A 71,026-nucleotide genomic window follows, 5' to 3' on the forward strand; every position below is an offset into this window, starting at 1 on the left:
CTGGTGGAGTAGGTCTGGGGGAGCCCCTCCCCAGCCCTGTCATTCTTGCCATGTTCATGCCTGAACTCCCCCACACCTACAAGCACTGGGGCTCTGGCCAAGGCAAACAAGCAGGGGCAGCCACACCAGAGTGGGACTCCTGGCGTCTGAGTCAGGAGCCAATGCCAGGGCTCCTTCCACCTCTGCCCCTCCCTGCATCCACAGATCAGTCTTTCAGCCACATGGACCTGTCTTTTCTAGAATGTCAAGTGAACGGAATCACAATGCTGCTTCTTGTGCCTTGCTACTTCTAGCTAGCCCCAGGTGTTTGAGATTCAGTCACGTTGCTGTGAATACTACTGCTAAGTAGTTTTCCCGGTAGGGGTGGAACATTCTGATGCCATCTTGGGAGCAAAGAAAGAAAACAACTGACTTTGCCCCAACTGACCCTGAGCTGCTTATGTTTACTGGAATGAACTTCATTGAATTTTCTCCCACTGGGCTAAATTAGGTCTGGAATGAGAGTTAGTTGTTACAGAGGAACAGATACAGTGTCATTTCCGGCATCCCCAAATCTGTGGACTGTGACATTTATGTTCACTTTTTGTTTTTGTTTCAATTTGGACAATATGACCCAAGCTGGCCTGACAGTGAGTGAGGACCCTGCTCAAAGTCCTTCTTTCCAGCCTTTGTGACACCATGGTGAGTCACAGAGGTCCTGCCTGTCCCTAAGAGAAACCTTCTCCCCTTTCCTGGTGATGCCCTTACCCCCAGGCAGAGTTTTGCTCCATTGGGGCTGATGGGGGAGGATGGAGTTTCTTGGAACCACTCAGACTGCCAGTTACTGTGGCCCCAGGAAAGGCTGTGACTCAATCCAGAGGCCGTCTACTGTGCAGGCTCCTGTGATCCAGGAGTGCTACCAACCGTATCACCTGCCCGGGTACCGCTACCTCAACTCATGGAGACCCAGCCTCTTCTACAAGATTTCCACCGCCCAGACCTGTCCCGATGAGTGTCGCAGTGCCCTGCGTCCACCCACCGTCCTGCCTGCACTCCGCTCTGCACTCTTCTGTCGCTACAGCCCCCACGACTGGGACCAGTCCAACCAGCTGCAGCTCCGCGGGGCCGAGGCCTCACGGCTGTGGGCCAGCCGCCTGACAGGTGACTCCATGCGGCTCATGCAGGACAAGGAGCAGCTGACACGCCAGATGCAGGAGGGAACCTCCTGGAACCTGGGCCAGAGGCTGTCGGACATCGGATTCTGGAAGTCCGAGTTATGCCACGAGCTGGACCGGCTGCTGACTGAGAACCGCAGCATGGAGACCGTCAAGAGGCGGCTGGAGTGTGCTGCTGAGGAGGTGAACTGTCCCCTGCAGGTGAGTGCCGTGGCCGAGGCTGTGTCCCTGCTCTGTCTGAACTGATTGAAGAACAAGGTGACCAGCACCCTGCAGGTCTCTGGGTGACATCGTCCTGTGTCATCAGATGCTTAAAGTAAAAATGTAATCTGAGTCAACTCAGGATCTCAGACGAGAGCTTCTCAGGCTGGATCCAGTTTTTCTGTCCTTTGGTTAGGGGTTCATCAAAACACGGCACATGCTGTGCATCCCTGCACATGTATGTACACATGTGTGCATGCCTGTCCACGAGTGTTATAGTCCTCAGAGGACATATTTAAGATAACAGCTTTATTTTTCTCTGTAACACCTGCCATGTTTTAATGTACTCTGATTTATTGATTATTTTTCTATGTCTGCTAGAATATAGGCTTTATCAGGGCAGAGACTTCTGTCTATTTTATCGCTGACATATTCAGGACTGATATTCCACTAACTGCACCTGTTTATGGGTCCTCAATGACCATGTTTGTATGGATTGACTGTTTATACTAAGGTTTTGAATGTGCTTCCAAGTCCAGGGGGTAGTGCGACACATAACAGGCATACAATGAACGTCTGTTGAACAAATGTATACATATCTTAATGTAGACATTCTTTTTATGTTGGCCCCTCAGTACTGGGGGTTGAGCCCAGAACCTTCCCACTGAGCTACTTCTGGAGCCTTTCTAAGGCTTTTATTTTGAGGCAGGATTTCACTAAGTCCTCTCAGTTGCCCAGGATGCACTTAAACTTGCCATCTTCTGTCCTCAATTTCCCAGAGCACTGGGATTATGGGTGTGCGCCATCACTCCCAGCTCATGTGGATATTCCTGACACTTCCTTGGTGCTCTAGGTTCTTTTCATGCCCCAGATGAGCTAGGATAACTGTTGCTGCATGTAACAGATACTGGATGACTGTGGCTTAGTCAAACAGGAGTTTTTCCAACAGACAACAAGAATTCCAGACAGAGGCAAATCAGGCTGCTGCAGCCTCAACTTGATGCCCAGCAGGATCAGGCTCCTATCTTTCTGTTCTGCCATCCATAGCCTGTGGCTTTTGTCCTACTGCTTGCAAGGAGGTTTCATATTTCATATTGCAAGTGCCTGCACGCAAGGAGCCTTTCCCTATTCTCATTCGAGGCAGGAAGTGGGGTGGGGCAAAGGGCAAGCAATGTCAACTGTGTCTGTCTCTGGATATCAGGGAATATGTTTTTCCAGAAGGATGTGTTTCCCTTTTTAGCTCATTTGCAAGAACTCACAGGGGCTCCCTGGCTGCAGAGGGGTTTGGGTAAGCAATTGTTTTTCTCTGCATTCTGGAGAAGGCCCTGGAAGGAGTTGAATGGACATTGGGTAGAAACCTAGTGATGTCTGCCTCGTCCTGTGGGAACTAATCTTGGCCACATGGGAGAAGGCTGTCCCTGGAGTGTGTGGGGGATTCAAGACCTCCTGCCTGGAATCCCACTCAAACTGATTCTGCTCCACCTCGTGTGGAGACTTTGGTAGGGAGAGTCCTGCTTCCAGATCTCCAGGGAGCCATGGCCTCAGTTCCCATCACTGTGGGATTCCCAAACCCACGGGGAAGGGAATCCATGGTTTTCCTCCCTCCCTCAGTGTCTCTTGGCAGGGGAAGGGGAGGGCTGCTTCTCAGATCCTAGCAGCAGCAGCAGCAGCAGCACCTAAAACAGATTGCTCTCCCCTCCCACTCTCTTCTCACTCCCCCAGCCTGTCTGGAAAGCCCAGCTCTGCCTGGTCACATGTGGCCTCCTTTCATCAGCCACATGGTGGCATGGAGACCAGAGACATCTCAGTTCTACCCACTTCCCTCCTCTCCTAGGCTTTCTCCTCGTCCAAGTGCCTCTTGCTGGACACTGATGACCACCTCTTCCCCAGGCTGCCAACTTCTGCTCTTTCCAACCCACCCTCAACAGCAAGGGTGATTTTGAACATCAAATCTGCCCTCGACATTCCCACACTGGCTCAATGGCTTCCCTGAATTTAGCAACTTAATTTGTGAATTCCTCTATCCCTTCCCTGTAATCCTCTCTGTGCTACATTGCTCTAGCCCCACTTTCCCCACTCCAATCCCAGCACTTTCTGCTACTCCTCCACTGACTCCAGAGCCTTTGCACCTGTACTTCCCCTTCCAGTTCCTTATCACCACACATCTCTTGCAACTGTGCTGCTTATGATTCAAGTCTCAGTCTGTCTCCTACCCAGAGAAATCCTCCCTGACCACCCTGCTGGTTACTCCCTGCCTACATACAGAATCGTGATTATTTTCATTGCACCCCTTTTCACAGAAATGACCATGTTTCTTTAAATGTGTTCTTTCCTCTCTGTTGGAATGCAGGCTGCAGGAGAGCAGGCTTCATTGCGTACCCCCAGCACTGCCCTCAAGCGCACCTCAGGGGAAGAGCTCCAAGGCTCTTGGAGACAGTCAGAGAATCCCTCTTGAGGTCCCAGATGCATCTGCCTCCTGACATCCCTAGCTTCCCTCCTTGCCCCATTCCTCTTTGTGATGTCACAGGCTGGTGGCCAATCACCATTCTTCCTGAGCCTCCTGTTGCAAGCAGAGCAGGCCTTTCTCCTGCTGCCTCTCCGGTCCTGCTCAGGTCCCTACCAGTGTTGGAAGCCCAGTTTGCCTGGCTCTCACTGTGCCCTGACCACTTTCCAAAGCTCTCTTGCTGTCCAGAGATCTCCAAAGCGGAACTTCCACATATATCCACTGGGAAGATTTTTGAACGGGGGCAGGGGGCAGCTTTGCACTTAGCAAGCTGATGCAAACTGCACAGTAAATCTGAGATGTGCACACCCATCTTGCCTCCATCTGCAGATGAGGAAATGGAGGGTCAGAGAGGTTAAGTGAGCTGCCTACAGGCACACAATAGGAGGTTTGAATCCAGGAGACAGGCAACATGGGGGATAGTAGCTGACCCTGTCTCATCTGAAATTACAGGGGAGTTTTGCTGTATTTATCACAATTTAGGAAGGCTTGGACAGTTTGTGGAGATTATAGGAAGGAGTGTTGGTTTCCAGTGCCAGTCATAACTGGTCCCCAGAACAGTGCCTTATCGCACTTCTCCACATGGCCTGCATCTCCCAGTGCACTGGCCAGGGCATTTTACAGCCCCCGCCAGGGGTGTGGGGGAGGCAGAAGCACAACTAAGTGCAGGGATGAGGCCACAGCTAGCAGCTAGAGAAAAGGGCAGGTATGGCAAAGGTAGACCTGAGCCCCTTGTGTTCAGGACCCACATGCAGCTACAGAGAGAACAGACACCTTTGCACTGCTTCCTACAGGTGGCCCTGGAGTGTCTGTACCATCGGGAGAAAAGGATCGGGATTGACTTGGTCCATGACAATGTGGAAAAGAATCTTATCCAGGTAAAGTGTCTCCTGGGCCTGTCCCATCCCCCGAGAGAAGGGGAGGAAGGGCCAGCTTCTGAGAGTGGTCCCAACATACCCAGTGGGGCACAGAACTACACATGTCACTCTATGGAAAGTTAGGGCTCAGAAAACATGGTAGATGGGAGCCTGGGGGGCAGTTAGGAACAGGGAGAAATGGAGTTATTTGACCTTTAGTTCTGTCATTTCCGAAATGGGCATAATAATGATACTACCATCAACAATAATAAAAGCCATCGACCATACCACTTTGTATGCACTGTTTAATTTTACATGTATACCTACTACGTGCCAGATATATCTATGTATATAATGTCTATTTGGCACATAGTAGGTGCTGAATTTGTGTTTTAATCTGGAAGTGTATAAAGAGAAATGAAAGTAGAGCAAAGGGTGTGGAGACTCCACGACTGGCACTTAGCTGTGTTGCCCTGAGATTCATGGACTGAGAAGAGATGCAGACCCCAGCCTTTCACCTGGTGGGGTCAAGGTTGGGCAGGGGAGGAGAGGGTTGAAGGCTCTGACCTGCGGGTTTCTGACCTATGTCTTTTCTTTCTGATGTTTTTCATTTCAGGAAGTAGATTTGCTAAAATGTTGCCAAGAACGGATGAGACAGTTAGCTCAAAGAGTTGATATCCAGATGCGGTAATGGATTCTTTCTGTCGCGGCCCCTTGGGGTTTGTTTTGTGACTTCTGGGTTTTCAGGAGTAAGCCAGATGGGCCCACTTGTCTCGGGGTGGTTCCTTTGCCAGTGGTGTGCTGCTAAATATTTTACAGCCAGCTCGCAGGAAAAACAAACAACAGTCCTAACATGGAGGATTTGTGGATTTCTGTGATGCAAATGCTACCACAGAGGCTGAGCTCAGGGTACCAAAAAGATGTTCTTGAGATGGGCCCAAGTGACTCCCGTGAGCAGCATGTCACTGGTTTCTCTTGGTTGTCACAAGGGCCCGGCCAAAGGCACTGGTCCTTCCCGGGGTCCCTCTTAGTCTATGGCTTCCTCTGGCAAGTTCTGGAGAAATGGTCAAGGGTGGGTGGCATCCGGCAACAGAGTGAGGGACCAGGGACCAGAGAGGAGCTGGCGGACGCCTTGAGCTAGGAGTCTTCAAAAGGAATCAGCTTTTTGTTCTTGGAAGATGATGTAAGCAGTATCACGGCAAGCCAGGGGGCCCCTCTTGTAATTAAAGGGAGGACTGAGTTTTATGGGGCTTGGGGCCCTTAGCTCCCCAGAGGTGGCCTCCCCACCTGGCCCTGCAGCTGCGCACACCTTTAACTCTCTCAGGGCACGCTGCTCTGCTGGTTTTCCCTCTTCACTGCCTCTATATGGGCAGTGAGGGATGGGGGTGGGGGCTGCTGGAGACTGCCAGGGCTCCCTTTCCCGCTGGGTGGTGGGCAGGGGCAGCCTGGTGTGCTGCAGAGGGCCTGGGCAGCATGCAGACAGGTGCTGGGAGCTGGAGTCCTTGCTGGCTTGGTCCAGAAACAGCAGTCACCTCCTCCTCCAGGGCCCTTCCACTCTCCTGGGGGCTCAGAACTGGAGGTCAGGGATAAAATGAGTCGCCATGATAAGACAAGGAAAGACACTGCAGAAAAGCCACTGAATACCACATAGCCTGGTCAAGGGTAGGCAAGTTGAGGTGACCAAAAGGACATCAGAGGTGGAGGGGTGCAGGGAAGATTCACATACAAAGTGCCTGTGGAAAGGCAAAGAGCAGTAGTGGTGGTATGGCTCAGTGCCAGACACTTGCCTGGCATCAGGAGACCCTGGGTTCTATCACCATGCCGGGGGAGAAAAAGACAAAAGCAGGACTGAGTTCAGTTATTCATGGGTCATGAGTTTTGGCCATTCCACCCTCTACAATTGGTTTATTTGAAAAGTAGCGGGGGTATGGCTCAATGGTGGAGCACTTGCCTAGCATGCACAAGGCCCTGAATTCAAACCCCAGCACTACAAAACAAACAAGCAACCCCCAAACCAAAAAGCTAAACAAAAACAAGTATCTTCAATACTTATATTTAAACAGGGAAGTTTAGCAAAGGGAAAGCTTTGAGGAGGCCCAGTGTTTTTATGTTACTGTTTTTTTTTCTTGCACTTAATTTTTAAGTCTTTACTTTTCAGTTGGTAAAAAGTATATTTATCATGCATACCAGAATGTTTTTGAGATATCTATACACTGTAGAAAGGTTAAATTAAGATAATTAGCATATATATTACCTCACATACTTTTTTTCTCTTAAAATCTACAGCAGATGGTTTTTAAGAATACAGTACATTATTATTAACTATGTCACTACATTGTTGCAATAGTTGTCTTTTGAATTTGCTTCTTCTAACTGAATTTTGTGTCCTTTGACCAACATCAACCCTGCTCCCAGCCGCTGGTAGCCACCATTCTACTCTCTGCTTCTATGGATTAAATTTTTTAAGATTCCACGTATAATTGAGCCCCTGTGGTATCTACCTGCACCTGGATTATTTCACTTAGCACCATGTGTCCTCTGGTTCCACTGATGCTGTCTCAAAGGACAGGATCTCATTTGAGGGCTCTTAGGTTGACTCCACATCTTAGCTATTGTGAGCAATGTTCCAAGCAGCATGGGATGCCGACATCCCTTGAACATTCCGATTCCACTTCCTTTGGATATGTACCCAGCAGTGGGACTGCTGGATCATGTAGTAGGTCTATTTTTAAGTTCTTGAGGAACTTCCACACTCTTTTGCATAAAGGTTGCACTAATTTACATCCCCACCAACAGGGTACAAAGGTTCCCCGTTCTCCACACCCTCACTAACACTTGTCATCTTTCATCTGTTTGATAATAGCCATTCTAACAGTTATGAGGACTTAATTTACATTTCTCTGGTAAGATGCTGAGTATTGTTTCACAAGTCTTTGGCCATTTGTATGTCTTCCTTCGATAAATGTCTATGAAGACCCTTTGCCATTTATAGAATCAGGCTATTTTCTTGCTATTGAGTTGAGTTCCTTATATGTTTCTGGATATTAACCCTTTATAAGGTGTGTAGTTCACAAGTATTCTCTCCTATTCCTTGGGTTTTCTCTTTGCTCTGTTGGTTTATTTCTTTGGTATCCAGAAAATTTTTGTTTGATGCAATCCCATTTGTCTAGTTTTGCTTTTATTGCTTGTGCTGTCACACACACACACACACACACACACATACACACACACACACAGAGGCACACAGGCAGCCATACACAATTCAGACCAGTGCTGTGATTTCCCCCACATTTTTGTCTAGTAGCTTTACGAGAAGCACAGATCTTATGTCTAAGTCTTTAGTCCATTTTGTGGTGATTTTTCGTATATGATGTGAGGTAGGGACCCAATTTCATTCTTGTGCACGTGGATAACTGGTTGTGAAACTGTTTATTGAAGAGACTGTCCTTTTCCCATTGTGTGTTCTTGGTCCCTTTGTTTAAAATCAACTGACCATAAATTAATCAGTTTATTTCTGGACTGTCTATTCTGTTCTTTCTTGCCCTTAATTCTGTGATCTCCTACTTATGGCAAGATGCACTGAATTCCCATTTGTGGCTGACACAGGGACACTAACCCAGGTAGTGCTAGGAGGACATCGAGGCTGAGGCTTGGGAAAGAGGACAGTTTGAGCTGGTGTGGGCAAAGTGAGCAAAAGGCCGGACTTGAACCTGGGGAGCTGAACCCTGGGAAAGTGCTGGAAAAGACTGTGGTGAGGAGCCCCATGTGTGACCCCAGACAATGGAACAGGAGCTGGAAAGATGGAGACTGATGGAGACTGGGACACAGAGAATGAGCACTGGTATTCCGAGGGACACAGAGACGCAGAAAGACAGACAGAGATAGGAGCAGAGAGGGGGACAGAGACGGACATGCCAGACAGGAAGAAATCAAGGGTGAGACAGAAAACAAGGAGCTAGAGAGGAGCAATGTGGAGAAAGAGGAAAGGGAAGGTGATGCCGGGGTAGGGACAGCGGGAAGAGCAATGGAGATAGAGGGTAAAGCGGGGGCAAGGAAGGCAGAGAAGGGACAGAAGCTGAGCCCTCCAGGACAGAGGCAGTTTGTTTTGGGACACTGGCCTGTTACTGAGAGAGCACACCTGTCACCTCCAGGGAGGCAGTTCAAGCTGCTGGAAAGACTGAGATTATTCTAATTAACCTGGAACTTCAGCAGCTCATTAGCTGTCAGGCTCAGTGTGTCCTCCCTCCTGGGGCAGCTCCGCTGCTGTCCTGTGCAGGTGGCCGGCCTTAAACCAGCGGGTGCTGGGCTGCTGGGCTGCTGGCTGGGGGCACTGCCTAAGGCCCACATCTGGGGAGGGCTGTGTCCTCACCGTGCTAGGCGCCCCAGCGGAGCAGAAAGGCTCTTCCTGACTCTGGAGGAGCCCAGCTGCGGCCTTCCTGGTGGGCCGACCCAGGGTGAGCTTGGCACTGGCTGGACCCTCCATCTTTTGCCAAGTAGGGGAGATGGGGGCGGGCTGCTCTTCCTCCCCAGACCTCATTAGCAAGGACCGGCCAGCTGGAGCAGCTGGCCTGGAGGCCCCAGGTTATCAGCTTAATGCGCTGACATGTTTGCTGTTCACATGCTGGTCTTCTTCACTTTCCAGTTCATTAGCCAGGACGGGGCCTATTTTCTCCACAGCTCTGCCAATTTGGAAAGCCTGAAGGCCAGGGCCAGACGGTTCCTCCTGCCCTGACATGACCTCCTGCAGATCCTGATAGGTGGAACCCACGGTCAGGGGCTTATTTTCTTGCTCCTGATTGCCCGATACCCCTCAACAGCAGCCAGATATCCACAGCAAGGAAAACAAGAAACCAGGGGAGAAGCAACTAGAGAAGAAAGGAGAGACACAGACATAGAAGCCCTGAGATGGAGAAAAAGCAAGAGCAAAGAGGCTGAGACAAAGGTTTGAGAGCCAGACACGGAGGGAGAGGCAGAGACTGAGGAAAGGCAGAGAGGCCTTCTATAAATATAGTTAGTATTTTCTGTTAAAGACAAGAATATAAAGTTTCCCTGTGAAACACATTTATCTGTATTTGAAAAAACAAAAATAGGCCGGGGATTGTGGCACACACCTGTAATCCCGGCACTTGGGAGGCCGAGGTAGGAGGATCCCGGCGAATTCGAAGCCAGCCGGGGCTACAACGTGAGTTCAAGACCAGCCTGCACTACAAAGTGCAAAGTGAGATCCTGTTTCAAAAAAAAAAGAAAAAAGAAGAAAAAGAAAAAGAAAAAGAGTAAATAATGGTACAGATACTTTCCTATTTGTCAAGAATCGTGAATGTGACTGTCAAAAGTCTAGAGTTTGGCGAATAGTGGCCTTGTTAAATATTGTAGCTAAGATTTCTGCGAGCTACGCCCGAGCCCCGCCCTGCCCCGCCCCCTGCCCTCCTCGCCCCACCCCTCCTTTCTGTCTTCAACTCTGCCTCTCCGTAGTCCCAGACCCCGCCCAGCTCTGACCCCTCCCAACCCCCTCCTCCTCTCAGCCCCAGCTGTACCCAGTCCCTGACTCCACCTGCCTTCAGGAGTGCTTTACTCAAACCAAAAACCTATTTCTAGCCTCTCAGCTTTTGCACTATGATGTCTTCAGCACGGAATTCTCATTCCCCCACGCAACTTTGTTCGTAATATGTGTTATGAAAAACCCACTTCAGATGCCTCCTCAGGAAGCCCTCCTGGATTACTCTCTCACTCTGTGCCACTTTCCATTCTTTAAACAGTTCTACTATTTCCATTCTGTACTATATTTACTTTTGCTGCATTTTTTATACAAATCTGAGTAACTTGAAGGTAGTGACTGGGTCTTATTTCTCTCTCATCCCTTTGCTCAGTCCAGACGCATTCATGATAGATTTGTGAAATGATTTGACTCGATGCAAGGTTCACTCAGAGTGCGAATTCCTGTTCTCTATATTGGGTCAGCACACAGTTGAGGGACAAATGCGGCCCACCATCCGTGTTTGTAAATAAAGTTTTATAGGAACAAAGCTGTGCCCTTGCAGGATCATCTATGGCTATCTGTGTGCACCCTGAGCCATTGCAGCAGAGACCATATGACACACAAGGCCTGCTGTATTGACTACGTGGCCGTCTGCAGTAGATGCTTACACACACACACACACACACACACACACACACACACACACATCCGTGCTAAAAGACAGCAGGTCTGTCTGCACTGCAGAAGGCGTGTGAGTGCAGGTGCCTCTGGGTGCATGGTAGGGAGGTTGAAGTGGGAAGCAGTTGAGAAGCCCTGGGGTGGGCAGAGCACCTTCCCAGGAACCCAGGGACCAGGCTTGCAGCCCTGCCTCTGCACCCACCTGCTGTGTGAGCTCAGGCCAGGGGTGGGTTAGCTACATAAATCCTTCCTCCCTGCAGGGATAACCGAGATGCTCAGCACGCTCTGGAGAGGGACCTGGAGGACAAAAACTCAGCCCAGTTCATCGATGAGAAGTGCTTTAACCTGAGAAACACGTCGGACTGCATCAGCTACTTCCATGGCGTGGAGAAAGTTGATGGCACGTAAGCACCAGGCGCTCTGCCCAAAGGGAGTAAGGGCTCCCGCTTCTGCCAAGGAGTGGCAAAGGGTGTCACAGGCCAGCCAAGTGAGAGGCAGTGTGGCTGAACGGGTGCCCTCAGTTGCAGGCAACAAAATCCACATCTGGCCAACTTAGGACCACACGGAATGAATTCACCTGAAAAGCGGGGGTACCACAGACTTAAGGGAAGGCTAGAAGGGAGGGTTCCATCTGGCAGTTTGGACAGTCTAGGGAGTGGGAGCTGGTCAACCATGTTGTCATGGCCACTGTCTTTCCCTCCTTGGTCTACTTTGCTCAGGACCCAAATTCCAGAAAAGAAAGAATATGTGACTGGCTTAGTGAGGGTCACGTGGCCACAGCATCTAGCCGGCGCCTGCTGGCACACTTCCATTGACAGTTCCACCAAACAGATTCCAAAGCAAGATGGCTACAACAGAAGGAGCAGGAATTCCAGCTGGGCGGGGACAGGCTGTGGTGCTGGGCGGGGTAAGAGAGCGGATGTTGTAGCCAGGGTGCCTAGCTTCAAATCCCAGCCCCACACCAACACTGTGACACGTTATTTAGTGTCTTTGGACTGTCTGCATGTGTACCACTGGAAGGAGAATGGCACCCATTTCCAGTGCTTCGAGTGTGAAAAGGGGGCACGTGCAGTAGGAAGCGCAGAGCCTGCTGTAGAATAGTAACAGTGAACGCTTACGGAGTGCTTGCTGTGTGGCCTCATTTGCTTGTACTGGCAGCCGTGAGCTGGGCCTCGTGTGTGTCTGGCGCTCTCAGGGGCATGTCACCTAATCATACGGGGCATGCAGAGCTAAGATGTGGCGTAATGGGGGACAAAGAAAGGGAGAGAGAAACAGACACAGATAGACCCTGGGGTGGGCCGAGGGGTGAGTCTATCGCACTCCACCTCCACTCACTCGTTTTCATCTGTCACACGCACATAGCATCATGTTTGGTTCGTGTGTGTATACAATAAATATTTGTCGAATAAAAGAATGACTGAAAGGTGGGGGCTGGGGATTTAGTTCAGCGGCACAGCACCTGCCTGGCAAGCGCAAGGTCGTGAGTTCGATTCCTAGTACTGGAAAAAAAAAAAAAAAGACTGAAAGGAATAAGGGAGGGAAGGAGTAGGGCCAGAGGCAGGGAGGGAGGAGAGAAAGGAAGGAAAGAATGAGGTTCTCAAAGGGCAGTTTCTTTGGCCCAAACCTGGAGTCACTCAGTTTCCGGATGTGAGCAAATGTGGAATGTCAAGATGGCCCTTGGGGGTTTCCGGGAGTGAGGACTCCTCTTCCGACAGGGCTGAATCCCCCCAGGGCACTAGCAAGGGGAGCAAGACTTTGGGGGCTCCACTCTCTGTAGCTGCCCATCCGCACAGGGAGCCCAGGGGTCTCTCTTCCCAAACAGATGCCTTCCCAAAAACCTGGTGGCAGGTTTTTGGCTGCCACCTTTTTACTGGCAGAGCCCCATTTCCACGGCCGTGAGGGGCTGCTACTTCCTGTCCCTCATCCAGCTGCAAAGTGAGAGCTGTTGCTCCTGTGACTAATTGCTCCCCAGATACGCTAGCTCGGGACTCTGTATGTAAGGTTTTCTTTTGTATTTATTTATTTATTTTTTATTGTTGTGATGCTTCGGATGGAACCCGGGATTTCTCACACTGCTGGGCGAGTGCTCTACCACTGAGCTATATCCTCAGACCATGCTTGGGGTTTTCTTGGAGCAAGACCATGTCTGGGTGGATTAGAGGGTATTTGGCGACTGTCTGGATTGCAGGGTCTGTGTTCGCTGTAGTTCTCACTGCCATGAATTAACCGGTGATTATGTTGGTGACAGTAGAGGCCTTTAGCCGATGTTTTCTGTGTGCCAGACACTGTGTTTAGAGCTTTACATGCTGTACCTCATGGATAATAATCATCCATCGAGTGCTTGTGTGTCTGCTGCCTTGACAGGGACTTCACATTTAGTCAGCAGCCTTGGGGTAGGTACCATAGTCATCCCTATTTTCAGTGAGGAACCTAAGGCTCAGAAAGGTAAAGTGACTGGCTTAAGCTCACACAGCAAGGGGCAGAGCCATAATCTGAGCCCATACTGGACTATGGGCCTGTGTTTTCTTTGTTTGTTTTGTTTTATTTTTTGTCTTTTTGAGACACAGTTGGCTGGCCCTGCATTCACTTTGTAGCCCGGGCTGGCCTTGAACTCACAGCAATCCTTTTGCCTCAGCCTCCCAAGTGCTGGGATTATAAGTGTGCGCCACCATACCCAGCTTGGCCTATGTGTTTTATCAGTGGGGTCTTCGGACCTCTCTAGCAAACTCTGCTGTCCCTTAGGTCTTTAGAGGACATGGGCTCCAGGAAGGCGCATCCCCCCCCCGCTGAGGCACACTGTCTTGGAGGAGACAAGCACCCTGTGGCAAATTCCCCCAAGGAGAATGTGATGAAGTGGGCTCTTTTCCCTAGGGAGCTCAGCTGTCTGCTCCTGGGGAGGCAAAGGCTTAGAGCCTGGGTTCGTTCTGCGAACGTCCCACTCAGCAGTGGTACAGAGTCCTGGAGTGCATGCTCCCCTCTGCCCATCCTCCTGGTTTGGTGTTCCGGGGATGATGAGTAGCTGCGTGACCTTGACCGAGACCCTTCTCTGTGAGCCTCCGCTCATAGCTGGGGAAAGTTCGGCCCCAGGTGCAGTGCCCCCTCCTGCCTTGGAAGCCCCAGACACACGCCTGTTGTTTGAGTTTGACTCCTGCAAAAAACGAGGCAAAGCAGTCACACACCCGAGTGACTTAAAATTCTCACCATACAGCTGAAGTGAGCCTTAAAATGTCTGAAGATATACATAGTTCAGACTTCAGAGAATTGGGTTTCTTTTTCCCTGCTGCCTGAGAATAAAAATCTGCTTTATTTAAGAACTGCAGTTTTCTCTATGCAAGAAAAGACCTTGAGAAGTTATGCAGTCTGGTTTACCCAGGAGAGGAGCTCAATCAGGGCAATGGTGTCCCTCCTGGAAGGCTTCCTGGAGGAGGAGCCCCAAAAAGGATCCCTTGCTTGCTCTCTGTGAGGATTTCTACACTCTGCCAGGAAGGACTTGGTGTTGTTTAAACTGAGTGAGTCCTTATGGGTCATCACCTCTGAGAACCCTGCCTGCCTGCCCTTGTGATGCAGCCTGTGTTGTTTCCACTCATCCCAGCTCCATTCTCCAGCAGCCAGAAGATGGGGACCTCCTAGGGGCTGTGCTCCACACTGGCTGCTTCTCTCCTCATGCTCGTGTGTCACCTGCTGCTCCCTCTCCTCTTGCCCTTCTCAGCTGGACCAATGACAGCATCACACGTGTTTGAATCCATGAGCATCTTAGCTCCCATCTAAGGGTGCTGGGTCCCATGCACCAGGGCAGCTCTAAGACCCCTGTGGAAGCCTGACACCAGAAATAGTCCCCAACCCTATACAATATATACATCATTTCCCCAATGCATACATGATTTGTATGACAACATTTAGTTTATAAATGGCACAGGAAGAGATTAACTACAATAACTACTAAAACAGTAGGATAATTATAACATGATACTGTAATACATTTTATTTAAAATTTACGAATTGTTTATGTTTGGAATTTTCCATATAATAGTTTTGGACCTCAGTTGAATTCAGGTTATTGAAACAGCAGAAAACAAAACCATGGGGAAGGGACACTGCTGTACTTCAGCCACTCCCTTTTACCATGCCGGGGACACAGAGCGCCCCCAAACATCTGTAGTGCGCTCTTCCAGGTCCCTGCGGTGCATGAGCTCAGCGTGGAAACACCTGTGTATTATCCTCTTACTCTGGATGTTAACCACCCTGGGGTGACTAACAGGGGTGTTTCTGGTCTTGCTCACGGCTCTATCCCAAGTGCCTAGGACCATGCTTGGCCTGAGGTGGGTGTGTAAACCATACTATCAGGGCAGGCTGGGGGTGTAGCTCAGTGTGAGTGTTTGCCTATACTGCATGAGGACCTGGGTTCCATCCCCAGCACCACAAAACAACGATGACAACATGCCACTACTACTCCCAAGAACAAAACCCACATGGGTTGGGTGAATAAGGCGGTGAGAGTAGCATGGCCACATGCGTATCGGTGGTTGGGGCGACTGAGCCACTTCTTGGCCTGGCAGTGTCTTGGTGGCAGAGTAGGGGAGGAAGAGCACCCTGAGGAGTCCCTCCTCTCCTGCCAACTCAATGAGTGCTCTTCTGAAAGTCACCCAGCCCTTCTAGGCGCATTTGCTGCCCCATGAAGGGATTGGATCAGGGCAGTTGTCCTTAACAGGGGGTGTGTCCCCCCACCTTCCCCAGGGGATATTCAACAATGTCTGGAGATACTGAGGTTGTCACAGGTGGGTAGGGGAGCTACTGGCACCTAGTGGGCAGAGCAGGGGTGCTGCTGAGGATCCTACAGTGCATAGGACGGTCCCCCACAATAGAGGATTTCCTGACCCAAAGGCTAAGGTCAAGAAGCTCCAGATCTGGAGATCTCTAAGGCCTGTCACAGCTTTCTTGGCTCCTCACCTGTGGTACACTTGCCCTTGGACCTTTTGCAGGGTCTCTGTGCCTGAGACCTGGGCCAAGTTCAGCAACGACAACATCAAGCACTCGCAGAACATGCGCGCCAACTCCATCCGGCTGCGGGAGGAGGCCGAGCACCTCTTTGAGAACCTGTCGGATCAGATGTGGAAGCAGTTCACAGACACCAATCTGGCTTTCAACACACGTATCTCTGAGGAGACAGATGTGAAGAATAAACTCCAGACACAACTGGCTAAGGTGAGCAAGTGCCATGGGGTACTGGTGTCCCCTTACTAAGTCCTCACCTTGCTCCCATGGGCCTTAGCAGCACTTCATTGCTCTGCTTTCCTGAGCTGAAATCGTCCTGTTCATCCCAAGGTCTGTGATCATGTCTACCCCAAAAGGGGTCAGGGACTGTGACCCTTCTTGGGGGATTCATGCTTCCCTTGCTCAGGGATGATGGAGCTTGAAGGTTGGCTTGCTGTTGCCATGACACCCAGGAAGCTGCCGACACCCTTTATTCTCCATCTGAGGACCATGTGGCTCCATCTGACCCAAGAGAGTACGTCCCCACTGACCACAGCAGATCTCTGCCCGTTCCAGCCTCCGCAAACTTCTGCAGTCCTTCTCTGCATGGGCTTTGTCCTCCCTACTCAACACAAATGCAGAGTCTGACCTGGCTGCCAGAGGCTGTGCGGGGCTTTAGAAACCAAAGGAGCCATGTGAACATGGTCCCTGTGCATAGCTGACTTACATTTTGGCTGGGGAGCAGCCATGGCTATGGAATTTGCTCAGAAGGGACTTGGGGGTACAGTCTGGCTGGAGGAGGATGGGTCCCATCTGGGAAGCAGCCTTGAGTCTGTATTTGCAAACTGTCGCTCTTCTGATTGTGTGCATGGAGCTGAGGCTTTGTGGGCTGTAGACAAGGTTGGGTGGAAATTAGAGGGGAAGTTTATGCCCACACACATCTGCCAGTGTTGGGCCTGCACGTGCAGGAGGCAGACACAACAGAAGTGTCTATCAAATACCTGCAAGGCGTAACTGGTGTGATGAAGGGAGGAGCAAGGGGCCGAGGCAGTTGTTCCTGGGGCTTGTGCCAGTGGAGTAGGCAGGTGGGGATGTTTCCACCAAGAGCAGATTGATAGGAGGGAGGCAGCCACAGGAGGAGGGAATGTATTCCAATCTGCAATGGAGTCTGGAGTGCAGCTGGAGGAAGTGACAGTCTCAGATCATCTGGCCGTAGTAGGTCCTCATGAAGTGTTTGGAGTTTTGTTGGAGGCAGTGGGGAGACTTTAAAGGGCTTTTAGGGGAAAGTGTTGGGATTCAGTTTCATCCTTGGGTTGATCTGTTTTCCTCCTGGGTAGAGGAAGTTTGCAGGGGTCAATTCCCACTGAGGGGGTAGCATCAGATGGGACAAGGAAAGGGGAGACTCGAGACTTCCTGAGAAGGCAGAGTTCGCAAGTGTGCCCTCCTGCCAGTCTTTGCAGTCACTTCCTGTGCATCCTCTGGAACAGACGTAGCAAACATTTTGGTAATAGGGGCAGACAGTGGATATTTTCAGCCTTGCAGGCCATGTGGTTGCCATTGCAGTGACTCAGTTCCACAGATGTATCACAGAAGCAACTGTAGACGTTACGTACACAGAGTGTGGCTGTATTCTGATAAAACTTCGTTTACAGAACCAGGAAATGGGTCAGATTTTGTCCATCCTTGCTCTGGAACTTAGTTCACAAGTCACTTTCTCCAAGAGTCCTTCTTGACCCCTGTAGTTTATTCACACTCACCACCTCTGGGCGGCTACTGCATCCTCGCACTGTGTTTCTCACCCGGGCCCTGGTATTGTCAGAAGTGTGGATTCTGAGCCAGACTTCTTGTGTGCAAATCCTCTGTACCCTGGACAACTTTCTTAACCTCTCTGTGCCTCAGTCTTTTATTTGTAGATGTGGGGGTGAGGACAAATCTCACGTCAGGGCTGCCAGGAGTTTGATTGGACCTGGTGCACAATAAGCACCGTGTCCCTGCCAGTGGCTGACTTTACTGTTTTTGTGGACTCACACATTTGAGCTCTTCGGAGCACCCAGATTCAACCCTGCACCCGGATGCTGAGCACACTGCCTGGCTCTCCCAAAACCTTTGCGCAGTGAATGAAGGGAATCTACAATGCTGAGTTTTGTGCTGATGTTTCAAAAGAGACATATGAGTTGATGAGATGCTTTTAATGTCACATTTCTTTTATGTGTGTGAAAAAGCATTTTTACTAAAATATGTATTGCATGAAATTTAGCATTTAACCACTTTAAAAAAGTGTACAGTCCAGTAGTGTTAAGTGTATCCTCACATTGTTGTGCAACCATTGCCGCTATCTATCTCCAGAGCTTTCTTGATCTTCCCAAATTGAAACTCCTTGCCCACTAACAGCAATTCCTCTTTATCTCCTTCAGTTCTGCTTCCTGCTTCTGTGAATTTGGCTGCTCTAGGTACCTCATGAAGTGCAATCACAGGGTATTTGTCTTTTTAGGACTGGCTTGTTTCACTTAGCATAATGTCTTCAAGATCCACACACTTGTGTCAGAATTCCCTTCATAAAGGCAGAATAATATCCACTGGCTGCATACGCCATGTTTTGTGTATCTGCTCATCCATCTGTGGGCAATTAGGCAGCTTCCACATTTTGGCTTTCTTTCGTGGGGCATTTCATACGGTGGAACAAATGCAATTCACTGTCGAGCTCATTGCATGGAACAGTTTGCAGTGTGAGGATGCCTGGAAGGCTCCTCATGTTGTGCGGGGCTTAACTACTTTCTCATCTGTGAGACAGGGCATAAGAATTCCTACCTGTAACATTCTGTTCTTGTGAGCATTGATGAGTTGATATCTTGGTATTTTTAGAATAGTGTTTGTCGGAAGGTAACTGTAAATATTAATATTGTTATCAGTGGAGAATATAAAGGGCCTCTTGGGTGGAGGTAGTTGAGCAAAACCTTTTCCCTTTCAAAATTTCTCCAGGGAAGTTTTGAGTTTTACTAACAGCCTCATCACTGCTGATCAGAGGGTTTCTGCCGCCTCATAGATTTTTATTAATAGTCATTACTTAACACCAGCTGCTTTGCAACAATCCGCACCATATGGAAGACATCAAACCCCCGTATGACACCACTGACATTTACCTGAGCAACGATTTGTCTTTTGGTTGGTGACTGTCTCACATAGTGTTTTTCTAGGATATAATAAAAGGTGGTGCAGTGAAGATTATACCATTTCACCTTTCAGTAGCTTGCTTTGGCTAGAGGATTTGAAATGCTCTTTTAAATTTTTGTATGTTTCAGTTGAACTCAGCTGATGCCTTTCGGCAAGAGGTGTTTCTGGAAAATTCCAGGCACCCATCACTTAAGCAGCAAAGGAGCAGTTTCCCAAGTGGTCATAGGAACCCATTTAGTAAGGTCAGATCTACATAGCTCCACCTGTGGGGAGTAGTTCGAGCTGTGGAGTTTCATCCCTAAGGCCATTTCCCAGCTCTAGAAAATGCCCTGGTGCCTCATCCCCTCAGGAGCACTTTGAGGCTTTGGGGTATCTCCCAGTTGTACAGGTCATGGCGGGAATGGAGGCTGCAGACTTCCGACTGCAGCAGGTGAGGACCACGGATGGGACAAACTGAGAGTCAGAGTCCTGGGGAGCTCCGGATAAACCCTGCTACATCCAGTGGCCCAACTGAGTGTGCACTGGGGGTGGGGAGGCTCTTCACGTGGCGGGAAAGATGCAAAAAGTGCCTTTCAGGGAAAGATGTTTGGAAGAGAAGCACTTGCCTCCTTAGAAAGTACATACTCTAAAGATGTGGGAACCGGATCCCAGGAGGCAAAATTAGACACATTGCATAGATAGAGCATTAATATCACTGACTCACACAGGGAGGAAGTTGTTCCTCCTTCAGTCCTTCTGCACCTTTGTGGGTGGGCGCGAGGTGCTGGGATACCCTCTCACCTCCGGGACACCCACCCATCTCCCTTTACACAGAGAGGCCACCTTGGGCTGAGAACTGTAGGCAGATGACAGTATCCAGCCAGGATTAAAATAACATGCTTTTACTTTTGTTTTGTTTCATGCATTTTTTATTACGATTTCTCCATTTATGGCAAATACTGCTTGACTTTCCACTGATTTGGCTTCTTTGTAGGCGAATTGACCTGAAGAAAAGGTGACACTCATATGTTACCAGGGGTACAATTTATGACAAAAGTGGTGAGAGTGGGAAGTAGCAGCACAGAACTGTGTGTTTTAAATACTGTTATTACTGCATGTGCCACAATCACCATGTCATTTGGGGATTTTGTTAAAACACAGATTCTGGTTGAGCAAGTCTGGATTGGGCCTGAGAATCTGCATCTAGAATGGGTTCTTCTGGGATGCCAATGCTCTGGCAAGGAGTAGCTAGAGTGCAGATTATAAAAATGTGTTGGCTTTGATAAACATCTGGGTAAGCAGCTGCCTTCTCTCTCTCTCCCTCCCTCTTTCCCAGATTCAAATTATTGGAGGAACCAAACTTTCCCAAAAGGCAAACCTCAGTCATTTTAATTCTAATCAGATTTTCTTTAATTGCATTTTGCTTCCCAGATCACAAGCCGAGCATAATCACTTTTCCCTCCAGGGATCAGGCCAGGTCATCCCATCACATAAATCATGCCCAATTTGTGCAGATACAAGAGGTCCTCCGGGGTATCTGCCACCCCCCTGGCAGACAGCATAGACCTTTTAGGTCAAAACCTCATTTTCCCATTGCAGTGTTCAGAGCCGTGACACCAGGGCTCATGACAAGTCAGGCACACCAGAAACACGGTTTGATCAGGTTGTTAAAGAGTTTGGTCAAGCTGTGGGCACAGCGACTCATGTCTGTAAGCCGAGCACTCTGGGAGGCTGAGGCAGGAAGATTGCAAGTTTGCACCCAGCATGGGAAACTTTGTGACTTAGCAAAACTCTGCCCCAAAAGAAAAAATTTTAAAAAGGGCCGAGGATACAGCTTCATGTGAAGGCCTGGTTCAGTTCCTGGTACTGCAAAAAGGAGAGAAAGAGATGGAGGGAGAGAGAGAGAGAGGAGAGAGAGAGAAGGAAAGACCAGTTTCTCCACGTCTTCTGAATGGCTCCTTCTCTGCACAGGCTGTAGGATTTGAAATAGAAACTGCAAACAGGAGGATATAAGACAAATAGGGTGGGCAGCTGCTAGGGGGAGTAATCATTCAGCAGCCAGGGAAGGGACTGGATGATCGTTTTCTATGGCGCAGTCTCCATAAGCCACAGCCAATCACAGTGCAGCTGCTGGTAGTTACTAGCCACTAGCAGTAGTAACTAGTATTCAGTCCCCAGGCAGATCCTGCACCTGGCCTTGTTGCCCAGTCTAGCTGCATACTCACATGTCCACTGGATTTCTAAGATGCATCTTAACAGGCCCAGAGCCTGTTTCCAGAACCCTCACCCTTGGGCCTCCTCCCCGTGGAGCTGTCCCATCCCACCTGATGGCTCCAGTTTCCAGGAACTTCCTGCGAGACAGGCTTCCAGCGGGTCCAGCTTCCAGGTGCTCCTGGACAGCTCTCTGTCTCTCTCACTCACGTCTGGAGATGGAGGTGGCCCGGTAGAGCTGCATCACTTCTCACCCACTCCCACCTCTATCTCCCACCCTGGACCTTCCTCATCTATAGTCTCATTTACTTCTGAGATCGCCCCTCTCTGAGCTTTTTCAATTTTAAAGTCAACTGATTACTGGCTGGTAGTTCAGAGGACATTTGATCCTTGAGTAGCTCAACTAGATTGGCAGGAAGACCAGGTGCTCTAAATTCTTCAGAAAACCTGGAAGAGTGAGTGAGGAGAATTGGTCACGCCCACCAGAGCCTGCGGCATTGCTCACCTTGGCCATCATCACGCACCTTGGCCAGCTCCGGTGTTTGCCACTGCCCTCGGGAGAATTCCTCGGTCCCCTCTGTGGCCTGAGCACACACAGTACTCACAGTACATGCCAACCGAGTGACTGAAATCAGAGGATGTTGAACTTGGTCCACACATTTTTTGACCCTCACATTTTTCTTTTAATAGCTCTATTTATATTTGACATATGCTGCACATATTTCAAGTATTGATTTGAGAAATTTTGGCAAAAATGTCATATCACTACCTCAATCAAGGTAGTAACCATGTGTATCACCCCGGAAGTCCCTCCCGCCCTTTGGTCATCTTTGCCTCCTGCCCTTCCCCGTTCCCACACAGCACCCACCTGTTTTCTGTCCTTAGAGATGAGCTCGTGTTTTTCTAGAACGGTGTATAAACAGAGACACACTGTGTTATATGTGCTCCTTTTTTAACCTTTGGCTTTTTTCCTTTGGCATAATTTTGAGATTCGTAGTTTTTCTAAAGGCTGAGCAGTGTGAACTGCACAGACACTGTGTTGGATGGCTACAGCACATTGTAGGTATTGTAGACCATGATTTATTTTTCCATGTATACACTGATAAATATTTAGGTTGCTTCTGCTTTGGTGGTGTTACCAATGAAGCTGCTATGAACAGCTATGTACGCACATTTGTATGTACTCTGCTAGAGTTTTTAAAAATATTTTGGGAAAAAATAGAGATTTCACATAAAAATTTCACAGAGTTGGTAGCCATTCAGAACCCACAGTCTCCAGGAAAATAATGGGCCGAGGTCGAGCGCCTGCAGCTTGTGTGTTGACGAGGCTCAGGTGCCGCGGTTGCCCCCGTCCCTGCGATCTCCTGCTGTATTCCCTGCTACACATTTGCAGTGCTCCCCTTACTCTGGTAGCCCTGTGTGCACATTCTGCTTTGTGTCTCAGAGGAAATTTCGGGAACCAGATGTTGAAAGCCAGGCATGGAAAGAGTTTAAACAGACCACAGAGAAGCTGTGAATTTAAACCTTAAAGGCTTCCTTTTATGTTCAAGTTTCTTGGGGTTTTGACTATTTAGCAGAAGTTGGCATCAGCAAAACCATCCTCAGGAGGGCTGGGCAGGAAGGTGTGGCGTCTGAGGGGTGAGAGCCAGGCTGGTGATCTGAGGCCCCAAGTGCCAACTTCCAGTCCCTCTGTTTGTCCAAGGAGGTCTGGAACCCATTGTGGAGTGGGAAACGCTTTTGTGCTTTGCAAGCAGTGGATCCCTTCCAGCGCTGGGGCCTCGGCCAAGCTACTGACAGATTCTAAAACTGGCGGAACCCTGGGAAGTGGAGCCATTGGCCTGCCCCTTGCTCACCAGGCTATCCTGAGATACCAATGAGCCAGGTGAGAGTTCCTCTCTCCTCGGGTCCCTCTGACTCAAGTGAGTCCAATCCTACATCTCCCTTCCTTCCCAACACAAAGGCATCTGGCCTCAGGCTTAGAATCTTCTGGGACAGAAGAACTTCTTTCTGTCCTATTAAGAACTTCTTTCCTAATTAGGAACTTCTTTCCATTTTCTCTCCTGTTATAGAAGCCTGTAATCAAGGAAAAGGGTACTAGTCTTTTGCTTGTGGCAGTGATATAAATATTTTATTTATAACACAGAATGGGGATGAGGCTCCGTGGTGGCGCATGTGCCTAGCACGCTTGAGGCCCTGGGTTCCATCCCCAGCACCTCCCTCCCCAGTCAAAGTCATTTGTTAAAGGCTGGAGTGAGGGTTGATTTGAAGAAAAATAGGAAATGATTGCGGGACAGTGTGTGCTTTGCACACACTGAGAAATATGATACCATGATGCCCAGGACTGAAGTCTGAGACTCACCAGTGTAATGGTTACCCCTGCCTCCATGCAGAGGTGTGACTGAAAAAATACAGCAGGTGTTTAAACCTTTATAAAATCACTGCAGTAAAAGACACCCTGCCGTTCATCCCCCTCAAAATCATTCCCCTCCCTTCAAGCACACTTAGCCCATCATTCTTGCCACTTCTGAAGCAGGTCTGGAAGTCTGCTTTTGTGAGTGTCTTTAGTTGTGCTGTCGTGGCTGCCTCGATGTCCTGAATCCATCCAGGAGGTTTATCTTTTAGGGTCATTTTGACTTTGGAGAAGGAGTCAGCGGTTGCATGGTGCCAGATGGGTGAATAAGGTGGATGGGGACGCACTGTGAAGTTTTTACAAGCCTGCCTTTTTTGTCAGGTGGTGCTTTGCAACAGCATTCACTGAATTTTGATCACACGTCACAGAGACACCAACTTTAGCATGAAGACACTTGTAGCTGGCTCACTATGGACATCCTGACTGCCACATTTGAAGAAAACACACCCACACTGTTGTAGTATTTGGCCAAGGGAATAGTCACATATCCCGAGGTAGTGGCGAGCAGGTTTCAAAGGCTGTTGTAGGCAGGCACAGTTTTCATCCATGAACTGGCTTTAGAACAACCGTTTGTTTCTGGCCTCATGAGATGACGTTCCCTGTGACCTTCTCCGTGTGGGCATCTGCAATCCGTGGTGGCTGCTCACCTCAGTTCCGCCTTTCCCTCTCTAGTGGTCCAAATTTCCACAGAAGTTGAAACCTGAGTAATTTTTACTGCATGGTTCCCACTGGAGGGGACTCTGTTCCCCAGGGCAATGTGGCAATGTGGCAGTCCGGAGACATCTTTGGTTGCTACAGCCAAGTGAAGGGTACATCTGGTATCTAGTGGACAATGGCTAAGGTTGCTGTTAGACATCCTATACAGCACAGGACACCCCTGCACCAGAGGATGATTTGACCCCGCATGTCAATAGGTGCCAAGGTGAGAAATTTTTCTCTAAAGGAATTTCAGGCTGGGAGTGATGGCACTCACCTATAATCCCAGCACTTGAGGAGGCTGAGGCAGGAGGATGGCTTTAAAAAAAAAGAATTTCAGGCACCAGCAAGAAACATTTTAGGGGGCAAGGACCTCTAGAATTCTCAGATCTAGACTGAGTCCTCCCCTAAGTAGGAAGAATGTAAGGCATAGCCTAGACACAGGCCAGCTGTGAAGTGTCTGGTACAGGTAAAACCTAGCAGGCTCTTAGCTTGTTCCAATTAGAACTTGCCCCCACTGGGTCCTTATTGCTCACCTGCCCGGGACTTATCTTTCAGCCTCTTTTGTGCTCCTGAGCTTTAGCACAGGCTTATCTCCTTTAGGTCCAGCTTCCTTTCCATTTCCCTCTTCCTTGCAGAGGCACAGCTTCGGTTCTGGCTCTGTGATCTCTGTGCCTCAGTTTCCTCCTCTGTCAAATAGGAGGTTGGCAAGTAGTTGTGAGAATAAGAACACCACATTAGTCACTGAGTAGATGACAGGTGAATCTTAGCTATAAAAATGTTACTGAGCCAAGGCCCTATTTCCGACCCGGGAGACAAGCAGAATGACTGAAGATGCATGGGCTAAGTTTTGGTACCAGTAAGGCAGTGGTGGCAAACCTATGGCATGCATTTGTTTTTCTTTTAAGATAATGTATGAGTTGTTTTTTCTAAACTAAAACCTCAGTATTCAGGTTAGGTGCAGTGTTGGCACTTTGCAATAAATAAGGGGGTTTGAGTTGCAATTTGGGTAATCGGTCTCTACAAGGTTCACCATCCCTGCAGTAAGGGATCTTGGGAAAGTAACCCCTCTGAATCTGTTTCCTAACCCATATAGGAAATGATCCTACCAGCAACTTACCTTGAGAGCAAAGTTTCTGAGCCTTGGAACCTACTGACATTTGGGGTCAAGTCAAGGTGCAAGGGTGGTGCAAGGGTGTCCTGTGCTGTACAGGATGTCTAGCAGCTTCCTCAGCCACTGCCCACTAGATGCCAGCTGCACCCCTCACTCGGCTGTAGCAAAGATGTCTGCCAGTGGAAAGGAGCATGTGAGAAGGTACAGGCAAGCAGGTCTCACCTAGGTGCACGCTGGAATCATGAAGACATTTGTGTCTATCTCTAGGTTGTTTCATTTAATTGGCCAGGGTGGCCTGCAGCACAGCTTTCAAAAGTCCCCTGGATGAAGATGGGCATTCTGGAACATGCCTGAAATCCCAGCACTTGGGGGTGATTGTAAGTTTGAGCCCAGCTTGAAGGACTTAGTGAGACCCTATAAAACAAAACAAAACAAAACAAAAAAGAACTGAGGATGTAGCTTAGTGTAGAGGCTTTGGATTCAGTTCTTAGCACTTTTTTAAAAAGTTCCCCAGATGATTCCAATGGGAAGGCAAGATTGAAAACCATAGCTTCTGAGTTCTGACCAGTGGTCCTCGGGCCAACAGTATCAGTGTCGCCAGGGGATTTGTTAGAAATGCGGATGATCAGGTGCTGGACCCACTGAAGCAAACACTGCGAGTGGGGCCCAAAGGTCTGTTTTGTCAAGCCCTCCTGGTGTATAGTCTACGCGTAGACATGTGACAGATATTTGCTCATGCCCTCCTCTTCCTTCTCTTCCTGCAGCAGATACATGCTTCCAAACCCTGTGCAGTAGACTCAGCTAGGATTTGGGGATACAGTAGTGAACAAGAGAGCCAAGATCCCTGTATTCAGGGACCTCATGATCTAGCAGAGACACAAGTTCAAAAAACAGGTCCACATAAGTAAAAATTGTGAGTGTTGAGAAGACCTTTGAAGGCCTGAGATGGTGGGTGAGCATGCATCTCCCCAGGAGTGTAACAGTCCCCTCTCTAGCAGGGAACCACAACCCAGCCCCATCTTCAAACCCCTCCTGGATTTTCAGGACCCCTGACCCAGCCTGCCTCTCAACACTACTGTGTCTATCAGTCTCACGTTACCTGATGGTTACCATAACCTACCTCTCAACAGAAGTTCTCAACCCAGGCAAATGTCCTACCCAGTGACAATGTCTGGAGACACTTTGGGTTGTTGCATTGTTTGTGGGGTGGGGGGCAGTTGCTGACATAGTGGGTAGAGACTAGGGATGCTGCTGACACCCAAACGTCAAGGTGTGAGGCAGAGAAGCAGGTCTAGAACATTCATGTCCTCAGTTCCCTGCCAGGTCCCTCCGGAGTCCTCCTCTTCTCTCTCCTTGCTCCTGGGCTTGGCTGAACTTGAGAATCTTCCACCATTTGACCAGAAAGAGGATTCCAAGCTGCCTACCCACTTCCCAAGCTGGGGAGTCTGCACTGGGCCAGGCATCTCCTTGGAAACCCCTTGGCTTCGTGCAGTTTGGAAAACAATAAATTTGCAAGGTTGCACAAAGCATCCAGAAGCCCAAAACTGGTTGGAACTGCTAAATCCATTTTTCCCCTCCACATCAAAAAAATTTCCTGGCTTTAGCGGCTCTCCCTGCTGTCACAAGACAAGACGCAGGCAGATAGTTTTACATGGCAAACAACCCTGCCAAATGTAGCCCCCCTTGCAGAGCTGTCGGCTAAATTTCTGTTCCTGCCAGAAATATCCCAGTGCACTTTTCCACTGAGCTGAGGTTGATTTCATCTGAGGCAGACCTGACTGTTGCCTTTCACGCTCCATACATGGTCAGCGACCATCCCTGGTACTGGCCTCACCCTCTCCACACGCTGGGTGCTTCCAGCTGGTCTCCGACAAGGGGCCAGGGTGGAGGAGCGTGGTTGAGTCTGCCTTTCTGCTGCAAATAGGAGGAAGAAGAAAAGACTTCTGAGTTAGCCTCACTTGGTGCAGCCAGAATTCTGGGACTTTTCCTTCAGTTAATTCATCTTTCCCTCCTAAAACCCTATGAAGAAAGGTTTATTCTGAACATCACCTTACAAGTGAGGAAACTGAGGCCAAGTGACTTGCCTAATGCCCCTCATCTTACTTAGGGAGCTCAGAGCTTAAGTCTCTGTGTGAGTCTGAGACTTTCAGCCAGGAGCTGGATGTCTAGGGGTAAGAGAAGATGAACATCACAGCACAAGCAGGGAGAGTGAATTTACCTTTCTTTCTTTCTTTCTTTCTTTCTTTCTTTCTTTCTTTCTTTCTTTCTTTCTTTCTTTCTTTCTTTCTTTCTTTCCTTCTTGCACTTTTGCAGTACTGGGGATTGAACTCAGGGCTATATCCCCATCTCTTTTATTATTTTATTTTTTAGAGATAGGGTTTCACTAGTCACTACATTTCCCAGGCTGGGTTTGAACTTGTGATTCTTCTGCCTCAGCCTCCCAAAGTGCTGGGATTACAGGTGTGGGTCACCCCACTCAGACCCACCACATTTTTGTCTGAATGGGGCTCTCAGTAGATTGGATGATGCCCAGTCACACCGGACATGCCCATGTGGTTCATCAACTCAAATGCCAGTCTTTTCCAGAAACACCCTCACAGACATACCTAGAAATAAGGCTTTACCAGTCATCCGAGTCTCTGTCTGTCCGGACCAGTGGACACATACTGTAGAATTAAGCATCCCATGTGTACAATCTCATTTAGTCCTCCCAACAACCATGGGGGCAAGTTACTCTTCTGCCAGTTTCACCCTAGAAAGGGATCAATAGCCACTGAGTACAGCTTACCTGAGGCATTGAGAGCTTGGAACCCAGGCACGGTCACACAGCAAGTGAGAGCAAGGCCTGGAGCGGAAACCCACATCCGTGTGATTGTCAGAGGCCTGAGAGGGGAAATGACCTGTCCCTGGATGTGTGGCATGTGGGAGGCTGGGAGTCCCCATTCCCTGGCTCATCATATTTTGACTGGCAGGCAACCTGCTGGATGGGGGCACAGAGCTGGGGGCTGGGAAAGGGAGCGAGGCGGGTCCTGCTCACGCCACCCACTTCTAAGCTGAGTTTCTGCTCCCAGCCAGGGTGGCAGGGCAGGCTGCCACAGGCAGGGTGCCAGGACTCCTCCCATGGGGTGACCTGGGCCCGTCCCCAGCGGCCCCGCCTAGCCTCTAGGAAGAGCCAGGCTGTGCCCCACGAGTTTCTTCCCCTCCCCTCCGTACTTTTCCAGCTTTATGGGGGACAGAGATTAAATAAAGTCCTTGAGATGGAGGACCTGGGGCCCCAGGAAGCCCCTCAGAGCTCCAAGACCAGACAGAGAGAAGCCAGCTATGAGTGTGTGTGTGTGTGTGTGTGTGTGTGTGTGTGTGTGTGTACGCCTCTGGATGAGAGATCGCTATGTGTCCGGGACATTTTACAGGATGTGTTTTTGGGAGGAACACACATACCTTGGGAAGAGTCAAAAGTTCCATCATTGCAGAGTGTGGCTGTAAACATGTTTGTACCTCGTCGGTTCTGTGCCGGGGCAGTGAAGGGGTTCTCACACGTGCTTGCTGAGGTTTCCGGGAGCTTCTCTGCCCAGGCCCTCTGTCCCTAGGATGGTCAGGGAAAGCCTTCTAGGCATTTTAGCTATGGCTTGAAGCAGGTGGGGGAATGAGCCCTTTGGGCATCTGAGAGGGCATCCCAGGCAGAGGGGGCAGCCTGTGCAGAGCCTGTGCGGGGAGAGGATGCTTGATTTGGCAGGAGTGGGTGTGTAGAGTGACTACAGAGGGAGGCACACACACCTGCGTACAGCAGGCACCTTGGGTCTGAGGCCCCTGAGCTCAGGAGCAAGTGCAAACTTGCCCAGATCCTCCCACCTGAAAGCAGCCTGTGCTCCCAGCGTCCTCCCTGCCTGGACAGAGGTCTGCGTTGCTGGGCTTTGGTGAGCAACAGGCACAACTCTGAGTCTGGGGGTTAAGAGTTCCCGGTCTTCAGAGACGAGGGACATAGATTCCCCTGACTCCTAAGAAGCCTGCTCTGACGGGAGTCCCCAGTGCCTTTGTAGCTGTGCCCGCCATAGCCAACAGGTCACCCACATGCACATTTCCCAAACCGCCCCCACCTGCTCAGTCAGTGCTGGAGGTAAAATGACTCACTTTCCCTGAGCGGGGCTTCTGTGAGCCCAGACCACATTGACTTACAACACATACCCACACCTGCAGCCGTTTGCCCATCTTGCCCTGCGGCACCTTAATTTTTTTCTGTATCTCCTGATCCTGGTCCCTCACTGACTTTCAAACCACACAAGGAGGTTCTGAGAAGTCCTGATGCCCACGCTGCAGCCCAAACCCACGAAACCAGAGCCGCTATGGTGTGAGGTCAGGAAGCAGGATTTTAAAAACTCTCCGGTGAATTCCGGTGTGCCACCAAGTTTGGGAATCATTGATCTTTACTATGAGGTCATATTTTTTTTTTAAATTGCCCCCCTCCCCAAGAAAACAAACTAAATTATTTTAAAAGGAAATGTGAAATCTCTGAGGGCTGCAGGGAATTTCTGCTTTCTGATCTCTGGGCGGTGGGGGGCTCCCCCTTGGCCCAGGGTCGTGGCACACACTGCCTGTGCAAAGCCAGTCGACCCTGCTTGGTCCGCCCTCCTTTCTCTCCTTGCTGTGGTTCCCCCTCTTCTCATACCGTGCTCATTTCCATTGCGGATATGGATCTCTTGATTTAAATGTGCCCTTACAGACGCATATGGTGTTTTATGTGCATGGATTTTTAATGTTCTCTGCAGGGATTGCGTCATTTTGTGCCTTCTGCCTTCTGCTTCCTCACTTGACACCACTGACATACCCAGCCCTGTGCCTATGCACGTTTGGTCCTTCAGACTGAACACTGCAAGGTCACTTAGCACCTTGTCTGGCTGCTTGGTTCATGGGCACTTGGTGGCTGCCAGCCAACCACCCCTGCAAGTGATACTGCATTGATCATCCTTGAATCCGTGTCCCCTGGTAGTCCACTGGAATAATTTCTACAGTGTACACCCAGAAGGGGACTCCCTGGGACACACAGGTCCCTGAATTGGTCGTGGCACACTGGCTTGCTCTGCAGATAGGCCTCATCCATGTCCATTCCCTCCCACTCGGGACAGGGGTCCTCTGGCTTCCTCCTCAGCAGGAAGGTCCAGGCTGCTCTGCCTCCTGCTGCTGCCTCTGGCCAGCCCATACTCGCTCTGCCTCCCAGCCCTTGGGAGGAATTGTGTTCCTCAATTTCAGCAGGTCAAGTCACTCCAGGTGCACGGGTCTGCAGGAGTTGGGTGGGCAGTGGGTGCTATCCTTAGTGTGTGGGGGGCTTTCTCTCCCCTCTAATGGAGATGACCCTAGCTGTGAGCAACGGGGTGTGGACAAGAAGTTGTAGGGGACACTTTTTGGCAGTATGCACACCCAGCTGGACCTGGGCAGTTTGGCTTTGTGTGTGTGTCTGTAGTCGGTTCTAGAGCAGCCAGTTCTGGAAAACCCCAGGGTTTTGGAAAACCCACAGGTAAGCTAAAAAGCATAGCAGTGAGGGGACAAGATGTAGAGATACAGCCTTGGCATGAGCAGGAGCGGAGAGGAAACAAGCGTGTGGCCCGTGTCTCTCAGCACCCCCATTGCCGCGCATCACTGTCCACGTTGCTCCCCAGCTCTACCTCGGTCCCCACATCTGTTGTTTTTATACCTGGGAACGCACAGCAGGATACGGGTTTCCCAAATTCAGTCATCTGGGCCATCTTCCTAATGGTGTCATATCCATGTGCTGCGTGGACTTTTATTTATGATGCATTTGTTTTAAGTGGAATTGCCTAAACACTTTTAAAAATACATTCATTTAGGAGAGGCATTTATGTCCCTCTGTTAAATGGAAAACCAGTAGAACTGCCGCAAGTACAGAGCGGCTAGCAGGTGCATATAACGGCAGCAGGGTAGAATATTAAATTATACTTGGACCCAGGTATGGTGGTACATGCCTGGAATCCTAGCTACTCAGGAGAGTGAGGCAGAAGGATCACGTGTTTGAGGCCAGCCTGGGCAACTTAGTGAGACCCTGTCTCAAAACATGTCACTGGTGCCTGTTGCTTGTGGAAGCCTCTGGATTCCACAGCTGCTCTTGATCCTCCAGGGAGATGACCGGGGGCTGCAGAGGGACAGAGTCAGGTGGGCTGCACGTGGAGGCTCATGCCCAGATGTGGCCAGCAGGTTGAAGAGGGATTGAGGAGGAGGTAATGGGCTTAATCCTTTCTCTGAGATCAGGGAGTGTTGCTAGAACCTTTCACATAAGGCTGGCTTGCTCCTGTGACGATCTGGACCAGGAGAGAATCTGTGTCCCTCTACAGCCCTTGCATGGGAGTTCCAGAAGCAAAGTGGGACCCCCTTGGTGGCTGTGTCCCCACCCATGCACTGCACTCCAAAGGTGCTTCATGAATGTTCAGAGCAGGAGTTGGGAGGACCGGGCCCCTGTGCATGCTGAGAGAGCATCTGCCCGCTCCTGTCGAATGCTGGGAGGTGTCAGCCGTGTGCTGCGTGGAGGAGCGCCTGAAAGAGTGCAAATCCACTGAGTGTGCCGCCACCAGGACAGAGCTTTCCTCCGCCCGTACCCTGCTGCACCTCTACCTGGAACAGTCCGAGTAGGCACCCCTGAACATGTGTGGTCAAGGTGTAAATCAACGAAGCAGCGACTGAGCAGGCGAACGAGTCTCCCCCTCCCTCAGATCCAGGCTTTCTATGAAACCTCAGGCCAACCCCTGAGCAGGGGCACAGGGAGTGCAGAACAGAGCAAGGAAAGGGATGAGGTGGCCTCAGGTCACTGGTTTCAGGGGCATCTTCGAGGGTCCCTTGAAACAGCCCCGAGGAACCTCTGTGGATGGGCTCAGCTGGAACAGGGCTGGCAGGTGCCACCCACAGCTTCTTCGCATCAGCCACCCTCAGTGATGTGCCCCCACCCCCCATCACAGGCTCCCTGATAGCAGGGGGAGGGGTTGGTTCCACGCCCAGCCAAGCACTGGAAAGCATTTATCATCTCTAGAAAGTTTTATTTTCTTCTATGCCAGGCTGAGGTGCAGCCTAGGGAGGTTTGACATCCCCCACTGGTCTCCCACCCAAAGGGCAGGATTTTGAGGCCAGTCCCCAGTGCTCCTAAGGGAGGTGAGGTGTCCCCCACTTCCGTATTTACATGCCGCTCACTACCCTTCATGGGTAATGTTTAACCAGCATGCAGTGGGAGTCACTCTGTTTCTCGAGGCTCCCGGGGACCAGGGTAGGGATTCATCTCCCTCCTCAGTGGCCTGCGAAGGGCTCTGAGGTCCCCTTCTACTCCCTAGTTCATTGTCTTGAAGTAGCAATGTGCCGTCTTTCCAGGCTGTTGTCTTGAGCTGATAGGGAACCCAGGAATGAGGTATTTTTAAAAATTGTCTTTTAAGCAATTTCTAGATACCTGTAGGGTATGGGCCCAACCTCACTGAAACAGTTATCCCCATATCTGTTATGATTTGTGAATATTTTATAGTGTATAAAAAGGGGAAAACAACATAGTTGTAAAATCCTTAAAAGCAGGAATTGGGTGTCACTTGTGGCCCCTCATCCCATTGACAAGCACTGACATGGTTATGTGTGTGCAAGTTTTACCCTATATTGAAACCTCAGATAGATGGGATCATGTCATTTTAAGGGTAGATTGTTACCAAACTTTAACATGCATAGGTATCATTGGAGAACTGGTTAAAAATCTAGACTTCCAGATCTCACTGTGATTCATACATTCTGTTAATGTTTATTGAGCTACTACTATCTGTAGGGCTGCCAGACTTAGCAAATAAAAAAAAAATATATATATATATAAGATACCCAGTTAAACCTGAAAGATCAGCAAGAAATAATTTTTGAGTGTCAATATGTCTCACAACAGCTGAGACATGTCTTAGTTGTCCAGGCTGTTACACCGTAGCAGAGTACCATAGACCAGGTGGCATAAAAGAGTGAAAGATTATTTCTCACAGTTTTGGATACTGGGAACGCACTGTGGCTGGGCTCAGGTGGGAGCTCTCTTCTGGGGGGCTGAGTACTGACCTTACTGGTGGAAAGAGGAAAAAGGGGCTCTTTGGCTTCTTCTCAAAAGAGCATTAGACCTGCCAAATGCCCCCCACTGTGCCAGTTCATTGAGATTAGGATTCCAATATGTGACCTTTGGAGCACCCAAGCATTTAGTCAGTCCACTGCAGACAGGACACTAACGTACACCTTGTTGTTTATCTGAAATTCACTCATCAATCTTACCTCATTCCCTTTTATAGCTTGTCTTCCACCCTCCCCCGCCGCCCCATGGTTGTGATGGAATTTTCCAAATGGGGTTTTACTAGTAGTTTCTTTGAATGACACTCCCCACTCGTACTACTGACAGAGCAGACACAGTAAGACATACACTGGCTGTCACCTTGTTTCAAGGTGCTGGGCAAGCGAAGCGAATGCTCTCTCACGGAACAGCAGGTTGAGCCCAAGCAGTGGCCCTACTGAGGCGGTATTGGTGGCACAGGTGGGTGGCCTCATTCATGGTATTGCAGCTGGGGGCAAGTGAAACTGAGCTCTTCGCGGTGATGGGCAGTGCCAGCACATCCTTCTGGGTACTGGAGCCGTTGTGACAGGATGTCAATTCCATGCTTGGGTCCCACTGGTGAGTTTCGACACAACCCCTGCCCCCAAGAAAGAGCCGTCTTACAGCAGAGGGACACCATGAGCAACAGTTACTCACAGACCCAGGGCTGCTGGGCAACAGTAGGGTGGACCATGCATATGCCTGTCACCGTGAGGCACCATTGGCTTAGTGCCTTGGGCTCAGTCCTGGGCAGGCTCTCGTGAGCCCGTGCAAGGTCAGCACCTTCCGGTAGTGACCCAGCCTGGTGCGCCCCTTCTTTCTTCCTTCTCTCATTCTTTTGTTTTTTTGTTATGCACATTTTCAAACATGCAGAAGTACAGAGGATCACATAAAGATTCCTAGGGGCCCAGCACAAACGTCAGGCTTTGCTGATCTTTTTTGGTGACCCATCATTTTCTGATTTTCATTTTATTTTCTACTGACGCATGACAGTCTCACAATAGAGCGCATAGCCTGATGGATTTTAGTGGTGAGTTTTCCCTGCATTCACACCTCTGAAACCTGCATTCAGAGAACATTTCCCTCCCTGAGAGGCTCCTTCCTACCCCTGCCTCTGATCTGCACTTCTGTCACTTGTAAGGCACCATGGTGGCATTGTAGTGGGGAAAAATATGGCTACAGATAAGTAGAAAAAATTCAAAATTCTCTCTCTCTTTCTTTATCTACGGACCTAGTAATTGGGAAAGTAAATTCTAGATTGTAAAAAGGTGTAGAACAACTCACATTAATTTAGCTGAGAAAGGCTTTAGAGATTGGCTATTGTTTTTGATTTGGATTATTTGTATTAACCTTTTCTCTTGCGGGGGATATTAGGAATCAAACCCAGGGTCTTCCACATGCTAGACAAGCACTCTACCACTGAGCTACACCCTAGCCCTGCAGGTTATGTTTATTCACCTTTGGCACGCTCTCTCCTCCCTCCCGCTGAGCACTGGCCAACTCCAGTGCCTACTGAGGTTCCAAACAAAGCCAGCCCTAGCACATACCCATCCCCAGCATGCACAGTGCCCTGGTGACCAGAGATGCCTGAAACGGCATCTCAGGTTTGCCCTAGTTAGTGCAGGATCAGTGTTCAAGGCTGGGAACGAGTCATTCATGCACTTGACCGGAGGCTGCCTGGGTTGCCCTCGGCCCCCTCCACACCCAAGTGTCAGGTGGGCAGGGAGTCCTGGGGTGCTGACAGCCTCACCATTTCCACAGACGCTGCAAGAGATCTTCCAGACGGAGAACACCATCATGCTGCTGGAGAGGTCCATCATGGCCAAGGAGTGCCCGCTGAAGGTGGCCCAGACACGGCTGGAGTGCCGGACCTGGCGCCCCAATGTGGAGCTTTGCAGGGACATCCCGCAGTTCAAGTGAGTGTGGGGGGACCCCGTGTGTGTCATGAAGGGCAGGGGTGGGCCTCGGAACCTAGAACCCTGGGCCTGAACTACAGAGCCTCCATTCATGAGACCATCCACGCTTACAACTCAGCAGCGTGCTGCGCGGGGCTGGAGTTGTGAGCCCAGCCCCAGCTGCCTCCACAGCTCTCTGCCCCAGCAGGTTGGCCCCTGGCAGCACATCTCACCAAGGGATGCTTCTGTATCTGTGCTCAGGAAAGCTTCCTGCTGTCCCTTGAAAGCCAAAGAGATGCCAGGTGTGGTGATACATACCTGTAATCCCAGCTACTTGGGAAGCTGAGGCAGGAGGATAGCAAGTTCATTAGCCTCCCAGGCAGGGACATGGCGTGGACCGTGGTTGCTTGATCATCTCTCTCTAAGCTCCCGAGGAAGAAGTGCTGGCCCTTGCCTCTCTTGTTTCCCTGCCTCCCTCTTTGTTCTCACGATGAGGCCCTAGGACAGCTGAACCCTCCCTTGCCAGCTGGACGCCTCCATCACACTTAGCTTAGGGGCTGCATCTGTTAGCAACGGGGGCAGCTGGGAAGCTCGCACTGGCTCAGGAAGGGGTCTTGGAGCACGGGGCAGGGGCTCTAGGCCTGTCTCTGTCCCTGGCTTCCTTGGCTTGTAGGGTTTCTCTCCAGGGTTGGCCTCCACTTTGACCTGGTCTACTTCCCTGTGTGTCTCCATGTCCTGAGCCTCCCTAGTCTTTCTCTTATAAGGAGATCTGCCGTTGGACTTAGGGTCCACAGTAAATCCAGAATGAGCTCATCTTAAGGTCCTTCATGATATCTACAAACACCAGATTTCCAAGTAACACCACAGCCACAGGCTCCGAGAGTTAGGACCTGGACACACCTTTCCGAGGGATACTGTGCAGCTCCTGTCCCTGGCCATCATGGCAAGCCCTGACGCTCTCTGGCTTGCCCTTTGCAGTTGAGTCTTTACCCAGTGGCCTCCAGATCTTCCCGTTTCATCTTCTCCTTCCATGACTCCTTGGGGCAATGGGAACAAAACCTAAGTCCCTTACTTTTGCATGTGCTCTTCTCTTTAGAAACCACTGCCCTTCCCAGAACCTGGGAGGCTGAAGCAGGAGGATCACAAGCTCAGATCCCACCTGGGCACTCCTCTCTTTGCTCTTTGCTCCAAAGTCCCCTCCTCAGAGAAGCCTTTCTAGTGCCTTTGGAAAGTTGCCCAGCGGCAGACTGGAGACTGAGGCAGCCTGGCCCCAAGCCTGAGTTGACCCTAGAGTTGTTCCAACCAAGGGGGCAGCCTTTGGTATCTGAGTCAGTCAGCCATTGGCCATAGCACTCTGGTTGGTCAAGAGCCATTATTCCCGGAGCTGTGGGCCTTAAGCAGTGATCCATAAGCAGCCAGCACTCACAGTGCTGGTAATGGAGTCAGCAAAGGAGACTGAGCAAGACTTGGAGAGTCACCAGTGCCTCCAACCTTCATATCAAAATGAGGCTGGCCCTGCTTATCATCTGCAAAAACCCTATTTCCAGATAGCCAAAACCCTATTTAAAATACACATAACAAAAAATCCCTTTGTGCTGCGGCTGAGTACTTCATAGTATACATATGCCACCACGCTTTATTCATCCGTTCATCTCTCCGAGGAAATTGGAGTTGCTTCCCCCTGTGAGGCCTGTGAAGCATGCTGCTATGAACATTTGTGCATCTGTTGGTGTGAACAACTGTTCTAAGTTCTGCTGGGTATAGATCCAGGAGCAGAACCACCTACCAGTGATGGTGAACCTATGGCATGCACGCCGCAGCAGGCTGTGGGTTATCATTGAGAGCTCTAAAAGTCTTGCTATCACTCAGGTGTTTTGTTACAGCCATGGCAAACTGACTAGTACACTCCCATCCTGTTCCTTCTTTTTACCTGTCACCCTGGTGACTCCCAAACAGTTGAGCCCAGCATCCCTTACAGGCCTGGGCCTTGTTGATTGCTCAGTATACTCTGGCACTGCCAGGCACAGTTCCCCTGCGCAGTGAGTGTGTCTTTGCTGAGTGACTGAATAAACCATATCTTGTCCTCTGCCCACTCCACAGGCTCGTGAATGAGGTGTTCACCATCGATGACACTCTGCAGACCCTGAAGCTGAGGCTGCGGGAGGCACAGGACACACTGCAGCTGCTGGTGATGACCAAGTCACGGCTGGAGCACGAGTTGGCCATCAAGGCCAACACCCTGTGCATTGACAAGGAGAAGTGCATGGCCATGCGCAAGACCTTCCCCAGCACCCCTCGCCTGGTCGGCTACACCTGTGCTGCCCCCTGCGTGGGCCCTTGCACCCCCTGCCCTGCCCCGGTTTGCTAAACTACATAAGGTTTGAACAGGCCAGAAAACAAAAGAATCATTTTCTCCCTATCATGAAAATATATATAACAGGCAAAATAAATGTGCCCAAATCAAAGCTCCTAGAGCTCATCCTTGCTGCAGATACTTCGTGGGAGGCAGATTTTGATCTCTGGAGGGTGGAGCCTAGACCTTGTGAGGCTTGGAACTTTTCCAGGAATAGAAGAGACAGCCCTTTCTTCATTTCTTCCTTCCTTCTTTCCTTCCTCCCTCCCTCCCTCCCTTCCTTCCTTCCTTCCTTCCTTCCTTCCTTTCCTCCCTGTCTTCCTTCCTTCCTCCCTCCCTCTTTCCCTCCCTCCTCTCCTTCCTCCCTCCCCTCCCCTTATCTGTCCATTTAGGAGTACAGAGATTGTTGGATCTCAGAATCAAGGCTCATGCTGAGCGGCCTTGAAAAAACTCTTAACCTGGGTGTGTCATCTATGAAATGCAGTTGGTCTGAGGTGGAGGTGATTGCCATCACTATGGGACAGTGCCAAAAAATAGCATTTGGAGTCAGAAGTCCTGAGTTTGAATTCCTGTGTTGGTAGATAAGGTGTTTTGTAAATTGCTATGGAGAAAAAGGGGGCAAAACCAATTGTTTGGGCCAGTGAGAGTTGGGGGAAGCTCTAAGAAGACGTGAAATGTCTCAGACAGACACAAAAGTACCCTGTGATCTAGCAGCTCATCTCCTAGGTACATAGCCAAGAGGACGGAAAGGGGTATAGGCTCCTGCACGTGGATGTAATTATTGTCCCAAGGTGGAAACCACCCAAATGTCCATCAGTGGATGAATGGGAAAAAATGCAGTCAATGTATGCCCTGGAATATTAGTGGACCATAAGAAGAGAGAGGCTGGAGGCTGTGTCTGGGGATATAGAAAGGGATACAAGAGGGACGTGGTGCTGAGCTGGCAGAGGACCAAGGGAGGGGCTGAGAATGCATAGAAGGGCAAACAGAACCTGGAAGAAGCAATGTTGAGGGCATAGGGAAAGTTGCAAGAGAGGCTATCCAAAACATCCAGAACCTGGAAAGGTAAGTTGAATAAAGAAGAAAGTCCTTAGGAGATAGGCATCCCAAATAAACCATTTTCTGAGTACCATGGAGCTCACTTTGGGAACGTGAATTGACAATATACATATAAATGTCGTTTTTGGGTATGTCGTACTGGGGGTGGGCCCCAGGGCCTTCACACTGAGCTATATCCCTAGACCTGTCTTGATTTTTTATTTTGAGACAGGGTCTCACTAAGTTGCCCTGAGGCTTTGTCCTTAGAAAACAGCCCCAAACGCAGACTCAGATGTATCTGTTAGAGTTTTAATTTAACAGGAAGCCACTGTACGTTATGTCTAACAGCAACATAATCAAGCGGTGGACGATCAAGTAGTTAAAAAATGATGTTTCTGAATGTTTGAATGCTGAAGAAGCATTCTCAGCAGGCTAGAAAGAGAGGGTAGGAAATGGTGATTAAAATCTGTTTCCAATTGTGTCAAAACTGCCCAGGAAGCAAGGTTGCATTGAAATCTACCAGAATGTTAACAGAGTGAATGGTAAGCATCTGCTGGATTCTCATGTGTGAATTTTACATACTTTATGCAATGAACGTTTGTTCCTTTTTTGATCAAGAAGATATGCTTTTCTTAAGCTTTTTACTTTACAATAGTTTTAGATTTGTGGAAAAGTTGCAAAGACAACACATAGAGTTCCCTTAGACCTTTACACAGTTTCCTCGGATGTTAACATCTCATGTAGCCATTAGTTATGGAGCATTTGTCAAAACTAAGAAATTAATATGATACATTGATATCAACTGCACTCTAGAGCTTATTTAAATTTCACCAGTTTTTCCATCAGTGTCCTTTTTCTGTTCTGGGATCCAGTCCAGGCCAACATACTGCACTGAGACCTTGGGTGTCCCCGGTCTTCTCTGCTCTGATGAGTTCCTAGTTTTTCTTTGCTTTTGGTGACCTTGACTATTTTCAAGAGTACTGGTCTGTTATTTGAAGAATGCTCCTTAATTTTGGCTGATGTTTTCTCATGCTTTCATGGTGTGATAGTTAACTGTATTGCCCACTTGAGTAAGAAAAGCCTAGCTGATTGGTTTAGCACAGTTCTGGGTGTATCAGGATAATGGATTTACTGAAAAGGGAAGACCCAACCTGGGTGTGAGTGGCACCAACCAATAGGCTTGTATCTTGGATGGAATAAAAAGGAAAGAAGGAAGTCTGGCTTCTGCTTCAAGGGAAGGAGCTCCAGTCTTCACCATCGCCTTTGGACGTCCATCTCTAGGCATCTAGCACAGACTCTTCGGCCTTCCAGCACAGAGCCTTGGGCTTCCAAATATGGATTCATATGGGACCCTGCAGTGAGCTCCCAGTCTTTGACCTTAGAGTGGATCCTGGGTTCTCCAGTACACAGGTGGCCCTTTTGTGTTTTTCCACATCTAACTTGGCCAGGGGCATGTAAGCCTACCTTGTAAATCCTTTGTATGTCCTATATTTCATACTCAATCTGTTCCTCTAGAGAACCCTAACTGATACTGATTTTGGTACCAGAGAAGTGAGGTCATTGCTGTGACTACCTGATTACATGGTTCAGAAGTCTGGAAAGATTTGGAGATGTCAGCTGAAGAAGCAGTCCTACAATGCTATGAGCCAAGTTTGGTGGGTGATTCTGGTCAAAGCTCAGAAGATCAGAATGATAATAAATGCAACCAGTAAAGACCAAGCTCAGGAGGTTTCAGCTGGGGACAAGAACTGCATTGGCAGTTGGACTCCAGGCCATGTGTGTTATGTTGTGGCAGGAAATTTGTCTAGACTGAGATTAAGAACAGTGCACTAATTATCTGGTGGAAGAAACATCAAGGCAGTCTAACTTTTAGGCATTGGTGTGACTACTGCTGGGGGCTTTTAGCCAGCTATACCTTGAGAATCAATAGCAAGTGGTACAGCTGAATGTTTTAAAAAGTTTTTAGTTTCACAGAAAAGAAGCTCCTTTAAAATTGGATCGAAGAAAGATTGGTCGCAAGTACTTTACAACAGGAATATAAGAAAAATGCCTTGAGGAAATGTGAGGAACCGGTAAGGCCCCACCCTTTGCAGGTTTAAAATTAAAAAAAAACTGGAAGACTTTACTTTCTGACGAGAGCCCTAGGGCACCATGCTCCAGAATGGTGGCTGCCTAGGGAACTTGTTCCTCAGGATTCTGTTCATAGTGCTCAGCCATCCTGGCTCTCAGAGACCCCTACATCTGTGGCATAAAGAAACCTGGCTACTGCTCCAGCTGGCAGCAGACCCTGTCATCATCCACATAGTGTTGGGTGTAGGTGCATACAGAATGCAAGAGTTGTGGGGTCAGAAAGGCTTATACCCAGATTTCAGAAGAAGGCCTGGAAAGCCAAGCAGTGTGCCCCTAAGAGGGCAGTGTGTGAAGCTGGTTCTTTTCTATAGCAGAGTATATTTAGAAACCAGTCTGAGCTGCATGTAGTGGCACACACCTGTCATTCTAGCATGTGGGAGGGTGAGCCAGGAGGATAAAAATTTAAATCCAGCCTGGACAACTTAGCAAGACCTTGTCTCAAAATTTTAAAATAAAAAGAGCTTGGGAGGTAGCTCAGTATGAAGGCCTCAGTACTACAAAGTAACAAAATCAAAAAATCAAAAATAATCAAAACAAAAACATGATCTGAGTGCTGGATGTGCTTGTTCATGAGAACTTTTAAGACAGGTGCATAAGAGGCTTAGAGTGAGCTTGGGAGCAGACCAAGTGGAGGAAAGCTGGCTCCCTGGGATTGCAGTTACCTCTGTACTCTCAGTTCTGGCACACAGTAGTGTCCAGTGACTATTTTATTGAGTGATTAGCAAATGGCTAAGCTGGTGCATACAAAGGTCTGGTGTTCCCTCTTGGACTGATGGCTGCTTTCTGAGTTGTAGGAGACAGAGTGTGATTACACTTGGGCATGGGAAAAGTGAGTCTCTCAACCCTTTGTGCTCTCTCCAGCTGAGGGGCCAAGTGATGTGTGACCTCACCATGGCTCTCAGAAGCTGAGGGGCTGGGCATAGCTCTGTGAGATGTCTCTACAACCAAGGCAGGATATCTTAGCATGATCCCAAGAGCTGATTCCCTGCCAGGGGCAGACACTGAGTAGAGACAGAGGAGGATTTCCCAGCCAAGCACTTTCTTTCCCTGATGGCTCAGAGGGATGTAATCCAGCTGGCTCTGGAGAAGGCATCACTCCCTGAGGAGGGAGAGTGTGTGTGTGTGTGTGTGTGTGTGTGTGTGTGTGTGTGTGTTCATGCATGTTTACAGCCTTCTGTTCCCATGGCCTGACCAACTATTTAAGAATTTTTCTTAACACCAGGGCTGGTGCTAAAGATTCAGAAGCTTTGGAGAGAAAAATGAGAAAGAGAGTGAGTCTGAGATGTGGGGACTGATAAAGCTGATGGGCATAGATCCAATCCTCAGTCAAAGTTTCCCCCTGAACTCAGGAACAAGACAAGGAGTCAGTTGTCACCACTCCTGTTCAACATGGTCTTGAAATATTAAACAGCAATTAAACAAGAAAAAGAAATAAAAAGGATACATATGGGAGAGAAAGAAATCAAATTTTCATTATTTGCAGATGACATGATCCTCTGCCTAGGAAATCCCAAAACTCCACAGAGAGACTTTTAAAATAATAACCAAATTTAGTAAAGTAGCAGGATACAAAATACACTAATAATGAACCCACTAATAATAAAAAAACATTAGGAAAAAATACCATTCACAGTAATATTAAGAAAAATTACATACTTAAGAGTTAATCTAACAGGGGGCTGGGGATTTAGCCCAGTGGCACAGCACCTGCCTGGCAAGTGCAAGATTGTGAGTTCAACTCCTACTACTGGGAAAAAAAAAAAAAGAATTAATCTAACAAAGGAAATGAAAGACCTCTACAATGAAAACTACAGCATTGTGATAGAGGAAATAAAAAAAAAATCAGAAAATGGAAAGATATTCTCTTTTCCTGGATAAGCAGAACCAATATAGTCAAAATGGCCACACTTCCAGAATTGACACACAGATTTCACACAGACCCAATCAAAATACCAACAGCATTCTTCACAGAACTGAAAGAAACAATCTAACATTCATATGGAACCAGAAGAGCCCCAGAATAGCAAAAGAAATCCTGGATAACAAGAGCAAAGCAGGAAGCATCACAATCCTAGATTTAAAGTTATATTATAAAGCTATCATAATAAAAACAGCATGGCGCTGGCACTAGAAAAAACATGAGGACCAATGGAACAGAACAAAATATGCCGAAACAAGCCCCAGCACTTTCAATTTTTTTTTTTGGTCTTTTTGAGACAGGGTCTCACTATCTCGCAATTTTTTTTGGTCTTTTTGAGACAGGGTCTTGTTATCTCGCTATTTTTGGTCTTTTTGAGACAGTTCAGGCTGGTCTTGAGCTCACTTGGTAGCTCAGGCTGGTCTCAAACTCACAATGATCCTCCTGCCTCAGCCTCCCGAGTGCTAGGATTACAAGCATGTGCCACCATACCCGGTTTCTCTTTTGATCTTTTACAAAACCATCAAAAATATACACTGGAGGAAGATTATTTCTAAATAAGTGATTTTTTGAAAACTGGCTAGCCACATGCAGAAGATTTTATCTAGACCCACATCTCTCACTGTGTGCTAAACTAAAATCAAAATGGACTAACTAAATGTTGAAACAGAAACACAGCCTGCTGAAAGATAAAATAGGTAAAATGCTTGAAGTCATAAGCACAGGCAAGGACTTTCTGAATAGAACCCTGCTTGCACAGGAAATAATACTGAGAATCAAGAAATGTGATCTTATAAAAGTAAAAAGCTTCTTATATCACAAGAAACAACCAACAGAGGGAAAAGAAAAGCTACTGAATGGGGAAAAGTTTTCCAGCTATTCCTCAGACAGAAGACTAACATCTAGAATATATAAAGAGCTCATCAAAAAATTACCTCCCATCCAAATAAGAGACCAAATTAAAACATGTGCAAGTGAAATAAATGGACGTTTCACAGAAGAAAGTGTACAAATGGCCAATAAGTACATGAAGAAATGCTCAGCATCACTGGCCATTAAAGAAATGCAAATTAAAACAACACTGAGATTCCATCTTATGCCAAAAAGAATGGCCATCATCAAGAAATCTAGTAATAACAAATGTTGGTGAGGCTGTGGGGAAAAAGGAACACTTCTCGTGTTGGGAAGAATGTAAACTAGTACAACCACTATGGAAATCATTATAGAGATTCCTCAAAAAACTAAAACTAGAAATTCCATTTGACCTAGCCATTCTTTAGGTATCTTCCCCAAAGAGCTAAAGACATCATATTACAATAATACATGCAAAGCCATGTTTATGGCATAATAACTAAATCTTGGAAACAGCCTATATGTCCATCAACACATAAATGGATAAAGAAAATGTGATATTTACACACAATAGAGTACTACTGTTCCATAAAGTAAGATAAACTTGGGTCATTCATAGAAAAATGGATTTACCTTAAGATCATAATGGTAAGTGAAATAAATAAGACACACAAATTAAATATTACATGGTTTCTCTTATACAGGAAACTCAAATTATAAATAAAAAGCAAAATAAAAGGTAAATAAACAAGTAGGGAGATAGATCTTCCTTAAATGGCAAGGGGATCAAGAGATGGAGGGAGGGGAAAGAAAAGGAGGGAAGTGGGATTTAAAAAGGAATTAAGATGTGTTATGTATTTGTATCAACTCTACACAAAGAACGTAAGCTGTACATACTGCAAACATGTATTAATAAAAAAAATGTGGAGGACCACCTAATCGACTCTCCTTAAAAGGAGCAATTCCCTCTGTTTTGGCTGAGCCTTGCCCTGCTTCCATGTATTGATATGTACTGAGCTGGCTTTTCCTTATCCCTTCAACTGACTTTAAGCAATGCATATCAGTCTAGCCCAGGTGCTGATGGTAGTCTCTGGAGATGGCAGGTGTGTTTCCCGACCCCCATTGCTCCCTCAAATGAGCCAAGATGAGGTGGGGTGTGTGAACAAATGCTCCATGCTGTCGGCTGGGATAGAGCCTCTGGAATAGAGGTTATGACTTCCTGGGGCTTCAGAGATTACACATTAGAGTTGAAGCACTGACCACAAGACATTTGATACTATCTAAATTGTGTTAGCAGATTACCCTTTCTGCTTATCCTTTTCTCTGCATATGGCAGAGGTGATTTCAGGCCTCCTGCCTGGCCCAGCTCATGGCACTCACATATTTCCAGCCACTGTCACAGTCACTCATCCTCAAGCCACTCCCTTCTGCATGAATGAATAAAATCTGGGTTCGGTCCTGGGTATAGGCCCTTTGTTCCAGATAGCCATCATCATGGCTCGACCTAGGACCCCTCGGCTCCCCATAGCTACAAATATGCCTTAGTGTCTTTACTGTCACCATGGGTTGCACTGGAAGTGGCAAATTGGAATTAACTCACTAGAATTCCAGTTTTCATGGGATTGCAAATGTAAACTTCCTGGACCATGAGAAGGACTGGGAAGGGCTCTCTATAATAAGAGAAATATAACTCCCAACCTGCTAGATGTCATATGTGCCAAGTTTTTGTCCCCTGAATATGAAAGAATGAATTTCAAGGGACAACGGAGGTTAAGAGGAGGAAAGGTTGAGAGATAGCTCCTGAGAGACAGAAGGAGGTCCCAAGGGGGTTGCCACTGAGCCCCTTTGTCAGGCGCAATTTATACAGCAAAGTCACAGTGTGGGTAGAACATGGGTCAAACTGTAATCCACCTATAGGATTAGAGGTATAACACTTAGCTAATATTGATCCAATAAAGATGCAAGTCATGTAGCAAGGGTACCTGAAAACAAAGGGATTTTTGAGAAGGGGTGGATCCAGATGCTATGGTCACCCACCTGGATGACTGATGCCTATCTGGACTTATTGGACCAAGTAGAGTTATAACTACAGTATAATTCCAGTTTATTGTTTGTCCTTTAGGGAGGTACACAGGCCTGGCCATTGCATCTTTATCTTGAGGCCTGGCCTTCTTCAGATGTACCTCCAGCTACAATTTTGATGTCTTTATTTTTGTGCTGACTTTCTTAAGGGTCTAGTCCCTCTCTGATAGTATATTAAGTTCTATCTAACTTAGCTGTCTATAATATTCCCCCATCTGAAAGAGCTATTTTTACCTGAGGTTAAGGGAAATGGGCAAAATTTTAATCTAGTTGCTTCAAACTGCATCGTAGGGGAGGCCACAGTCAGGGCCCTTCTCCAGAGAGCTAATCTAAGGAGACTGGGATAGAAGTCAAGATGGGGTTTAGCAGTTATAAACTCTCTTCAGGAGCTGGGGATTTAGCTCAGCGGCAAAGCACCTGCCTAGCAAGCACAAGGTCGTGAGTTCAGTTCCCGGTACCGGAGAAAAACCAAAAAAACAAACAAACAAACAAAAAATAAACTCTCTTCAGAAGGTTGATATAGTGGAGCCCGGTAAGAAGAGGTAGACACATCTATCATTAGCTCCATCTGTTTGATCACTTGGAGTTTTGCAGTCTCTAGGTGAGAAAAAACAAATTTTATCAAGAGATTAAAGCACATACGACCAAAGCATGAGGACTAGAACAGAAAGACAGTTTGGGGGAGGAGCCACATCCAGACACTTCTCTTAAGGGATTGGAATAGTGATTAGAACCAGTAGGCTTCTAGACCTCTCTACTGATTGAGGATATCTATAAGTCTGATATAATTTTGTGATAAGTCCCTCCAGTTTTAGCTATAAGAAGATGGAGATTTTGGTGGTTTTAAAGGACAATTTTATCTAATGAATAGGTCTTGATAGATGTGCTGTCTCTTATCCTAGAACAGAAACTAAACATGCTGACCTCCATGATTGTGCAAGTCAGAGCAGAGCTGAGCTTCCCACAGAGGGACAGATGTCAGCCCTGGCTGAGGACAGCATCCTCACCTGGTTGAGCATCAGCAGATCCCTCTGCTGTTATTAAATCAAGAGCCATTTACCAAATGCCAGTTGAGTTTTATAGCTTCCAGCATAGCTTTTCAGCCTCATTGAACCATAACAGTGGTCAGCTACAGGTGTAGCTGGAAACTGTCAGTAAGGGTCAGTGATTGGAGCCCCCTTTCTATAGCTAGACTTTATTATTATGGTATTACTTTTTATACATCTTTTGAATATACTTTCATATTGGGTGTTTAAGATCAAGTTAAGGGGCTGGGGACTTAGCTCAGCGGCAAAGCGCCTGCCTGGCAAGTGCAAGGTCCTGAGTTCAATTCCTGGTACCAGAAGAAAAACGAAAAACAAAAATGAAAAACAAAGATCAAGTTAAAATGAGATCCATGTTAATCAAAATTAACCTTTTGCTGTATATCAAGTCAGTTAAGGTTTTTCATGGGTTATTTTCAGAACCATGTGGAGTCTCTTGACTCCTCAGTCAGTGTCAGCCACCAGGATGGGTCACGGTCTTGCTTGACCATGTGGCTTCCTGTGGAACCATTGGACACATTTCTCTCTCTGGTAACCCTCCTTTTTAGCATACTGTATATTAGTGGGGTCTTCTCCTCTGCTGTCCAACAATCTCTCTGCTTAGGAGGTTGGGTGACTCACCCAAGCTGTAAGATCCTATAGAAAAGGTCCCCTCATGTCCTGGTCCTTGTTGACCTTGGAGGGCTAGGGTCAAAATATTGGCTATACTTTTAGCCCAGTTATCTTTTTAGGTCTGGTCTTGGTCATTGAACACTTGATCAGTTACATCATTGCAGTGGGAGCAGTAGGTTTATATTTTATGGTCTTATTTAGATATCAAGCACCTTGAAATATATAGTATGATCAGGGAACTGTGTGTAGTTGATGTACTGAGCTTGCAGCATTCGTTTTGCCATAGTCCCCACCACTCTCTATTCCCACACATCTGTCCTGCTTCACTTACAGATATTGCTTACTAACCCTCTAGGGAGCTGCTGTTGTTGCCCCTACTTGTTAAGGCTCCTTTTGAAACAGCCTAGCTCTTTTAGAAAATTGAAGCACAGGGGGTTAAGTCAAAAAGGGATTTAAGTGAGTCACACAGCTATAGTAGTGGCAAATTTGGCATGAGGGCAGGCCCCTTGACCCCTGTTTAGTTGACTTCCTATGACACTCTGCTTCCCCTGTGTGAGTGATTCACAGTCGGAATTAATAGTCACACCAGACAGCAAAAGTGATAGTTGTCTCACCACAGACCTTTGGCCCTTGAATATTTCAGGGGAAATCAGTTCTGTTTAACTGGGGCCTCCAGTGAGGTACACACCAATATTTACCTCCTGAACAAGTAGACCAGCAGGGAGTTCTTGGGCCCAATCACAGGTCAAAAGAGGCATCCAGGTAGTACCTCCAAGGAGATACTAAAACAAACAATGGTCATCAACAGCTGGAATGCTGGCACATGCCAAGAGCTTTACTCAGCTCAGGGAATTCCATGCCCGTGCTGTGGAGTAGGAACTGGGCCCACCCCCGTGGCGGAGAGGCTGGGTCACTTGCCCACAGTGACACAGCTAGGATAAGCTGGCACTGGCCCCAGCATTCATTCCTCATCCCTAGGGGGTCCCTACATGCGCTCCTACTACCCCCAACCCCCACTCCCACCGCTCAGGCCACAGGCTGTGGAAGGGAGGCGGCTGCATTGTTTTTTCTGAGCCCAGAAATGTCAGTGCGTCACCGTCACACAAAGTCTTGGCTGTTTGCTTCTGTGGTTTCCAAAGGCGCTCCTGACAAGGGTCTCCTCAAGGGGGGAAGGGCAGGAATGGGAGGCAGGTTCACAGTGCACAATTAACATTCCTAAGGGACCGCAGGGAGTCCTGATCCTCCTCTGAAAACACACAGCATACCTGGTCTGACATGGGGCTGGGGCTGGGCCTGAAGCCTCCCGTTGCCCCTTCTCTGGTACCATGTGACCCGGACACGGACGTGCTGTGCTCAGGCTTGGAATTCTCTGTGTCCCCAAGACAGCAACCCGCCCCCCTCCACACCCAACAGCGCTGCTTGGGATTCCTGGCGCTCCTCCGGGGGCAGGCTTGGCGTGGGCACCTCAGTGGGGACAGAGACTGGGAGGGCAGCGGGTTTGGAGCTGGCAGTGTGTTCTGGGAGAGGTCTCAGCAGATGAGGAAGCCCTGCCAACTGAGGATGAGAGGAAGAGAGAATGGGCCTCCCTCCTGATAAGGGGTTGACCTTAACCATGAACTGACAGGCAGGACCAGGGTGCATCTGGTGAGATGCCTGGAACACAAGGTCTGAGGTGCGGCTCTCAGTTTTCCTCATTTTGAGGGTCTGGGGGAGCAGGTGTGATGGGGAAGGCCTGTACATCCCAGCATTCTTGTGAGGTTGAGGCAGGAGGATCACAAGTTCAAGCCCAGCTTGCGCAATCTAGAGATGTAGCAAGACCCCATCTCATAAACGGGGGAGGGCGGCACTGGAAGTGTGAAGGCCCAGGGTTTAACCCCCAGTACTATGAAAAACAAAACAAAAACAAGTCTGGGGGAGGGGAAGAAAAGAATTAATGAGCACGGGTGGTTTTTTGGGTCATGAAAATGGTTTACACTGGACAGAAATAGTGGCTGCAAGGGGCTGGGGATTTAGCTCAGCGGCAAAAGTGCCTGCCTGGCAAGCGCAAGGTCGTGAGTTCGGTTCCCGGTACCAGAGAAAAAAACAAAAAACAAACAAACAAACAAACAAAAAAGAAATGGTGGCTGCACAGTGTGGTGTATACCACTGAAATGCTCAATTTAAAATGATTCATTAGGTTAAATAAATCCCACCTCAATTACAGAAAAGACATGCCCAACTCATCTCCCTTCGATCTCATTCCCTACCTTTCTAAGAAAGTTCCTAGGTACACTCTGAACACACCCATTAGACACAAGGGAGCACATTGATTACAGGTTAGGAAAGTGTCTTGCAAATTTCTGTAATGAATCTAATACAGCCACTGGTAGGAGGGTCGGGGGCCCTCATCTGCAGGGACCTGTGAATAGTCAGTACTACAGGACCCCAAGCGCCTCCGTATACTTTGCATCTCACTAACCTCACCCTGGTCCCAGCTCTGCCTAAGCGACCTCCTGGGGTTGCTGCAGCTTTTGTGTCCTGTCACTCCTTCCCTGTGCCCATTTTTACCTCCTCATGGGCCAGCATAAGAGAATGCTTGCTTCTGGAAGTCTGAAGCTGTTGCCTTAATTTGCATCTGAGTAAATCCACCCCCAGTGACTGTGCAGCTCTGAGTCTCAGTTTTCTCATCTGCAGAATGGGCACACCTATAACAGTCTCCACTCACAGGGGCCCGGCAGGGGTTATCTGGTCTAATACCTATGCAGTTCAGGTCACAGAGATCATCACAGCTGGACTCCGGAGGGGTCCTGCTTGCCCAGTAGCTCTGAGAGACTCCAGACAGCTCCATGAAGCACTTTTCTGGCTCAGGACTCAGGGATCCACACTGAGACCAGCAACATGGCCAAGCCACATTGGGGAGGGGGCTTCTCAGCAATGCCTCTGGAGTCCCAGGACCCAGGAGGATAATAAAGGGGCCAGTCACCCATGGAATGGAAGGATACAGAAAGTTCCTGTGGGACACCTCCCCTCTCACCCACCACCTACCCCGTCTTGGTTTCTTGAAAATTCCTATGGGCTTGTCTTTCCCCAGAAATGATCCTGTTAACATTTTCACTAGTTTGCAGGGTGGAAGTTGCCCTCCTCCCCCTTGCCATATCTATTGTTTCTGGATTCCAAGATCTGGTCCTGGAGCTTTAAATCTAATCAGAGAGGAGATAGCCTGTAATCTCTGCGTTCTGGGAGTCTGAGGCCAGATCTGTGGTAAGTATGAGCTTAGCTTGGGCTACTTAGTGATTTAGCGAGACTCCGTCTCAACATTTTAAAAAGCTTGGGAATGTAGCTCAGTGCAAAGACCCTGAGTTCAATCCTCAGTAACATGCACACGCCCACACACTCAAACACACCTGGCTTTCCACACTGTGTGCAAATGAGGCACGCCCTGTTCCCCTCACACCCCATCCCCCGGCTAGACGTCCTGGCCCCTACCCAGCTGCATGCCAACCGAGCCCAGCCAGCTGGGTGCTGTTCGCTGGTCCTGTCCCTGCCTCTGCTGGAATTGAGGAGAGGCAGGGGTCACCCTGCTCCCCAGTTGTACCCCAGACTACACAGGTAGGTAAAGTGCTTGGGGAGCCTGGCTCAGCCCTGTGCCCAGGAGAGAGGGTGTCTGCCCAAGGGGGTGCATGTCTGCTCCTCTGAGTTCCTGTGTGCCCCCCTTCCCTTTAACATTTTGGCAGGTAACCCCTTCTGGGCCAAAGGAGGTGGGCGGAGGATGTGTGGGGTCCTGGCACTGCTTTCTGAGGGGCAGGGGAGCTCAGAGGCTCTTGGCAGTGAAGCCAGAACACAGGATTCCTCTGGGCTGCCTACCATCTAGGGCCTGCTAGCAGGTGGGAGCAAAGCCAGATCTTCACTTGGGTTCCCTACCCCCTCTGCCAGGGGCCCAGGGACCAGGCCTGCCCAGGGAGGAGGAAGTCGGGAGAGAAGCCTGATTCTGCCAAACCTGGCATGGGGCCTGACACTCAGTGCACGGCCCTGCTAAACAAGAATCCTTTCGAAAGCTCCAACGGTGGCAGCTCTCTTGTGCAAAACTATTGGAGGGCTCCTTGGTGCTCTCTAGTACCCCTCCCGCTTTAACTCTGGCCCACCCCTCCAGCACCCCTGCCTCCTGAGCTCCACTGGTTCACTGCAGGGCCTTTGCACATGCTGTTCTGGCCACAAAGAACATGTCCCACCCTTGTTCACCCAGTTCACAGCCTTGTGCCTAGTTCCCAGCACAGCCTTACCTATCTCCAGATGCCCCCTTTCCTCCCCAGTGTGTGGCCCAGTATAATCATCATCCCGTAGGATGGTTTCCCAGACGGCCTTGACAACGATCACTCAAAATACTTTCTTAAAAAATACAGATTTAGGGGCTGGGGATTTAGGTCAGTGGCAAAGCGCCTGCCTGGCAAGCGCAAGGTCGTGAGTTCGGTTCCCGGCACCGGAGAAAAACCAAAACCAAAAAAAAATACAGATTTAGGGGCTGGGGATTTAGCTCAGAGGCAAAGCGCCTGCCTGGCAAGCACAAAGTCGTGAGTTCGGTTCCTGGTACCAGAGAAAAACAAAAACAAAAACAAACAAACAAAAAACAGATTTCTTGACCCTTTGCCATCCTTGGTGTTAGAGACTCCAGGAGACAGGGCTGGGCCTTGTTAGCTCCACTCTCTGCACACCACCTTTTCTTTTACCACTTCAGCTTTACGTCCATCCTGCACAGCCTTCAGCACACGGTCAAGCAGGAGAGATTTTTGTGAAATGAATGGATGACTCAGAGTGAATGGAATTAATTGCAATAGCTAACTTTAGATTGGTCCCAAGTGAACTTATCACCGTGCAGGCACAAGATTGGCACAGGAAGAGAATCCCAAGGTGGACAGAAGAGGTCCCTGGGAACAGAGAGAGAGAGAGAGGCAAAGAGGGAGGGAGAAACAAGCAGGGAGGGAGGGGCAGAAACAGGATATTAATAAAACCAAGCTGGGGTCCAAGACAGGGCACGTCCAGGCAGAGGATGTTGCCATCCGTGAGGGCCCTGGGTAAAGAAGCCCTGGGGGACACCCTTGGGGCGGGGGTGGGGGGCACCTCCTTCTCTGGGAGTCCAGGCACCCTCACTTCAAGGAGAGGCACAGGAACTGTGATCACTTCGGGGATTGAGTTTCCAGAGAGAGGACAGGGTCATACCAACAACAGATATCCAGGATCGTCACAATGATGACCGGCATTTTATGCACCCCTGTAAGACACCCCCTCCCCTCCTGCTCAGATCCCTGCCCTGTGCAGGCCCCCCACTTCGGGCCCCCCACTTCCCTCCAAGTGTGACGCTGGGAGTTGGACAGCTACTTCCACCCTGGTATTTCCTGGAATCCAGACAGCCCCTTCTCCCCACCAATCTGTCCACAAAGTCCCTCTCACACACACTGCCTGATTTTGGGATTCTGCAAACATCATTGTGGCCAGGATGCAGGGCTCCTCCGGTGCAAGACTGTTGGGATGGGGAGGCGGGACTGGGGCTCCGGGGGAGCCAGCACCCCTCCTCCCAACACACACACACTCACACAGGGATCTCCTCCCTCAGGGCTTCCCACCCCGCAGGCTGAGTTGTCGGGGGCTGCCACTCGATTTTCAGGATTGGACTCGGAGTGGGCGGGGAGGGGCCTGGGCACATGGTCACACCCGGGGCTACGAGCCCGCGTCCTTCCACCCTCCCCAGGAGCGGGCACAGGGTGGGTTTACAGAAGGGAGTGGGTGGGAGGTGGGGGTCAAGTGCGATCCTGGGCCCTAGGGGTTATGGTCGGGCTCCACCCCCGGGGGCAAAAGGGACGCGTTTCAGGGCTGGGTGGGCTGCGGGGACACTGTGGGCTTGTTTGCCTGCCGCCCGCACTCTCACTGGGAGTCGCCTGCGTGCTGGGCACCCAGGGGCTGCCACTTACCCCGGGGGCAGCTCTGAGAGTGCTGCAGTGGTGGGGGCAGATCAGGGAGGAGCGGGATGGACTTTGCCAGGCCTGGTAAACAGCCTGTGAGGTAAGACAGGCTCTGAAGTCTCTGCCAGGCCCACGCCCTGGCAGGCAGCAAGCTGGCCAAGTGGGTGACCTGGGGGTGGCAGGGTGAGGGAGAGTGGGCAGGCCCAGGCGCGCCTCCTGGAGCCGGTCCCGGAGCCCAGGAACTCTCTCAGCCATCCTGAGCCAGGTTCCCAGAGGCAGGCTCTGGGTGAGCAGCACAGGGGCCCCTGAAAACTCCAGGCTCCGGGATTTCAAAAGGAAGCAGGGGACAGGGCTACACAGGGGTTTCGCTGAAGCACTGTTTCCTCAGAGGGTGCGCATCTTGAATCTTCCCAGGTCCTCCCACCCTCCCTTTATCATATAGTCGCATTTGCTGCAAGGTCCAAATGCTGTCATCACCCAAGACACGGTTGATATTACTGTTCGTCCTTTGGAAGTTGTTTCTGGAATCTTTACAACAATCTTGCAAGGCCGGGGCTGTCCTCAGCCTCATTTTGCGAGGGAGTCTACCAAGGCACAGAGTGTAAGCGAGTTGCCTGAATACCACACAGCCTGTGAGCGGCACAGCTGGGCTTTGAACCTCGGCATCTGTCTCCCTATGAGGCAAGCAGCCTACTCTTTTTGGTTGATAAGTAGCGCATCCAACAGAGCAAAGTTTTCTGAAGAGACTTTCATATGGCGTTTTCACTTTCTGATGAGGAGGGCTTTGTAAGGGCGGATCGGGATGAGAAGCGCCGAAGCATTGGATTCTAACCTCATCTGCTGTGTCTTCCCTAGATCACACCTGGCTTCTCGAAGACTCAGAGTGAGAGGGGGAGGCTGGTAGTGCTCGCCTTGGGGTGTGAGGTACCCAGGGCCAGGGCATCCTGTATAGAAACACAGGTATCTGCTCTCCAGCATCTGTATTTGGGGCCGAAGCCTGGTCAGTATTGTAAAACCTCTGAATTCTCCAGCTGTTCCCTGGTGGCGTGCTTGGGGAGGGGGTGGCAGGAGTCCAGAAGGGGCATTCTGAGGATCCTCCCTGCAGGAACCCAACCAGGCAGCACTGCCTCAGGGATGGGCAGGAAGAAGCCACTTTCTGTTTGTAAGCAGCGTCCGGTAGGTAACCTGCTGGCATTCTTCCTTCTTGCTGCTCTCCTTGGGTTTTGCCCCCTTTGGCAGGTAAGTGTCCTGGGACAGGAGGACACAGGATTGTACTCTCTAGTCTTGCTGGGCTGATTTTTCAGATAGATACAATCCTAGCTGATCTTTGAAAGGGAAGACAAACTAGAGCAGAGGCGCCTGGGACTCTCAGACGGGCTGAGGAGGACCTAATGTCAAGGTACCTTTGCAGTAGGCATCTTTTCTTCTGACTAGCATTCTTCTACCCACAGTATCTGACCCCCCACCCCCACCCCACAGGATCCATCTTCCTCTTTTCTCAAGTGATCCTTCCCCTCTGCTCCAGGGGAGACAAGTGGATCAGACATGCCCAATTAGTCCCTGGCTGGTCACTTATTGGTTGAAACTCTCTAATGAGAGCCAGCCCTGGGACTTCTGGTGGAACTATCAGAAAGGAATACTCTTTTCCTCTCCCTCCCCACTCCCTCCCTCTTTTCCTCCCCTTTACCTCCCCCCACCTGTTCTCATTCATGCTGGGGATTGAAACTAGGGTCTTCGCACTGAGCTATGTCCCCAGCCATTTAATTTTTTTTTTTATTTTGACTTGGATCTCTCTAAGCCACTAAGTTGTCCAGGCTGGACTTGAACTTGTGATCCTCCTGCTTCAGCCTCACAGAGTGCTGGAATTATAGGTGTGTGCCACCACATCTGCCTGGCTAGTAATCTCTTTCTACTGTTTGTTGAGTTGGCCAGATGCAAAACTGAAGTGATGGTGGCCAATTTTCCTGCCAGCAGAGAGCAAGCAGAGCTTAAAGACAAGTTCTTAGATGGCATTTAGCTTTAGGGAGGAAAAAATGAATTTTTCATGAAATAAGACAATTGACTATACATTCGGGAGAAAATTAAGTCAGATCCCTTGCTCATACCACAAATAGAAATATATTCCAGTTGGATAAAAGAAACAAGCAATAAAAGTAACTCTAGTGGGAGAAAATACAAGATAATACTTTTTTCAAGTTTGAGAGTAGCCCAAACCTTCCTTAGCAGACTCAAAATCCAGCAGCCACAGAAGGAAAATATTTGTTTTCTGCTTAAAAACAGAAACCCGTACAGCCAAAGACTCCACAGAAAAATTTAAAAGGCCAACAATGACTAGTGGGAAATATTTGCAGCTTTGCAATGGATATGTAAACCGTCCTAATTAGAAAAGGGGCCTCCTCATTAACAGATCAGAAAGAGAAACCACCCAATCCCGAATTAGGCAAAGGACACGAGCAAGGAAATCACACAAGAACAGTCAGCAGGGTCATTATTCACCCCTATAGATACTAATCTAAAGAAACACCTGAGGGAAAGGTTTAGAAATGAGATCATTTGTGGCACTGGTGAAGAAATGTGGAATATTTAGCCTAGAAGGAAATAGGCGAGAGTAACACTGCCCCAATAAAATTATAATGCTGGCCACAGAAAAAATTTACATTTAAAATTGTCTAATGCCACTTTTTTAAAAGTGAAAAGAAACAGGTGAAACTAATTTTAGCAGTATACTTTATGTAACACAGAATAGTTTCATTTCAACACACAATTCATATAAAAATAGTCATGCTTATTTTTCCATTCCACGTCTCCGAAATCCAAAGTCTATTTTACATTTAAAATTTTACCTGAGTTTACATTTATGATACTCCCTGGTTCACATTTCCAGGGCTGGGTAGTTACAAATGCTGAATGGCTGCCAAGTTGGACGGCATAGTGTTAGAGGCTAAGGGTATTGTCACAGGCCTGGATCATGGGCTGGCTTTCCAAGGGGGTGGCAGTGTGACCTTTTATATTTTCCTTCTCTTCATTTGAAAAAATGACATTCTGGGCTCTTTTTCCCTTCCAGGACCTGGTATTGAACCCAGGAAGCACTGAGCAACATCCTCTGTCCTTTTCTCCAAATTTCATTTGAAAGCAGAATCTTACCAAGATGTCCAGCTGGCCCTAAACTTGTGATCTTCCTGCCTCAGTCTCCTAAGTAGCTGGGATTATAGGTGTGTGTCACCGTGCCTGTCTGTTGTGAGTTTTAAATGGAACCCGTGTAAAGCATTCAGCTCACCAGCTGGCAGAGGTCAGAACATAGCAACTGTTTATTTGTAGAAACTGTAGATTTGTATTACCAAACAGCCAATAAGTGGAGGAGGAGTTAAACCCACAGTCACGTAACCCCTAATAAGGTTTAGTCAACAATGGAGTGCGTATACAATTTCATTTTGGTCCCATAAGATTATAATGGAGTTGAAAATCCTTGCTGCCTAGTATATTTACTTTACCTTTTCTGTGTTTAGATATGTCTAAAGACACAAATGCTTACCAGTATGTTACACTTGCATACAGAATTCAGAACAGTACCATGCTGTGCAGAAAGTGGCAGGAACCAGACCACACAGCAGGAGGTAAGTGGTGGACTAATCAGCAAAGCCTTATCTGTATTTACAGCTGCTCTCCAAGGTTCCCATTACCACCTGAGCTCCGCATTCTTCAGATCAACTACAACATTAGATTCTGCTATGAGCTCGAATCCTACTGTGAACTGTGCATGTGAGGGGGATCTAAGTTTCACACTCCTTACGAAAATCTAATGGCCAATGATCTGAAGTGGAGCTGAGGCAGTGATGTTAGCACTGGGGAGCAGTTGCAAGTACAGATCAACTTTGGCAGAGATCTGACTGTACAGAGACCATAATAAATCAACTGCTTGCAGACTCGAATCAAAACCCTATCAGTGAATGGCAAATGACAGTTTAGCTATAGTTGGTGGCAGGTTTTAGAATGACAAGTGAGTTGATGTACTTTAATTGCATAGCTATACCTGGTGGCATTCTTTAAGTCAGAATCTGACATTTTATTTTAGGGTGTGTAGCCTTCCCATTATTTTATTTACCTGATTCTGGATTATGGTGAGTTGTATAATTATTTAATCATATTTTATAATGTAATAATAATATAAATAAAGGGCATAATAAATGCAATGCTCTTGAATCATTCTGAAAGCATCTCCCCTACATAGTCCACGGAAAAATTGTCATTCACGAAACTAGTTCCTTTTGCTAAAAAGGTTAGGGATTGCTACCGTATAGCTTTGTAGCCTTAGAGCCACAGGCCACACCTTACTGTCTAGGTTGTAGTCAGCTATATTATTTGGAGTTTTGTAAGTACACTATGATGTTTATACAACAACAACATTGCCAAAGGATAAATTTCTCAGAATTCATCCCTCCCATTAGGCAGCACAGGACTGTATCTATAAGCACCATGGACAAAACAAAGACTGATGTGTGAAAATAGTAAGGGAGGTGATTTTAATTCAATATAAGAAAAATGTCCCTTATAGGACATCAGCCCCATGTGGCCACTGCACAGTGATAGCTAGTCTGATGGAGAATTGCTGCAGTGTAAAATACACACCGGATTTCCAAAGTCTGAGTGGGAAACAAAGAGCATAAAAACATTTCATTGAACTTCAAGATATTGATTATATTTTAGGTATATTGGATAAAAAGTGTATTGTGATTAATTTTGCTTGTTTCATTTTACTTTTCAAACATACTCTTTATTTACTACAGTAAAGTGAATGTGTTAATGTGTCCTTTGTGTAGCACTGACTTAGATCTCCACAATAAGATAGAATGCCCTGTGGAATAGTGAACTCCTCATCCTAAGAGTGCTTCAGCCTGAGGTTGGTTAGGCAGCAAGAATGACTCAAAATTTCAGAGTTGGAGACTTGTGGGTTTCTTCAGTTCCTGGGTCACCTAGCTGTGTAGTGGATTCCACGGACACTGCTAAGCACAAGGGTGGACCAACTGACCATCTCCCTGGATGCGGCTTAGAGGACAGGTGTCATTCAAAGAAGAGTTCATCACCACTCACTGTGGGCGCAGGGGGTGCTGTGGTTTGGATATAATTTTAGTGTGCCTCCAAATGATCATATATCTCCAGAGTGTTGGTGTTGGAAGATGGTGGGACCTTTAAGAGGTAGGGCCTAGAGGAGGTCACTAGGTCATTGGGGGTGTGCTCTTGGATGGGATTAAGTTGGCTCTGCTGGGACCCCTGATTAGTTCTCAAAAGAAGACTGTTATAAAAGAACAAGCTCAGCCCTACCCAGCACTCTGGCTTCTTATCTTGCTATGTGATCTCTTCCTTCCTCATACTGTTCAGCCATTGTGATGCCAACAGGCATAAGGTCCTTACCAGAGCTGAGCTGATGCTGGCACCATGCCTTTGAGCCTCCAGAACTAGGAACTAAATAAAGTTCTTGTCTATATAAAGTTAACCAGCCTCTGGTATTTTGTTATAGTAATGAAACACTGACTAAGAGAGGGGCATCAAATGCCTTCCTTTTGTGTCTTGGGGCTGAGCCAGCTCATGGGTCAGTCCAGGGAGCACCCCATTGTCTCCTGTTCCCATGGAATGTCAAGAGGGAAGCTGCCCATTGCTCTCTGCTCTGCTCTGGATTGTGGGCAGAGCTCTCACATGAGAGAAGCTCCCGGCTGGATGGGCATGGGGAGGCCTTATGGTAAGTGTCTCTGCAGGGGCAGATGTGAAGCCGGAGGCAGCTGCTTCCCTTGCCTGTGTGCAGGTCACTTGTGTCCCATGGAGGAAAGACCAACCCGGTACCCCATGAGTGGATTGGCCATGCCCTGATGCAAATCTGGAGACCATGAACTGGTGTGAATTTTTCTTATTAATTGAAAATCATGACCAGCAAGAGGGTGTGATTCTATTCTGGCTTGGTGTTCCCTCATTTGTGATCAGACCTTGGGCAAGCCCCTCTCCTCTCTCGGCCTCACTTTCTTCATTTATGCACAAGGGAGGGGCATGCCAAGTGGCCTCCCCAGTTATGAAATTCAAGGAACTTTGATTCATGAACATCAGCTCCTCCTCAGTTATGGCTGTGGCCTTCTCGTTTCTCATTGCTGAGTCTTGTCTGGCCCAACTGGGCGAAACTGATGAGAGCAGTGATAACGGCACTCAGAGGATTTTCCAGGCATTGCCGCATGGGTTTCCATGCATTGAACGTATTCATTCCGCCTCACTGCTTCATGAGGTAGAGACCTCTATTATCTGTATTTCACCAAGGCAGAGACAGAAAGCTCTAAGTTCCTCATATTAGTATTCTACCAGAACGAAGTCCCATAGACTGAGCAGCTTAAACAACAGACATTAATTGCCCAATAGTTCTGGAGGCCAGAAGTTCAAAGTCAAGGTAAGAGCAGGATTAGTTCCTTCTGAGGCCTCCCTCCAGATGCTATCTTCTTCTGTGTCTTTCCATGTTCACTCCTCTTGGTGTATCTGTGTCCTAAAGTCCCCTGTGTGGAGAGCCACCGGGGTGACTTTTCTTTTTTTGTTTGTTTGTTTTGCTTTTCTTCTGGTACCAGGAATCGAACTCACTACTTTGCTTGCCAGGCAGGTGCTGTGCCCCTGAGCTAAATCCCCAGCCCCTGGGTGACTTTTCTTGAATGAAAAGCAATTATCTCCATTTTGGCTAAAGCTGGCCTTATATCCACATATTGATATGTACAGAGCTGGCTAGGACTTTTCCTTATCCCTTCAGTTGGCTTTAGCAATGCAAATCAGTCCCACTGAGGTGCTGATGTGTATGTAGTCTTTGAACTTGTAAGCCAAGGCGAAAGGTCAGTGTTGCCTTGTCCTGTAGCTCCCAAGAAGCATGTGTGAGCTGGGCAGGAGGGAGAGCCACCTCCATGCTGTTGGCTGAGACTGAGCCTCAAGAAAGAGGCTGTGACATCTCAGGGCATAAAAAATTACACGTCAGAGCCAAAGCAATGACCTCAAAATGTTAGATACTGCCTCAAATTGTGTTACGCAGATTATTCTTTCTGCATATCCTTTCCTCTGTGTATTGCAGAGGTGATTTCAGGCCTCCTACCCAGCCCAGCTCGCAGCACTCACTTCCCGCCACAACTACATCCCAGAGCCACTCCCCTCTTGACAAATTAATAAAACCTGGGTTTGGCCCTGGGACATGGCCTTATTCTGGTTAGCCATCATCCTACCTGGACTTAGGACCCCTCGGCTCGCCACAACTACAAATATGCCCCACAGTGTCTTCATTCTGTCCATGCATTGCACTGGAAGTGATAGATTGGAATTAACTCGCTAGAATTCCAATAACTTCTCCCTGGGATTACAGATATAATGACCTCATCAAGGTCTGGGAAGGGCTGTCTATACTCTGCTTACAAGGATACCAGTCGTACTAGAGAAAGCTCATCTTGATAACCTTACTTTATTTACTTCATTAAAGACCCTGTCTTCAAATATAGTCATATTCTGAGTGACTAGGACTCCAACATATGAATTCTTTTGTTTTTTGAGACAGGGTCTCACTATGTAGTTTAGGCTGGCCCTGAACTCACTACATATCCCAGCGATCCTCCTGCCTCAGCCTCCTGAGTGCTGGGATTACAGGAGTGCACCCCCATCCCCAGCATCCAACATATGAATTTTGAAGGAACATAATTCAGCTCGTAACACTGCCTGAAAAGTGAGGAAAGCCTTTTCCTTTCCCTGAGTCCCTCCCAGGGCTGAGCAGGTCTACAACAGGGGTCCTCAAATGATCTTTGGTAAAAATAAAGGTGGGAAGGGGAGAGGGAGGTGGAGAGACTGCAGGGTCCAGGCTCCAGGTTCACCTAACAATATACAAATTGTAGGGCTCAGCCTCCTGTTTGTCACCTTGTGCTGTGGCCAGCCCAAGTGGAAGAACAGGCCAGGTGAACAGAAAGGGTCTCTGCATGCTGAAGAGTGCCAAACTGCTGGGGAAAGTCTGCAGGCTTCTAGGGGGAGGACAATCAATCAGCCAGGTGGAGAGTCAACCAGGTGAGAGGGCTTTGGCAGCAGGAAAAGCAGCTACAGGCTGCTGGGCAGGACAGTGTGTCCTGCCCCAGAGCATGGAATTCAAAACTGCAAAGTGGAAGGGGCGGGGCAGTCAGCCGAGACAACCTGGAAGGTCTTGGGTCCTGAGAGGTGCAAACTTTCCCCTCTCAGAACTCTGGGAGCTGGTGGGTGTTGTCAGGCAAAGGGGTGGAGCCCACCCTTGACCTAGACAAGGGCTCTCTGATGCAGTGTGGGGCTGCGTGGGGGTGGGGGGTGGGGTGGGATACCAGGGAGCCAAAGCTGAGCCCCAGCTTGCTCTCCGCTCCCTGCCATGCCTCTAACTGCCTACAGCTCATTTTTCCTCTTCCTCTGGGAAGCCGGGGCCCCTTTCCTCTATTGTTTAGCTAGGACCCTCAACCTGCCAGCATCCCAGCCATGGGTCTTGAACAATTGCTTTGCAAATAAGGCTTTTGAGCACAGTTTCAGGAAGGCTACATCCTGACCTCACCAAAGGCAGGATGTAACCTCAGGCTCTACAGGGACCCTGTGTAGCTGGATGTGATGGTGCAATCATGTAATCCCAGCACCCTGGGAGGCCGAGGCAGGAGGCTTACAAGTTCAAGCCCAGTCTGGGCAATTTAGAGATTTAGTGAGACTTTAGAGACTCATCTCAAGATTAAAAATATAAAAAGGTTGAGGATATAACTCAAGTCGAAGGCTCTGACTTTAATCTCTAGTGCGGGAAAAACAAACAAACATAAACAATTGTGCTTTCTTGGTTGAGCTCCTGCTTGTTGTAGGGGTGAGTTGGGCAAAGGATCTTTGGCAGAGCAGCCAGGGGTTGGGGGACAAGAGGTGCTGCAGGGGTCTCTCAGGAAACTATTCCTGTGACACAGAACACCCAACTTCAAGCTGCTTTGGACAGTGATGAGGATGAGGATGACAATGATGACCAAGACAGGGATGGTATTTATTGAGCACTTATTCTTCATGTACTTTGCTAAATTAATTCATTTAATCTTTGTAGTACCCCATAAAACGGGAATTATTATATCTTTTTTTACAAATAAGGAAAGTGAGGCATGGTGTGTAAGTCACCTACCCAAGCTCATAGCTGAATAGCTCAAATAGAGCAGAACAGATCTGCCTATGGCTTGGGGATCAGGCTTTGGCCAGTTGCTTTATAAAAACTAAAAGGTGCAAAACAGCACCCTCAGTCATTCTACACCAAGCATTTAAAAGCAAAAAATTAGGTGCAAATGCTTAAACTTAGTGATTTGGTATAAAAATCTGGCTTCTGGGTTCCCTCTTGGAAATGCAGAAGCACAGGTGCACTCGCATGGGCAACTGTCCAGGGGGCCAGAAGCTGTCCTTGCCAATGGACGGGCACTGCACCCCACTGCTGGGTCCCACCACCTGGGCCCACAGCCCTGAGATCCCCTCTACAAACATTGCCGTAGAAAGTAGTGCTACAAAAGCCTTTCAAAGTGGACTTTGAAACCTTTAGTTTGCATACATAAAAACTGAGTTCCAGGAAGGGAGTGGCTCACTGTCACACAGCAAATTACCTGCAGAGTATCTACGTATTTTGTAGTGAAATGTCGGCACATCTAAAGAGCACTGGGGAACTAGTTAAAATGCATCTTCTTAGGCAGCATCCTCCAAAGAGATTCTGTAGGTGTTCCCTGAGGCCAGGGAATCTGTGGGATATGTGAATTGAGTGTGTATGTGTGTGTGTGTGTGTGTGTGTTTGTATGTGTGTATGTTACTGTGGATTGAACCAAGGGTTTCATACAGAGCTATGTCCTCACCCTCGTCCCCTTTTAAATTTTGAGACAGCGTCTTGCTAAGTTGCTAGTTGCTAAATTGCTGGGCAGGGCTCAAACTTGTGATCCCTGCCTCAGCCTCTCAGACTGCTGGGACGACAGGCCTACACCACCGCACCCACAGGGAATCTGTGTTGCAACAAGCATCTTCCCTCCTTCCCAGGTACTCTTCCCTGGGAAAGTCCTGGGAAACAGAACTTGCATCCTGGGTTCTTGGAATAACCTTATGGTGCAGCAGCAGGCGACACAGGACCTTGGTTCTGAGTGATCATGGCCAAAGCTGTCTTCAATGTATACAATTTAAGTATCTTCAATGCCAAGGCTACACACGGGGGCTTCTCTTCCCCAAGTGTTTCTCCAGTGATCTGAGTTTCTGGAAGCCTCAAGGACTGCTCAGACCCTCCTTTAGGCAAAATGCCAGGCCTGTGTGGAAACTGTTTGCCTTCTTGTAGCACAGGTTTGGATGAAATAGACCTGGGGGTGGGATGGGCTTTAGAGGAGAGGACTTGGCATTCTCTTCTACCGGAGCCCTGCTGGGCACAGCCCACCCCAGCCCTCCACCACCCCCGCATGCCACAAAGAGCAGGTTTACAATCATGTAAGCCAGCCGGCAGACTCACCTGCCAGCTCAGCCAGTGGCAGGCAATGGTGCAGCGCAGACAGAATGGGAAAGGAATTTCTCCCTTCACTGCAGGACAAAACATTGCGTTTCTAGCAAGGAATTACATTGAGGGTGTGTTGGGCTCGGAGCTCCCAGAGGCACACTCCTCCAGATGTGGGCAGAACACACACAATATGCTCCCTGCAGGCCCACACTGGTCCCTGGCATCATGATGCCAGCATGAGACTGCCACTGGTTACCAGACAAAAACTGGAGGTCAGGAGCTGCTTGTGTGGGGACAGGATTTAGGCGCCAACTGGGGGGGAGAACTGAAGGGTTTGTGGGGCCACTTTTCCTTAAAACCTTGCTCTTTCTGCTCACCCATGAGTCCCACCACAAGTAGATCATCTGCTCACCTCCTTATTATGCATGGGTCCAAGTCCCCTCAGTCCTCACAAGTGCCCTGAAGGAGATCTTCCAATGAACCTACCTCAAGGATGAGGAAACTGAGGCTTAGAATGCATATGAGGCCTTCTGAGAGGGGCACTGGGTTTTGACAGACTTGTTTCTATCTCAGTGGGTTTTCTTTGAGAAGATCATCCTCAGACACCTGCATTGCTCACATCACTCTGAACATCCCCACAAGTTTTGGACCCTTGGAGAGAAGGACTTGACTGTCTATCCTGAGAGCCATGCTGTCCCATCAGGAGCCCACATGGCCACTGAGCTGCAGAGACATGGCTAGTTGGAAGTGAGGTGTGCTCACAGTATAAAATATGCAGCAGAACAAAAAGGATGTAGGACATCTCACTGGTATTTTCATACTGATTGCATGCTATAATGATAATATTTGGGATATCCATGGTTAAATATATTATAAAAATTAATCTCACCAGTTTGTTTCTTAAAAATGTGGCCACTGGAAAATATAAAATTACATACATGGCTCGCATCATATTTCTATTGGACAGCACCTCACTTGTTCCCTCTCCAGTTTTCCCTCAAAACTGCTTATGCAAAATTCCCTAGTTGTAACACTAGTCACCATTAATTACAAGCATCACAGGCAGGGAGTGGCCCAGATGACTCACTCCGCTTGCCTATAGGCCCGGGTCAGGAAGGTAGCACCAGCTTCCTCTCCCTTCCCCGCTTTGCGGTTCATAAATAATGAAGAGGAAAGCCCATTAGTCTCCTAAAGCTGCTGAACCAAGTTACCATGACCTAAATGACAAAAGTCAACCCAGTACAGAGAAATACGCTAGGGCAAAGAAGTCCTTCCAGGTGAGCTGTTCTGGTGACTAACAGGCAAGTGGAGGTGGGCACATGATGGCCGCTGGGCCTGTGCATGTGCCAGAGCTCACAGTGACCCATAGGTCACTCTCAGAATCCCTGAGAGACCAGCCCTGCCCTGAGGGGACTCTGGGGGACACTGCCCCATGAGCAGAAAGTCAGGAGACTACAGGGAGACAGCATATTAGTTCTGGGGCTGCAAGACAGTGGGTTGGAAGACCTGACCCCATCCAACCTTCCAGGGCTGACCTGGCACCCCAGGAATATGACCAAAAGTGTGGGCACCATATGCAAGGCTGGCTGAGCTACTAACTACTGGGGTTCCAGGACTCCCAGTTCTATACCCAGTAGCTGTTTCCAGGGCTGGAATTATGCTCATGGGTAAGGAGCCTCAGTGCCCCTCAGTCTCTACCCAACTGTCCAGAGGAACAGAGACTCCTCCCAGCTGCGGGAGCCCCAGCCACGGTGCTGCGTCCTGTAGCAAACAGGTCTGATATCCAAGGCAGGGCTCAGAGAGCAGGACCCTTTGGCATGGGGGTCAAAAGTCCTGGCTCTACCTCTGGGAGGTGAGTGTGAGGATTCACCCTGGGACCTAGCGCACCCTGTGGCTCTTGGACTTCTGAAGGGAGAGGGAGGGCTCCAAAGGGCAAAGCAATGTGCCACAAGGAGGCTGTGGGACACAGACAGAAGACATTGTCCCCAAACCATGAAGCTGGATATGTAGACACCAGGAGGCTACTCAAGTTGGCTGGTTCTCTCTTGACTTCCTGTCAAGCCTGTAGGTATATTTGATTGTTATAATAACGCTAGAAGGGAGGTATTGTTATCTTCTTGAAGTCATTAAGGGTCTTAGTTACAAAGAGCAGAATCCACTCCAGCCAGTTTAAGCAGAAAAGGCCTTTAAAAAAAAAATAGCTCTCCAAATTCAGGGTGAGGAGATAAAATTGAGTTGGTATGGGAGAACAACGGAGGCAACACCCAGCCATTCTGTGGGGGATGCTTTACCAAACATGCAGCTGTTCTTACAGATGCACAAGTTCTGTACTGCTGTCTCCAAAGATCCAGCTGCCTCGACCACCCTGCTCATGAAAGGACAAGATAGCGCTCGAGTGGGTGGCCATCCATTCTCATGGATGTCTTACATGGCTACATCTACTTGTAGACAAATCAGGAGTGGGAAATTGAGTTCTGATTTCTACATTAATAAGTACAGGGAAATATCCAGAGACAGAAAGATGATTCCAAAATGGTGAGTGGGTTAGAAATATGAGAAATGCTCCTGGCACTTTTTAAGGATAAGAAAACAGAAGCACAGAGAGGTTGAGTAGCTTGCCTAAAGGTAACACAACCAGGGATGGTGAAGGTAAGATTGAAGTCCAGGTACTGTACCTCAATATGGTGCTGAGGTTTCACACGGGAGGGAGGGTTTGCCTAGCAGGAGATGGGAGGAAGGAGAGGTCACATTAGGTAGAGAAATATATGCTCAGAGGTATAGGAGGAGGGGACGGGTACTCGGACAGGAGCAATTGCTCCCCACATTCTGCCAAAGAAAAGGGCCAGAAGGAAGGGGCTGAGAGGTCTGGGGAGGAGGTACCAGCCCCCTTGGCACTCCAGCTCCCACTGGTGGACACCCATCTGGTTATGTAGCTCCAGGTTCCATGGCGCACTGTACCTGGGTTAGGGTCTCCAACAGAGCACACACTGGAGGCTGAGAGCTCCATGAGGGCCAACTCCTGTCTTTCCACCTGTGTTCCCCAGCAGACCCCAGCAGACCTCTGGGAATAGATGTCCTTGAGCAGAGCCAGCCATGATGATAAACAGACGTTCTAATCATGGAGGAATGGGAACAATGTGGCTATGGCCTTCAGGGTCCCAAAGGGGTACTGGGCAAGGCTGGAGTTGGAGCAGGCAGGGCAGTGTCCATTCTGAGGGCTGTGCTCTGCGCTCTGTGCTCATCCTAGCAGATGCTTGGGATGCCTACTGTGCGCAGGATGTGGGCTGTGGCATTCCTGAGCTCCCGAGGCAGGCAGCCCAGGGAGCCAGGCCAGCCCACTCTTGAAGGAGTGGAGAGTTTCGATCTCACTTTTATCCCCTCCTCCCTCTTGAGGGCAGGGAGGGGCAGGGCAGGGATATCTAAGCTGCCATCTCCAGGAAGGCTGGGCCAGGACAGTGTCTCCACCCCACCCCTGTCGGTGGCCTGGCGCCTGGTGGACTGAAGCCGGCTGTCCCTAGGCAGGGCTCAGAGACTCAGGTCCTTCACTCTGTTTGTGTCCTTAATGCACATTCTTCTTGGGCTGGAATCAGCACTAGAAGGTACGAAACATCTCGAGAGAAGTTGAATGACTCTTGGCTAAAGTGGCATGGTGGTGACAGGTGTGGCACTGGGCAAATCTGTTCCCTCCCCCAGAGAAGGTTCTACGGATTGGAGAGAGCGCCACCTCTGCCAGCCTCCCTCATGTAGCTTGGAGATGGAAAACCTTCTAGTGTTTCCTGATTCCTAGGCCTGCCTTTTTACTGTCAGGGGACACAACTATGGCCCCTGGTTCCAATGCCCAGCCTCTGGAAAGGGTCTGGACCCCGGTAGCAGCTGATACTCACCCGTCCTGGGTGTTGAGTGCCAGAGCAGTTGCACTCAAAGTGTGTGTTCCCCGCCAGCTGTGTGCTCACTTTTCTGTCTACCACGTGCCCAGTATGACGCTGTGAATAAGGGTGCAGAAACCTCCTTGTCCATGAGCCCTCAATGTGGCACACAGATGTGATGGTGGTCATTGCCCATCGGGAATGTACCGGTTTGTGGTAAATTGGTCCTTCACAACAAATGGAGCCACAAACCAAGCTAGGGGACTTGCAGAGGAGAAACACTTTCCCCTGGAAGATGTCAGGGCCAACAGTTTCACCTCTTTCTTTCCTCTTTCGGAGTTCAGACCTCTAGGAGCTTCTAGGGGGCCTCGTGAGCTTCCCTGAAGGGGATCCCAGGCATCCCTGTGGGATGGGACATGGAAGGACTGTCCTGGAAGGCTCTGCCTGATCCCACAGATTTGTGGGCCAGCACTCCAGGCTCCAGGTTGATGCAGCCCAGGCTTTCATGGCATTTATCATGGCTTCAGGGAGGTGGTGGTGACAGTCAGTGATCATGGAGCACAGGCAGCAGGTGACTTAGGGAGGTGGAAAGTGCTGGGCTGAAATACAACAGGACAAGTTGACAGTGGGCCTTTGGGGTGGACTTGGGGACATGTCCCTGGGAGTGGTGGTAGGGAGAGGTCTCTCTGGGAGTTTTGAATAAAGGGGAGTGAGTGAGCAAAGCCATCGCCCTGGCGACATGGTTGGGTTCACCTTGCTCCTAGCCAGGCCACGGGAGGACAAGGAGGCTCACAGGCAAAAAGGGAATTTTAAACAGCTGAACAATTCACAAGGCATCATCTCAGAACGTCTCAAGCAAAGGAAGGAGGACATGAAACTGTAGCGGTACTACCCCACCCAAGTGCAAAGTTGGCCTGGACTCTGCTGGACCCCTGGAAGAGTCCAGTCACCTTCCCAAGGAGCTGTAAGCTCTGCCACCTCTCCTACCTCCGCAGTGTAGGAGAGATCGAGGCCCTGCCTGCAGGGGCACCCGTGCCCCTTGGGGTGGGGTCTGTGGAATGTCTTGTGTCAGGCGTCCCAACCCCCTGACACTCCCTCTGGTCTGCAGCTCACAACATTGTGAACTCTTTCCCCAGGTCATGCACCCAAGTGAGTTCTGAGCCGTGCCAAAACCCAGAAGGGGTAGGGAGGGGCAATGCAGAATTTCCGTTGAGGGTCCCAGCCGTGCTCCCTGGCACCTGCCTGTACCTGTGCCCCTGGCTGTTTGCTGGCCTGGCCTCTTGGGTAACAAGGCTCCAACCTCCTTCTTCGGCTTGGAATGTCCCTTCTTTGCAGGAGCTTTAGGAAGAGCCTGGTTTGACACCTGAGGCCAGGACTCTGCCCTCTCTCTCAGATGCGGACTATGTTACCCAGGCTGGCCTTGAACTCCTGGGCTCAAGTGATTCTCCTTCCTCCGCTTCCTAGGTTGCTGAGACCACACGTGTGTGCCACTGCATGGGTCCCTCAGTGCTCTCTCAATTCTGATTGCTGTTTCTGCCACCGTCCGGAGAAGATACTCTGCTTTATTTTTCCAAACATTTTTATCTATTAAATTAATATGTACAATTGTATTGATCAACATGTTTTGAAATATGTATTGGAATTATTAAATCTAGCTAACGAACCACACATAGCTAGCATTTCTGTGGCGAACACTCAGCGTTTTTCAAGCATGCAACCTATTGGCATTAACTGATCACTTTGGAGTACACTAGATCTTTTGAACCTCTTTCTTCTGTTTATAAATATTTATCCTGGGACCCAGAGCACCCCAACCCTTTCCCCTCCCACCACCAGCCTGTGGTAACCACCATTCTCCCCTCTACTTCTAAAGCACTTGCTTCTTGGGGGTTCCTGTGATTGGATTAGGCTCCTTTGAGTACCTCAAAGTCAACTGCTAAATCCCTTTGCTGAGGAAGGTACCAACCACAGCAGTGACAACTTGTCACACCTTCAGATGCCACCACACTCAAAGTGGGGTTTAGACAGCGTAGGTCCCTGGGACAGCGCTCACAGATCTGCCCATTGCAGCGGCACGCACACATACACACACCTGTGACACTGCCCCCTCGGAGCCAAGCCAGCCTGGGGATCTGGGCTTTTGATGCTGCTTTGCCCGCTAGTTGGCTGCATGATCCTGAACAAGTTAGCATTTTTTCTGGGCCTCAGCTTCCCTATTTCTACACCTGGGGCATTGGACTATCAGAGCTTCTCCTTTTTCACTGCCCTGGGGATCTACCTGGGAGACCTTTCGAAAAAGCACAGTTCCTAAGCCCCATCCTCAGTGGCCGTGGTGTAACTGGTCCACCGTGTGCCCAGGATGGGTTCATCACCAGGTCTGACCAAGTGGCTGAGGCAGGTTGGGGTGAGAAGGGCAGGAGTGGGGACCACCTACAGCTGGGGCAAAACCTCAGTTGCTGGTTAGGGTCCCTGGGGAGACTGGTTTCGAAAGATCCAGCCAGGTCTCATCTTGGCCAGAGGCTGAGTCTTGATGACTGTATCTTTAAAAACACCCCAGGTGCTGACAGATACAGCCAGGCAATTGTAATTCAGATTTCCTGCCCTCTCCCCCTCACACAGGGTGGACTGGGGACAAGAAAATGCCGGTGTTTAGCGCGCTGCTCCAAAAATGGCTTTAAGCGGAACTCCTGGAAGCGCGCGGGGCCAGGGGAGCAGGGCCTCACTGAATCAGCTCTGCACAGTCCCGGAAGGCCTCCCAACTGCTCAGCCAGGCTATCCCACCCAATGGCCAGCAGGGCACTGGAACCCAGGCCTCAGCTTTTATTTGAAACATGGCCACAGCTCATTCTGCACCATTTCCTTCCAAACAAATGGCTTCCCCTCTGAGGAGGTTATCGGTGCACAGCCAGCGAGGGCAGGGCCGGATTTCTGCCCTGGCACTCCCCGGAGGTGGGAAGGGGGCCAGAGGATGGGGTCCTGGCAGGTCTCCTGCTCCTCATCCAGCCCAGGGCACCAGGGTCACGGAGAGTTCTCCTGGTTCATTCTTGGAATAATGCAGCCTCGAGAGCAAGCGGCCATCAACCTGATGGATGGTGAGCTGTATGCTATCATCGAGGCTGTCTCGGTCCCTCCCTACATGCCCTGTGGGGACCCAAGGACATTTCTCATGTGTGTACTATGACTGCCAGGGCCTGGCAAGTGCTCAGTAAGTGCTGGCTGAATGAAGAAAAGAAACAGAGAGAACACTATGGACTGGAATGCAGTCTTCCAGCAACCCAGTGAGTTCAGCGGTGGAAGTAAGTCTGAAG

General features: G+C 49.0%; 1 protein-coding gene and 1 long non-coding RNA gene across 2 annotated transcripts; one reads left to right on the forward strand and one right to left on the reverse strand.

Annotated features, from left to right (window-relative positions):
- Positions 1–353: 353 nt before the first annotated feature.
- On the forward strand, positions 354–37,873 carry Tekt5 (tektin 5). Its single transcript, XM_005391187.2, has 7 exons — positions 354–1,355; positions 4,653–4,736; positions 5,332–5,402; positions 11,130–11,273; positions 15,849–16,071; positions 35,275–35,429; positions 37,509–37,873. The coding sequence occupies exons 1-7, from the start codon at positions 789–791 to the stop codon at positions 37,774–37,776; spliced, it is 1,512 nt and encodes a 503-aa protein (XP_005391244.1). The 5' UTR covers positions 354–788; the 3' UTR covers positions 37,777–37,873.
- On the reverse strand, positions 23,313–28,458 carry LOC106149275. Its single transcript, XR_001235350.1, has 2 exons — positions 28,210–28,458; positions 23,313–25,835 (listed from the first exon to the last, which is right to left on the reverse strand). It is a non-coding gene; the product is annotated as an uncharacterized LOC106149275 (long non-coding RNA).
- Positions 37,874–71,026: the final 33,153 nt, after the last annotated feature.

Source organism: Chinchilla lanigera, unplaced genomic scaffold, assembly GCF_000276665.1.
Source record: "Chinchilla lanigera isolate Chin_1 unplaced genomic scaffold, ChiLan1.0 scaffold00041, whole genome shotgun sequence".
In the NCBI taxonomy this organism is placed as follows: Eukaryota; Metazoa; Chordata; class Mammalia; order Rodentia; family Chinchillidae; genus Chinchilla; species Chinchilla lanigera.

Bases quoted from the DNA above. Each gene is read 5' to 3' on its own strand.
- Tekt5 (XM_005391187.2), top strand. From the start codon at position 789: ATGGAGTTTCTTGGAACCACTCAGACTGCCAGTTACTGTGGCCCCAGG. The intron at 4,737-5,331 runs GTAAAGTGTCTC...TTTTCATTTCAG, and splicing joins TGGAAAAGAATCTTATCCAG to GAAGTAGATTTGCTAAAATG. The intron at 16,072-35,274 runs GTGAGCAAGTGC...CCATTTCCACAG, and splicing joins TCCAGACACAACTGGCTAAG to ACGCTGCAAGAGATCTTCCA.